Source organism: Arachis hypogaea, chromosome 18, assembly GCF_003086295.3.
Source record: "Arachis hypogaea cultivar Tifrunner chromosome 18, arahy.Tifrunner.gnm2.J5K5, whole genome shotgun sequence".
Taxonomy (NCBI): Eukaryota; Viridiplantae; Streptophyta; class Magnoliopsida; order Fabales; family Fabaceae; genus Arachis; species Arachis hypogaea.
Genome location: NC_092053.1, coordinates 89864313 through 89925260, shown reverse-complemented (window position 1 = coordinate 89925260; position 60948 = coordinate 89864313). Strand labels below are relative to the sequence as shown.

Here is a 60948-nt window from a genome sequence, read left to right as displayed (position 1 = left end):
AATTCTTGATTTAATTTCAGGGTTAATTGAGGTGCATTCCAAAAATAAGCTCAAACCAAAAGTGCACCTTATTCAGATCTAGAATGCATTGAAATTAAATATAAAATATACTGAAAATATTTAATGATAACCCTTTTAAAAATTTGTGCCACAATTAAAAAATTTCAGTGTCAAAATTGAGAAGTTTCTGTGTAACGGTTAAAAAATTTTGGTGTTATTTCTTGACAAAAATTCTCTTCCTCTTCTTTTTTTATCGTTATCATCTTCTTCTTTTCTTATTCATCTTTTTTTTTATTTTACTCTCTTAACAAAAATAAAATAAAAAAATAAAAAAAATCAAACAAAGAAAAAAATACATAATGTTGCAAAATCAATAGGAAGAGGAGGAGGAAAAAAAGATGCAGCAATAACAGCAATAAAAGAACGACTATGAGGATGAAACGAGCGAAGAAGAAGAATGAACACGAAAAAAAGAAAGAATACGAAGAAAAAGGAAAAAAAAAGTAGGAGGGAGAGGAGGAACGCGAAGAAGAAGATCAGAGAAAACATGAAGAAGAACGGCGTGATTTCACGCGCACATTATGTAAGTGGATTTTGTTGGGTTATGGTTAGAGTAAACTACCATTTCTACCCATAAAAGTTGAAAACGCTGACATATCTACCCATAGAACATAAAAATTACCATTTGTACCCATAAAAGATTGACTTTCGCATGCAAAATTACCCAAACCCTAAATAATTACATAAAATTTCCAAACTACCCCCTTCTCTTCTCTCACGCACCCACCCTCACTCACTATCTACAACACCTAAACCATCACTACTGTAGTATCATCTCCCTTCCTACTCTCTCTTTATCACTCACTTACTCATTCACTTTTTCTCTCTCACCTCTTGAACATCAACATATCCCAGCCACTATCCTCTTCAAAATCACAAAAAAGAACAAACTCAGATCAAATTGAAGAATAGAACATGCACAGATTTAAAATAAAACCCTAATTTCTTAGAACCTTCACCAAAAATTGACAATTTTTCAGATTTCATATCACCATTTTCGTTGCAAATAACACAGAACACTAATTTGATTTTGGCGACATTGGGAGGAGATGACGAAGACGCATCACTAGGAGAAGAGAACAATGATGCCGAGAGAAGGAGAAGACGAAGATACGACATGTGGAAAAGGAAGGAACTCAGCGCTGAAGAAGTTGGGGTTGCAGAAAATAGAGGACTCAAAATTGCTACTTTCTGAAGCTAGAAACCTCCCGAAGAAGAAGAGGAGAGGAGGAGAAGATGGAGCTCGCGATGGCAAAAAGAGGAACCACCATTAATGCACAGAAGAGAGAGAAACAAAGAAGAGAGAAACATTAATAGAAAAAGAAGTGGAAGGATAAAAGTGCGAAGAGGGGGGGGGAAGAAAGAGAGAAAGGACGATTGAAGAAGATGGAGGAGAAGGAAGAGAGAGAGAGAGTGAAAAGGGGACGGTGCTGCAGTAGTGCTGGTTCATACTTAGATGAAAAATTGAAGAGGATGAGGATCACTAAGGGTAGTTTGTGGATTTTATGTAATTATTTAGGATTTGGGTAATTTTGCATGTGAAAGTCAATCTTTTATGGGTACAAATGGTAATTTTTATGTTCTATGAGTAGATATGTCAGCGTTTTCAACTTTTATGGGTAGAAATGGTAATTTATTCTAATTACTTGGTTGGATTTGTTTGGTAAAAAGATTTGGATGTGTAACGAGACTAAATAATAATAATAATAATAATAATAATAATAATAATAATAATAATAAATTATACTATGTGTATGCCAAAATCAGCTGCCAAAGTCAATCACAAATATAAAATATATATTAGAATATAAATATATATTAAAAATAAATTAAATCACACATGTATTTATATAATTACATTAGTAGTTAATTTTAGTGATTGATTTTGTTATACGAATAGTATTTTTGTTATAATAATAATAATAATAATAATAATAATAATAATAATAATCCGCCTATTCTATTCTCTAATACAGTCGCTGAAAACCCACGCACGGCAAACAACATTAAACATCTCTCCCAATACTTTTCATAAAAACAGAAATTAAAAATTCCTCCTTCTCATCATGTCAATGTTAAATTTTAAATTGCATTCTACAGCTACAATTACCGTCACTTGCGCAATAGCAGAAGATTGCAATTGTGGTGTTGTGATGCCATCGGTTCTTATAATTTATCCCCACAAAGAAAACAGAATTTACACGGCAATACGCATCACATAAGCCACAATGTCTCAATCGCATAAACTACAAGTCTCTGATGACTTCCACAGCCGAAATTTAAAACCTTGACAAATTCACACCACAGTTCCATGAGAGGTACATGCAATGTAAAAAGTAAGTGATTATTAATAGTTATTTACCACTTCAGACCTGCCTGCATAATCGATAAAACTTATTACATACCCATATATATTTATAACATGCTATTTAAACATGTTTAGCATTTCATGATCAGGGTGTTACAATCAACTTGTGGGATCAAACAATCCCAAGAAAACAAGCTGGCCGGAGTTGGTAGGCACCACTTCCGAAGAAGCAAAGAAGAAGATAAAGGAGGAGATGAGTGAGGCTGATATCCAGGTGATTCCACCGGGTTACTTTGTCACTGCAGATTTTCGATCTCAACGCGTTCGAATTTATGTTGATCAATCTGACAAGGTCATTAGGACTCCCATCATTGGCTAGCTTTTCCAGTCCATCTCGCTAATCCCTCTAAGCATACATTTAAATAATATATATTATACTTTGGTGATGGATGTTACTGTACATTGTTGTAATAAGGTCTGCTTTTTTATGCAGCCAAATGTTTTAATTATATGGTTTTATTCGCAATGACGATTGGTATTATTAGAACTAAGAAATATTTCGTTTTACTGGTCACTACTATTTTTATTCCTAACTCTTTTTTATTGAGTTATCTATCATGTCGTCATAGACAAATGTAATGCATTTTTATTAATCTTCAAAATATATTTGTGCAATTAGGATGTAGAGGACTATTTTAATTTACGCGACAAATTTTAAGAACTAATTAGTAAGGTACGGACTGTTTATTTTACTATTTCTTTGTTTTCAGAATAGTTCTCTGTTACATCTACAGTGACATCCAATAATGCAATATATCTATATTATTGTCTAGAATCGTCATCATTGTTAATATCGTTTATTTTGTTTTTCTGTATAATAATATACATACAACCATAATTGACTAGTGCCTAAAACAATTTAGAGTACGTAGAGCTACACATACTTAGAAACTACCTGTCACAATTTGGATAATCAAATCTCAAATTTCTTTTTCCCAGTTCCTATAGATGCTTCCTTCGATTACAAGAACTCAATTTGTTTTTATTTATTTTAATTTTGACAGTTTTTCAAGTATCTTACTTTAGAAGTTTTCATTTAAGTATCTAGCCCAACAATACATTAGAGTTGTCAAACATAATTAAGAACTAGCTACCTGCTTTGATCTGTATTGCATATTTCCATTTATATCATTCTTTGTCATCACAGATTAAAAATAAAATAAAGTTCACATTATACATATAAGTTAGTACTGCAAGCGTTATTCAAACAACTAGAACACCAGAGTGGAACTAAGACATAGTTTTCCCACTAAAAGAGTATTATATTAATGCATAGAAGTTCAAACACAAACACGAGACTACAAACCACATATATTACATATCACTAACAAATTTTATAACACCAAAGCCACATAATATAAATGGAAATTCAGCTTTTGGCGATTCATTTTCCACTTTATGGTCCATTCTTCAGTTTTCAATTCTGCTAGAGATTGGCTATGCTTCCTCTGCAAGTTAACATCGCAATATATCGTTAGTCTTAAGCGACATAGGACTAATTACTCGCACCTTAAAATTCCCAACATTTGTTAAAGAACTTTGGAACTTAGAAACTTTAAAGGATTGAAGAAAAATGTAGTTGGAATTTGTTTACCATAGCAGCATCATCTGCAAGCTTGAATATGTCCTGAATGCGGATCGAAGGCTGAAGAACTGCTTCTCATGTGAGACTCTTCACATTTTGGAATTGGCATCACCATTTCAAAGGCTTCAACAAGCAGTGCTACTTTCTTTTTCCTAGCCGGAGCGAGTTTCGTTACGACTTGTCTCAGCGCAGAGTCCAGCATCCATTCCTCTGCATTCTTTCTCTCATCCATCATCTGGTGCCTAAGATCAACCTTCTCAGGTTCTTGTACTGGAACCAATGGCAGGAAATTCGGCTCTCTTGAGTCGAAATTCCTAGCCTCAACTTCATCTTCCGCTCCCTTTCTTCGCTTAATCATGATTTTCCAGTTCTTGCTTGTGTCCTGCTCTTCACCACCGTTCATTATGTTCCGGACAAACTTATTCGCTTTGCGTTGATCTTTCTCAAGAAAGTCCTTTTCTTGAATAACCATGGCTCCGCCTTCAGCCATATCAAACATTTTAATTTGACAATGGCTATTTTCATTTTCATTATCATTCCCTTTATCTTCTCCCATTTTGGAATACTCTGTTAACAAAGATTCATCACAATCCAACTCACATGATGAGTAACCATTTTCTTGAATTTCAACAGCTCCATTCGCAAGTTTCGGAACAGAACTCTTTCCTTGTTGCTCTTTCTTCAATTCGCTTTCTTTTGCATTCGCTTCCGGTATCTGCATTGTTTTTTCAGAAAAAATGTCATCACAATAGCTGCTAAGTATGTCATCTAACCATGTAACCGAAACTTCCTGAGAACTCTGAGACAAAGACTCAACTTTTGAGTCATTTTCGCCATCCGAAAACACCGAAGAATCAGCATCGTCTTCTTGGCCAAATCCACAAAGCAGTTTCTCCTCCCATTCCATTCCATTAGCTCCAGAATCAGAATTAGACTCTTCCATTTCAACATCCTTTTTGAGTTCTCCATCATAGCTATCATCGCTGAAATAGCTTCCCATGCTTATTTCTTCATGAGACCACATAGTTTGATCGTTCCCTTCATCCGAATCATCTTCTGGATTTCGCTCATTTGGAACAATTCCCTTGGGAACACAATCCTTTGGATCCTCATTCTCCACAATCAAATCGAATTTTTGCAATTCAATTGACTCTGCTTCCTTTTCCTTAGCATAGATCTCAATAAAGCCATCCGTGCCAATCTTAGAGCCACTCCTTGTATCACAAGGCACCTTCATATTTGATTTCCGAGGACTCAAAGCATCAAGCATATTGCTCTTCTGCTTCTTCAGGAGTCGCCGCTTTGCTGTCACGAAATTCTTGAGCGGAGGCAAGTCTGCATGCCGGTGACCATTAAGAGAACAATAAGTGTACGGACAAACCTTGGCCATAGAAGTTCCCTCCGACTCGCTTCCCCCGGGATTAAGCATAAGGTATGCCGGAAACTTTGAGTCCTTCAATGTCGAAGAACAAGTGGGTCTGGCTGTCGATTTTTTCGGACAAGTTCTAGAAGAAGCTTTGAAACTAGTAGTCTTTGTTAGGGATCTCACCAGACTCAAACTTGATGATCTTGTGAAATTCTTTGCAGATTTTTTGCTGGAAACAGAGCTAGCTACTTTCTTTGAATCACTTGAGAATTTCTTTTGAAGACTCTTGGAATTATTAGTACTAGTTTGAGTAGCAGTGTTTTTTAGGCTCACTGGGAAAAGTTCCTTTTTCGCATGTGAACTGCTTGTGGGCTTCATGTAATTTGGAGAATTTCCATCGAATGTTCTCAGCTGCATTTCGGAAACACAAACACAAGAATTAAATATGATTCTGTATGCTTCTTAAATATATTGATAAAAATTAAAAATGTTAAATTATTATTTTAGTTTTTATAATTTCACTAAATTTATTATTAACTTTTTATAATATGAAAGTTTTTAATTAGAATTCTGCACAATTTTAATTTTTGTAATTAGGTATTTCTTTCTAAAAAACGTTAAAGTTAACGACATATTTCTCTCTAAAATAAAAATACTCTCTCACACTTAACAGTTTTGACATTCTAAAAATTTAATTACAAAATTTAAAACAGTATATGAATCTTGTTAAGAGCTTTTAAATTATACAAATTTAATTATAAATTTAGTAAAATTATAAGTACTAACATAATAATTTTACCAATAAAAATATTAATCTAATACCGTATACGTATATAATACAATTCATAAGTAACATTGAAGTGTTTGTCTACGATAGTTTTCTCACCGGAGTATTCTGCTTTTGTGGGGAAGCTGCTGGTGTAGTAGTTCTTGGAACATGAAGAGATGGTGGCGGTGTCTTTCCCGGCTGGGATGTGAATCTTCTAGAAGGTGATTGAAGAGCCTCAATATCAGAAAGATTGATTGACCTTATTGGTTTCTTAATTTTCTTCTTCATGTCGGTACCTTTGCTTTTTCCATCTTGGTTCTGAGAAGACAAAGAAGCAGAAGAAGAAAGCTTCATGTTTGTGAAGCGCTTCTCTGGTTTATTAATATGATCACCTTTGATACCAACCTTCTTTAGTACCTTCTTTTGAACCATATTTATTAATTCCTTTCTCTTCCTTGGCTTTGTGGAGTTCAATAAGGGAAGGAAAGGAACCTTGTAGTTTAAGCTTTGTTTGTCTTATGGTGAAATGAAAAGAAAGGAAAGGAAAGGCTTAGAGAAAACCAAACTAAGAACAGAGAGAGATTCTTGATTCTTCTCTGCCCTTTTGGGTTTTCATTTTGCCATTTGGGTTGGTGCTACTTCTTAATAGGTTTTCTTTTTGTCTTAGTATTTATTCATTTATTAATTATTTATTTTGTTTGTTTCAACGACTTTTAAGTGTGTGGTTCGGCAGATGATGGAATTTGAATATGAGAAAATGGCTCCTGTAACAGGCGCCTGATGCTGACTTCCACTAACATTATGTTATGATTTTGGGTCCCTTAATGCTTGATACTTTTTTTTAGCACTAGTCATGCTTTTTGGGAAACATATCCCATGCAAAAATCCACTTCTTTGCTTTTAGTTTTTCATGTGCTACCTTACAATCAAAAGTTATCAACAAAAAATATCTCAAGAGTATTAATTCAGTGTGTTAAAGTGAAAAGACTTGGAAAGTTTAGTTTTTTTTTTTAATGTTAATTTTCTATTTGTGAATTGTGATTACTGTTGTTAATTAGTAAAACACTAAAACTCAATCATTCTTTTTTCTACTCTTAATTTGTGAAGTGTAATTTTAAAAGAAAATAAATCATCTCTTATTAATGGAATAAATTGTATTTATTTTATATATTTTTCCAACAATATAAAATATTGAGTAAAGTATCATTTTTGTCCCCAATATTTGGGGTAAATCCTATTTGTGTCCCTAACGTTTAAATCGTCCTATTTGAATCCCTAACGTTTGTAAAAGTGATTCAATGTTATCCTGCCATCAATTACACATCATGAACGCTTTAGTTTGAGTTTTAAAAATCTCTTCTTGAAGTTAGAATACAAATATCTGGGATAGAATCGATGATCCACTCCGAAAAATAGCTCATCAAAAGTTGAAACTAATTCCTACAACATTTACATAATTCACTTTTCTAAGAACATAATTGAATCTAAACACAAATAGTGGATATAATATTAAAATCGAACACATCCAAGTGAAGCCTAATTGAAAATGAATACATCCAAGTGAGAATAATTGAAAAATATTATCTGATTTGTTAGTATAATTGATAGTAGGATAACATTGAATCACTTTTATAAATGTTATGAATACAAATAGGACGATTTAAACGTTAGGGACACAAATATGACTTACCCCAAACATTGGGACAAAAACAATACTTTACTCTAAAATATTTTAGTTTCCTACAAAATTATTTTAAGTTAATATTTTTATAAATTTTATCATTAATGATAAAATACTAAAAATAAAATAGTTTACTGAATAATAATTTTTTTTTACCAAAGATAGGAGACTCGAATCCACAACCTCTTAAATGAGTATGGGAAAACTATGCCATTTGAGCTATAACTCATTGGCTACTGAATAATAATTTGATTCAGTCAAAAAATTATTTTTTACTGAATAAAAATCATGCTATATATATATATATATATAATAAAAATTAGTCATCACGTTTAAAATACATATTTGACCTCTCAAAAAAATAATTATACTATTATAAATAAATTTCATTATTCACTATAATTACAAGTTACATTATTTTACTTACAAATTTAATTATTCTAATAATTAATTCTTTAGTTGAAAAGTATATAAATTAATAAATACATACACATATAATGGGCTGATTTTAATGTATATGAAAGTAGTTTGTTATCCATCAAGAAATATATATATATATATATATATATATATATATATATATATATATATATATATATATATATATTGTGCGGTATTTTTTTAAAATAAGTTAAAAGAATGCATGACTTATTTTAATTATGAAGAAAAGAATGTTTAGATATCTATCAAGATTCAAGAAATTAAAAAGTAGTGTCGTTTTACCAAGAAATAACGAACCATCATTTGTTTAAGAATTAAAAAAAAAACATAATTATTACACATCTAAGTATTTTTTTATTCAAGTTTATTTAAATAGGTATAACATCAACAAAAATCACTCTCATTAAAAGAGCGTCATGCTTTTTCTTCTCCTCCTTCACCCTTTTCAAATTCACGCATACCTCCTCCTCCTCCTTTTTCTTCTTTTTTTCGCGCATGCAGATTCTTCTTCTGCTTTTCCTCCTCATCCTCCTCCTCTTTTTCTCCTCTTTCATTATCGTCATCACCAACAACACTAACATTTTGCTAATGGATTATTTTTTCAATCGAATTAAATGGAATGCAATTGCTAAATCGAATTGAATTGAATTTAATGGATGCAGGTATTCTAAATTGAATTGAATTGATAATCTCTAAATTGTAGACACAGGTGTTTTGAAATTTGATTTTATATAATGGATAATGTTTCATTCATTTAGTACTTTACAAATGTTTCACCTTAATAACGTGTTTGGTTCATTATGCAGAAAGCTGTTTTGAATTTGATTTTATATAATGGATAATGTTCCGTTCATTTAGTACTATACAAATACAATTATTTCACCTTAATAACGTGTTCGGTTCATTATGTAGAAAGCTGTTTCGAATTTGATTTTATATAATGGATAATGTTCTATTCATTTAGTACTATACAATTGTTTCACCTTAATAACATGTTCGCTTCATTATGAATTAATTGAATTGCATGGATGCAGGTGTTCTGAATTGAATTGATAATCTCTAAATTGTAGATACAGGTATTTTGAATTTGATTTTATATAATGGATAATATTCCGTTCATTTAGTACTATACAATTGTTTCACCTTAATAACGTGTTCGATTCATTATGCAGAAAGTTGTTTTGAATTTGATTTTTATATAATAGACTAATAGATAATGTTCCGTTCATTTAGTATTATACAATTGTTTCATCTTAATAACATGTTCGGTTCATTATGCAAAAAGCTATTTTGAATTTGATTTTATATAATAGATAATGTTCTGTTTATTTAGTACTATACAATTGTTTCACCTTAATAACATGTTCGGTTCATTATAAATTGAATAGATGCAGGTGTTTTGAATTGAATTGAATCGATAATCTCTAAGAGAAGGAGAAGAAGAAGGAAAGAAGAAAAACATGCATGTACAAATTTGGAAAAAGAAGAAGAAACAGAAAGAGAAGAAGAAGGACGAGAAGAAGAACCTGTGCGAATTTGAAAAAAGAAGAAGAAGAAATACGAGGAGGAGGAGAAGGAGAAGGAGAGGAAGAAAGAAACGGAGAAGGAGAAGGAGCGCATGATTTGAAAAGTTGTTACAACAACTTGGATAGACTTGGATAAGGATTTTGCGTAGAGCTTTATTCTAAAACAAATTATTTCTCATCCGATCAACACTAACACATAAAAAAAAATCCAAAAATCTAAAAATAGAGACACGTTCAAATTTATATAAAAGCAACTATCATATAATAAAATAAAACATACAAAATACCTAAAATATTAATATCTAAAACCTCATTAAAAAAACATACAAAACAAAATAAATGAACCTACTAAAAGAAAAAAAAATACAAAAGAACAATCAAAACGTTTAAACAAGACCATCCGACATTACATAAAAGAAACATCCACAATCTAATACCCAATAAATTAAATATTCTACTTTCGACTAAAAAAAATACAAACGCATGCAAATTTTAAACATAAAATCTAAAAAATATATTACACCCACAACTAACAAAAGCACATATCCAAAATAAAATAACAAAGAAAAAAAACAACACCTTCGCATAATGACATTGAAAAAAAAATCCAAAATACAATGAAAAACATCGAAAATACAACAAAAAAAAATCCAAAATATAATGAAAAAAATATCCAACATGAATGCTTTATAAACATACAAAACATCACTAAAAAAAACACCCAAAATCCAAACAACACATATCTAAACCTATACGAAAAAGCATCCAAGATTTTAAAAATTGGAAAACATACATGATCATCGTATTGACGACACACAATATTCGCACCCTCAACACTTTCTTCAATCCAAGAAAAATTCACTGAGAAATCGATTATATTCGATTCCGCTTCATCAGCTGATGAAGCTATTGACGATGCAAAAACCTCTCAAAGTTAATTGGAAAGCCATGCGGCGATATAAGCAAGGTTGCGAGAACCGAACCAGTAATTAAACTAGTCAAGTAACTGGTTCAATAGTTTAATAGTACAACTGTAACACCCTAACTATCAAAATGTCACGCTTCCGGCTGTGCCACTCTGATAGCTCGGGTATTACGACTCTTAAAATATTTAATTCTAAAATCTGAGCCTGTAAATTTTAAACCGAATTTTCAAAACATACATCCATACTTCTCAATACAATTTACAATACTTACAAATAATATATATATACATCATACCAATATATAGAATTCACATATCAAAACTCCTATCCCTCTTGCAAAAATTATAATATTAATGGCGAGGGAAGAATAATAATAACTAAACTAAAACATCTTCTATCGCATCAGCTAAACTTAACTACTCTTCATAAGCTTCTTTGCCCGTTTCCTGAAAAGAGAAGTCTGTAGGGGGTGAGAACTTAACAACATGGTCTCACCACAGATTTTCAGAATTGTTATAAGAAGATATTTAATAGGTAAACTGTTTTCCAAACTCAGTGATTAAATATCCAGAATTCCCAAACTCAGTTTTTCCTATAAAAGAAAATTTAGAAGTCTCCTAACAGTATGAATGACCAATCTGTTCCAAACATAGGTTCATTAAGTCTATGCTGAACCAGCTTGATTTTTCATACTTTACTAATACTTCAATCAGAAACCAATCATAGCCTTAAATTCAGTGACTCAAACAACTCCACAACCAAATCATCATCTCATCATCAATATCCAAACTCAAAGGAACCACAACAGAAACAAATACAGGCAAAACATACAAGGAAAACACAGGTATAGATTGAAGTTACAGCAAATAGATCAGGTAGCAGTTAATAACAGTTAAGCAATTAGACAGACCCAAACAAATTCAAACTCAAGCAAAGCATACAAATGCATATGATGAATGCCTATCCTATGGTTGTTGATATCAACTGTCGGTTACGTAGCCATCCCGACATGTTCTCAAGCTCACAACATACCATGGAAAAAATCCCCAAGCTGACATGGGGAAAAGAACGCCCCAAGCTCAATAATATCCATGGGACGAATCCCAAGCTGACATGGGGAGAAGAGACAACACCCCAAGCTGACATAAGGGGGATAACACCCACCCAAGCTCAATATATTCAATCATTTCTCATAATTATTAGTTTCACTTCCGATACTAATTCATATCTCTTTTTCACATTCATCCTCATTGTCATTCAATTATTCAAAATATAATTCATTCTTGGCCCACTTTCAAATCACAAATGTATTCAGTTCACATCTTGCCAAGAACCATTTTTCTTAAGTAAATTTTCTTTTCAAAACTTTCAAACAACTTCATAACCAAGCCAAAATCCAAATCTCTTCTGAAAGACTCAAAATCACTCATTTTCAAATCATTCGCTCCATCACTTTGAAATCAAGTTATTAATCAACAACCTTCACAAAGACTCAAGACTCTAGGGAAGAATAACCTGCCTCATTTCTTAAATTCCTTAGAAATCCTCGGAATTATAGTTACTTAAGTTGAAATCAATTAAAATGAAGATTTAAAATCAAAACCAAAGCATGTAAGGCAAAAGTTCCGAACCAGTTTCAAAACCAAAATTATTTAAGCCCAAAGACCAATTTCTTTTTGTTCTTAAATCGGAAACTTTCCCAAAGGCTCGAATTTGTTTAGCTAAAATTTAAAGAATACTTCAAAAGCAATACGAAATTAAGTAATCAAAGTTCAATTTCCTTCAAAATCCGTTAAAACTCCTACAAAGGTACTTCTTTGACCAAACTTCAAAACATAGGTCCCCTCATGTTTAAATCAAACTTAAAACATAAACTTTCCTTAAAAGATTGAACTTGAATCACCTGTTTCTTAATAAATCAAGAACCAAACAATAGAATCTCTCGAATCCAATCCTTTTCTAAATCATATTTTAAAACAAAATCTTGGATTTCATAAAATTTTGGCAACATCTCCCCTAAAACTTGGACTTTGCTACCCGTTTCGGGTCCCAACCAAACCATTACGCAACCCCTTCCACGGGTTCAAAACCAAACTAGTTTAAAATCATATTAATTTCGAAAATTCATATCCTTTTCATAATTCAAGAAATCAGATCCAAACTCAATTCATTTTCAATGAACCAAACTCGTTTCCAAAATTGTAAGGAAATATTTCAGCAACCAACCATATAACCAAATCAAACCACAATCCAATCAAACCACAAACACGTTCATCCCAAAATAGCCCAGCAATACATAAGGCTTATACAACCACTAAAAGTACATTTATCACATTAATATCCATTTATAACAACTCCAAATCATAAAATTAAGTTCTTTGAAAAAGTCCCTACCTCGTTCATGATTTAACTACGCGACAAACTCCGTTCTCTCTCAGCCTATAGCCTTGGCAATTATAACCACGTCCCATTCCACTCTCGCTGGCAACCCCAAACGCGACATGGAGACTCCTGGTTCGCGTTCCTTTCTGCGGGCTCCAAAGAGAGGCGATGAGGGCGACGGTGGCACGGTGGCTCGATGGCTGGGCACGGTGGCAGCAGCAGCTCCTTCATCTTCCGTTTCTCTCCTCTCGAACGGGTCTGCTCAACAGCGGCGGCGAAGAGCACGGCGGTACCTCATCCTCCTCTCTGCATCGGCGTCGACGACGTGTTTCAGGACGGCGGCAGTGACGGCGGATAGTCCCCCGCCCCTCCCTTCTCTTCTCCGTTCCCTTACTCTCCCTCTCCAATTTCCCGTTTCTGAAATTGTTGCACTGAAGGGGTGAAAGGGGGTGGGGTGCGGCTGTGGTGAGGGGGCTAGGGTTAGGGTTTCTCAATTAATTTGGGAATTAGAGTTTCTGATTCAGTTTGGAAATTAGGGTTAGAAATTAGGGATTTTATAAAGGAATATGGATAGATATGAATAGATATTTTGATAAAATTGGAGGGTAGAGTAATTTTAAAACCAAATATACTCTCTTAAAAATATTTAAGAACATTATTTATCAACATATTGCTAAGTTGAATTAATTATTTCTATTTTAAATTATAAAATAAGCATATTAATCACATTTTCATAAAATATAGTTTAGACTCAATATTAATTATTCAAATTAAATGATATAACTTTTTATTATTTTTTTATCACCAAAACTTTATCTTCAAATTATAAAATTACCAATTATAATAAAAACTGTATATAAATATTAATTAACTTAAACTTAAAGTATTTATAAAAATCAAACTAACCATTTCTAATAAATTAATCTCTAAGAGTACAAATTAATAAAATAGAATATAATTTATTCATAATAAAAATTACTTAAATTGAACGGTACAATTCTTTCTTATTTTTTAATTACTAAAATTATAATTTCAATTATATCAAATATCCAATAAAGATTATATAAAAATTTTAATTAATTTAAACTCCAATTATCATGAAAATGTTTAATTACCTTTAGTAAAATAATTTTCTTAAAATAAAATTATCAATAAATATAATAAATCACAAATAACTAATTATTTGATTTTCAAAAACTAGGGTTGTTACAACAACCAGAGTCGAACTGTAGTTGAACCGGTTTAATTAAATATATAATAAAAATATAAAAAAATTAATATATAGTTTTAAATATTTAAACTCAATAATTTCTAAGCTAATAAAATTTAAAATTTTACAATTTTACACAATAAATTGTCCATAATTTATTATTAAAAGTTCATAAACAACTTCAAACATCAAAATTTATAACCTAAAAAAAAATCAAAATGCATATAAATGACAAACACAAAATGTTCTACCAGAAAAAAAAACAACATTGAACAAACAAGTCTTCAACTAAACAAAGACACTACTATAAATGAAGTATTGCCAAACTGGATCATATTTTCCTCAAGAGAAACCCGTTTAGAATTCTTGGAGAGCTTTATCTTGTGGCTGGTTATCACTTTGTGGTCATTCCATCGACAAGATACCGCCAACAACAATACAAATTACGTACAACAAAATAAAACCTCAGCCATCAAAATTTAAAATCCAAAATTAAACTTATCACTGTTTTTGACAATTATATATATCAACCAAAATCTAGAATTAAAAAAATAAACAACAGCAATTTAGAATTATTATAATTATTAATTAACAAAATAAAAAATAAACTGAATTACTGAAGATTGAAGAACTCATGACGACGGAGAAAGACGGCGAAGAGGCCACGATGGCAGAGAGTCCACAGTCGCACTTCGTACTCTTGCAGTGAGCTCGGGAGAGAGAGAGAGAGAGAGAGAGAGAGAGAGAGAGGGGCTCGAAAACAGATCCTCGACGGTGAGGATAGAGACAACAAGGAGGATATAGGCGGCCGACGATGACAAGGACAACTCTGAACCGACCTTTTGGCAACACGAAGAGAAGAGTAGACCATCGAGTGCTAAGGTGTCCGCGAGGAGAAGAGAAGACCTTGCTGGTGTCACTGGTGTGGGAAATCGTGATTCACACTTTTCACATCTCCGCACAACTAACCAGCAAGTGCACTGGGTCGTCCAAGTAATAAACCTTACGTGAGTAAGGGTCGATCCCACAGAGATTGTCGGCTTGAAGCAAGCTATGGTCATCCTTGTAAATCTCAGTCAGGCGGATTCAAATGGTGATGAGGTTTTAATAATTAAAAGATAAATAAAACATAAAATAAGATAAAGTTACTTATATAATTCATTGGTGGGAATTTCAGATAAGCGTATGGAGATGCTTTGTTGCTTCTGAACCTCTGCTTTCCTATTGCCTTCTTCCAACTGTGCGTTACTTCCTTCCATGGCAAGCTGTAGGATCCTCTCAGTGAAAATGGTCCTCTATGATTTCTGCACGGCTAATCAACTGTCGGATTTCTCGTCTCGGATGAAAAATACCAGGTACAGCTACTGCATGACTAATCATCTGTCGGTTCCCACTAGCGTCGGAATAGGATCCATTGATCCTTTTGCACACTGTCACTTGTGCCCAACATTCGCAGTTTGAAACTCGTCACAGTCATCCCTTCCCAGATCCTACTCGGAATACCACAGACAAGGTTTAGACTTTCCGGATCCCAGGATGCTGCCAATTGTTCTAGCCTATACCACGAAGATACTAATCTCATAGACTCGGTCCATGTATTAGATACCCAAGAGAATATACTCCGGCTGTCGTCCAATGGCTATGTTGAACATCATGTAGATCGCTTGTGGTTGTCAGGCACGCGGATCTTGGCTAAGCGAGTAACGAAGATAGTGGGTGATTGTCACGGGTCACCCCTTCATTCTGAATTAACTGATTTAAGTATGAGAGTATATCTTGGAGAAGAAGTAGGCGTGAATTGAATAAAAAAACAATAGTACTTGCATTAATTCATGAAGAACAACAGAGCTCCACACCTTAATCTATGGGGTGTAGAAACTCCACCGTAGAAAATACATAAGTGAAAAGAGGTCTAGGCATGGCCGTGAGGCCAGCCTCCAAACGTTAAAAGATGATAAAAAGATAGTGTGCGAATACAATGGTAAAAAATGCTATTTATACTAAACTAGTTACTAGGGTTTACAGAAAATGAGTAACTAAGTTTAGATAGTGCAAAAATCCACTTCCGGAGCCCACTTGGTGTGTGCTTGGACTAAGCATTGAAGCTTTTTCGTGCATAGGCTGTTCTTGGAGTTAAACGCCAGCTTTGGTGCCAGTTTGGGCGTTTAACTCCAATTCTAGTGCCAATTTGGGCGTTTTACGCCAGAAAGTTTTAGGCTGACTTTGAATGCCAGTTTGGGCCATCAAATCTCGAGCAAAGTATAGACTATTATATATTTCTGGAAAGCCCAGGATGTCTACTTTCCAACGCAATTGAGAGCGTGCCAATTGGGCTTTTGTAACTCTAGAAAATCTATTTCGAGTGCAGGAAGGTCAGAATCCAACAACATCTGCAGTCTTTTTTCAGCCTCTGAATAAGATTTTTGCTCAGGTCCCTCAATTTCAGCAAAAAAATACCTGAAATCACAGAAAAATACACAAACTCATAGTAAAGTCCAGAAATGTGATTTTTGAATAAAAACTAATAAAAATATAATAAAAATAATTAAAACATACTAAAAACTATGTAAAAACAATGCCAAAAAGGTATAAATTATCCGCTCATCAGTCACCGTCAGCGCCGATGGTGATAGGGGCTGATGGTGGAGAACTGGAGGCGCGGTTTTGCTGATGGAAGGGGTTAACGGGTTACACAAATTAGGGTTGGAATTTGGGGAGAGTGAAGGGAGAGGGAGGTTCTGCTTGCCTTCTGCCCGTTTTGTTTTGTTTTTTCTTTTTTCAGGGTTAGAACGTCACGGTTCTAATGATGGATAGTGAATCGGAACTTTAAAAAATTGGCCTAATTCAGCTGATTCACCGGTTAACCATCGATTTGACTGATTTTTTACCTTTTTTGCAGTGCAATTTTGGGTCAATCAGACTGGCCAGATGACTGCTTTTTAGTTAACCCGTTTGCACCGACCAGTCCAATCTGATTTTCAGAACCTTGGATATGACTCCACAGCAATAGCATGGCGTCATGAGAGAAGTAGTTCCAAGGGGCAACGTGGCGTCAGGAAGACACAAGATGGATAGGGGAAGGGGATGGTTTCGCAATACGAAGGGTTGAATGTTTTTTAAATGGTTGGGGGAGAGCATGCAATGTCGGGGTGAGACACATTCAGAAGGAGAGGCGCGGGAGTATAGCAATGCAACGATAGACAACGGACCACAAGAGGATGGCGACAAGTAAAGGGAAACGTGACATCGTGGTAAGGAGAGAGGAAAGTCACGACGTTGCAGTATTATAGTTGAGAAGTAAAGTGCATGTTTTTTAAACGCAAAGTTAATATTTTTAAAATCTAAATTATGTTTTCTAAAAGTTAGCGGGAGTTGACTGCATTTTAAATTAGTTATTTATTTTTTTTGTTTTTGAGACTAGTAACTTTCTTTCCCATATTAGCTAATGCCTTATTTTTTAAGTTTTAATTGTTTGTTTGAATTGGTTTTTATAGTGAAAAAATATTTTTTTAAATAAAATATTTTTATTCAATTTAAAATTTATTTAAATATTCTTTTTAAAAAATATTTTTATTAAATAAGTAAAAACAAAAAATATTTTTAATACTTAAAATATTTTTTTAAAAAATTTATTTAAATATAAAATAATTTTTATCCATTAATTTTTTTTATAAAAAATAAAGAAATAAGTACCTTTTTTAGAAATCAATTCAAACTAATCTTAAAGAGGATAACGTACGTTATATGTATCAAAAAGAGAAGGATAACATTTTTGCACCGTCCAAAAATAAAAGGCACAACGGTTTTGACAATTTGAGACTTCCCAACTCATCTAATCATCTTCAATTCTTCATCTATCTTCATATTGACTAAAATACCCTGGATGTAGGTTTTGGATAAGGGATGCTTTGTGGGCGGCCGTGGGTTGGTGAGAGATAAGGACAAGAAGCATAACTTGTTTTCAGCCTATTATGATCAATGAAAGTTTGCCTGTAAAGGAAAATATTTGGCCCTGGTGTCCAAGAAAAAAAAAAAACCCTCAATTCATTAGTCAAATAAAGTCAGTGAAAGAAAAAAAAGGTTTACTAGGACAGAGATAAAACTATTATTATTAATAAAGTTTTAATTTTAAATAAAATATAACTGAGTATGTTGGATTGATGTTCATCTTGTCGGCTTAGTTTAATGATTGTATCCTTTGTAATTGGTATTTAATTTGTTATGAAATACCGATGGATTGGTAAAATGGATGTCATATGATTAGGACTAGAAGTTGTTGGGTTGATCTGAATTGTAAATAGTATGATAATTTGTTAATTAGTAAGCTGAGAAGAAAAATTGCTTGCGGCAATTAGCCAACCATCTCAACGCAAATTTGTATTACTAGATATTGAATGTAGCGTTTGTTTTGGATACTAAAACTAAAATTGGAGTATTGAAATTTAGTATTATATTTAATAATTGAGATTGAAATTAAAATTTTTGTTTTAAAACATAAAATTTTAGTTAATGTTTAAGATTGTCTAAAATGATGGGATCTATGACCTGACAATGTTGTCGAACTTCAAGGCTCCTGGAAATTCGAGTGAATGGAAAGGGGTGAACTTGCAAAAAACAATCCAACGCTCAAGTCAAAAGCGTTCTTAGAAGTTAAAGTTTAGAGTTTTTCGTGTCTCATACCTAGAGGAAAGTCCGAGACTCTACGTATATAAATAATTTCATGATTCAAAGATCTTCCCAATATGGGAAGATACGATTTTGTATATGAGTTTGATTGATGGAGTGATTTATGGCAAACGGGAGATTCTAGATGTTTGAGCCGAGAGAGACGAATTGGGCCTAAAGGCTGGATCTTCGTGGGCTACCTTTACCTACTTCTAACGAGGAAGTTGCCTTCATCTCTTTTGGATTCACTGCCACTTGGTGCTTGTCTGAGCTCCATCACTTATTCTCTCGTGCTAGTTGACCACTGCTGTTGAAGTAAGTTTTTTTTCCTTCGTTATTTTTCCTGCATTTTTTGCGTTTACTGTTTCAGATAATGTAATTAGTGGCATAGCCCCGCCGTGATGGTGGCTTGGGGGGGGAGGGGGTTTGGAGGGGATGCCACAACCTCTCTGTTAGGACTTTAACTAGTTTTTTCCTTTTCCTTTTAATTTTCCAAGCTTCAGTTTGTGTAGTTCTTAGGCTCATAGTGGTGGTGGTGCCCCCAATTCTGTAGATGTGGTGCGGAGGAGAGTTAAACCTCAACGGGAGCTTGTTTTTCTGGTCGGGGGAGTTTCTCGGAGATATTTTTGGTGCAATACGAATGTGGTAAAAACCCCTTCACGTCTTAGCAAAGATGACTTACAGGAGCTTCGCGACGCTGGCGCAATCTGCAACCGCTACAAGAAAATGGATTATTTGTAACAAAAAATTATATCAAATTTAAAATTGTTACTAATTATGGTTTTTTTTGTAACAATAATTAGTTATTGTTACAAAATAAGAATATTTTGTAACAACGTGATTTCTTTTGTTACAAATTATATTGACTTTCGTATCGAATTGTTGTTTTGTTGCAAAATATTATAATGTTTTGTAACAAAAGATTATATTGTTGCAAAAATTCAAAATATTTTGTAACAAAATATCTATTTGTTTCAAAAGCTCTAAATATTTTGTTACAAAAATTAATTTGTTACAAAATACAATATTTTTGTAACAGGTTATTTATTTGTCACAAAATTCAAAGATTTTTTGTAATTAATAAAATATTTTATTTCAACATATTAAATGTAAGACTTCGATTGAATAATATTTTTACATAATTATTATTAAAGATCTTATTATGAGTTAATTTCAATTTATTTATTTATTAAAATTTTATTTTCATAAACTATTTTATTAAAAATAACTAAACCTAGTTTTGATAGTTAAGCTAGAAATTTTATTTAATTTTATAGTTATTGAACAATTTTTTATATTTAAATTATAAATCTTAGTAATTTTAAAAGAATAAAAATTTTATATAATGTAGTTTAAATAATTAATATTTTAGAATTTAATACTTTAGTTTTATAAATAAAAAAATAAATTATATTATTTCTATTTTAAATTAAAATACTTAATTAAAAACTAATTAACTAATTAATAATTAAATAATATTTTAAAATAATTTTAAAAATTAAATTAAATTTTAAATCAATACAATATATCCTAATTTTATCTAACCCTAATCAATCTAACACTAAAAGCAGCCGCCATCTCTTTTCTTCCCAAACCCTAGCTTCAACACAAACACACAGACACAACGTGAAATTAGAGAAGAGAATGAGAGCTGTGATCAAAAGAGAGGAAGAGCCACGCTGCTGCCATTGTCCAACAGCCTTGCCACCGCCGTCACGTCACCGCCAAGCCATCGCAGGAGAGAGATGCGTCTGAGAGAGAGAAAGAGTTAGAGGGAGCAACTGCGAACTCGCCAACAGGGGAGCCCGTGTTGCCGTCGCCTTGGTTGCTCCCACCGCCGTTGGACCCGGCACGCGCGTCGTCGACCAAGGAGTGCCTATGACCCGTTGCTGCTGCCACTAGGGTTTACCGCCACCGCTATGCCTTGTCATTGCCATCAGAGCCACCACGAATAAGAGAAGGAAGGGGCGCTGCTTCACGTTGTCACCGTCGCCGTGGGTGGAGCCGTCGTCGCCAAGGTTCGCCCTGAAGAGGAACGCGAATGGAAAAGAAAACAGGGAAGTTGCTATTGGGGATTTGGGAAAAATGGCTATGTTCTGCCTCTGCCGCTTCTACTCTAGTACGTGATGAACCAACAATATTAATTATAGTCCTTTTTTCCTTTTAATTTGTGTAATTCCCATTTCTTCCAGATACAACGATTTGAGGTTTAGAATATTTTCCAAACACCCAGATTTATTCCCTGAAGAGGTGAGTATCATTCACTGTAAGAAATCATACTTTTAAAGAAAGTATTGATGTTTTAGAGGAAGTGGTATTTAAATCAAAATGAAGGTCTTTATATCAAAATGAAGATGCTATTGTGGGATTTCTCAAGCAGAGCCTGGTTAGTTGCTGTTTTTGGTCCCATTATTGTTATTTTATGATTGCTATATTATAATTTTCAAAGAATAAGATCAACAACCAGTTCTTGAATAGATAATTTATATAATTCTTATTTTTCTCTTTAGAATTCTGGTATATGTGACAGATTTTTTTGCTTTATTGGCAATTTTAGTAATATTTTTGTTTTACAGTTCTTCAATTTTGTGTGAGTATCTTGCACGGGAGTATTTACGGGAGTATTTACTGTTTATCAATTAATAATTATACAAAAGAAAATTTTGTATTTTTTCATATAAATCATCTAACTGATTTGAACATGAAATGAGAGGCTCTCTAGTTGAATGTATAGAAGAAATATCTGGTCCTGCCCAAGATCTATGAAATTTAGGAAGTTTTGTATGATATTTCTCAATGCTTCAATACTGATTTTACCACTACTTAGTAGTTACAGATTAAGTCATCACATAATATATATAGCCAAGTATTTGTCATACAGGTTAGCAAGTGCCGCCTAAATTTGAAACATAAGGTATGTGTTCTAATTTTTACCATCCTTAAGGAAACTAGGGCCTCCTGCTAAGCTAAATAACTGGAGGAAATATATCATACATGCTCTAAATATAATTACAAATTTCTTAGGTTGTTCTTGATTGTTGTCATTCATGTTATTAACATACATGAACAAAGAAACAATAAGCTGCTTTACATCCGTAATAGGTTAAGGTCAAGGAGTAATTTAATGATAGAACTAGTCTATTTAATCATTTGTAACTTAGTATAAAAGAAGCTGAAATAACAAGAGTTGGATGCCTACAAAAACTTAGATGAAGATCGTCAAATTAGAGGATACATTAACTTGTTTGGTAGATACAATGAACTGAATTTATTTACTGAATTTTTAGTTGAATTTTGCTTGTGCAATGATGTGCTCAAAAAAATACTTAAAGAGCCACGAACACGATAAGAGGAAGAATTAGCTCGAGTGAAAGCTCAATTGGAAGCTCAACAACTCTTTTATAGCGCGCTTTGACAATGAAAGAAACTAGACAATTAAAGGTACCCCTAAAATTGCTTATGGTTTTAATACATATTCATAGATGATTCATATATTATTCGTATAGTTTAATTGTATATGGATCTATTTATTACATTTTACTTGTGTCATAGTTGATAAATGACAAATGTCCTATTATTTGGTTTGATAAATTTGGTTGTGTATTGGATGAGAAATAAGTAATGAATTGGTTATTATTGATGGAACCGTAGATGGGAAAATATCCAAATTTTAGGTGAGGTTCTGCTAATTTTTTTTTTTAATTTTGAATAGAAGTTAATAGAAAAAGTTGTAATTGGTATTATATCTTGCTTCTAATTTTTTGTTTCGGTTTTTCTCATTTACAAGTGTGCTAAAATGGTGACAACATGCTACCTAAAGGACTCAAGAATATTTTGATCCATAGAGATTCTAATCTATGTTAGACTTTTAACTTTTGGTTGAACTTGTGTAAGAAATATAACTTGTAGAACTAATCAATGTAGACATTAATGTTATTTTGTTTTAAAATAATTTAGTTAAATGAAGCATGTTTGAATTATCTATGTTTTTACATATTAGGTAAATGTTGATTTGCTCAATAAAGTAGTTAACATATTAATTAATTAAAAAATTAATTTGGTAAATTATGTATGTAATTTGTATTAAAAAAATTTGTTACAAAATAAATATTGTGTTTTTGTAACTAAAGAAAACAAAATGTTACAAAATCAAGTTATATTTTGTGACAAAATTTTATTAGGAAAAAATATATTGTCACAAAAAATATTTTAGAGATAAAAATTTGTTATCACTTTTGTAACTAATTTTGATTTTTGTATCAAAAAAATTTGTTAAAAAATATTATTTTGAATTGTAATAGTTTCATTTTTTGTTAAAAAAACTTTTTGTAACGGGACATACTGCAATATCCTTTTTTTTTTGTTACAAATTTCTTTTGTTTCAAAATTCCAATTTTTTTAACAATTTTTTTGTTACAAATATTACTTTTTTTGTAGTGAATGGTGGTGCAGTTGAGGAACATTACGAGCTATCTCTTCCTGACCCACATGAGCGGGTGTGTTATGTGAACATGGAGGCTCCCCAGGTCTTGGATTGGATGTGGGTTTATAAACCCATTCGATGTTGTAGGGGTTCATTTCCCCTTCTCTGTGTTCGTGATTGGGCTTCTCAACTGCTATAGTAAATATGGCTCCTTCACAACTCCATCTTAATAGCTTGGCGGCTGTTGATGCATTTGCATTTTAAATAGTTTATATTATGTTTTTCTCTTATTTCCGTAGGTTTAATTATATAATCTTCTCTTAATCTCATTACTTTTTAGTACTATTTGCTACATAGTGTTTACAAAGTATTTTAAGGAAATACAAGATTAAAGAGGTGAAAATCAAGTAGCAAAGAGAGGATGATCAAAGAGCAAACAAGGTACGTGAGGTCCCAAGGCATACAAGTGAGCTGAGGCATGGACGTGCCACGTAGGAAGCAGGGCGTGCCATGCCCTAGGAGAAGAAGCAGAGACGTGCAATGCCTGGAGTTAGGCGTGCCACGCCCTATCAAGAAATCGAAGTCCAGGGAATAAGTGAATTACATTCACAGCCAGACACTTAGTTCCTTCGGCTCAGTTTCATTATTGATTTTTGCACCCATTATGAGCAACTAATTCCTCTGTCAAAGGGTTAGGAGCTTTGTTTATGTTTCTATGAATTATTAATATAAGTTTTCTTCTATTTTAAAGTATTGCATTGATCTGTTTTATGATTGAGTGTTTTGTTCTTCATTCCTAAAGGATTAGTAGTGTCGACAAGCATACTAATCCGGTTTTGAATTTATTGCTTTGACATAACTAATATCCAAATTATGCTTGAAAACTCTTTCACATGACTTTCTGAATCGACTAGACATAGTGGTTTTTAAAGTATGCGACACCATACATGATTTGTCAATTACCCTAGTTTTGAATACGTGGCATATAATTTGGGTTATAACAATTTTTGAAAATTGTGTTTTCTCATAAGATTCAATCGAATAGGACTAGCTTGGATACATGACATAATCCCACATAAGGACTTGTTTTGAATCATATGAGGAACTTAATCTGTTTTTGCACTTAACCTCTTCGATTAATCGATTAACTAAGACATTGGTGGTTGTTTAATTAAAGAGAAACCGAGGAGCTAAGATATTGGAAATCGGATTAATAAGATTCGTCATGAAAAGATCTTTGCTTGCTTTAGAATAGGGAAACAAAGTTTGGTTTTTCTAAGGACTTAAACATCTTTGAAACCCTTGACTTCTCCATTATATATTCTCTTTCAATCAATTACACCTTCACTATCTTCAAGCTATTCAATATTCAAGTCTTTCAAGTTTCTAGCAAGTTTCAACATTCATCAAATTCCAGGTTTTATTGATCTGATTAGTTATTTAACTCGATATTTGTGTGCTCAATCCTTTAATCCTTGTAAAAATAATTCCACTTATAGTGGTATTACTTGAATGACCCAGTGCAATTACTAGTATCTGTGAGCTTCACTTTTTGCTCATCAAGTTTTGGCACCGTTGTTGGAGATTAACTAAAATTGACATCCTACTTTGGGTTAAATTACTAAATTAAATCCTATCTTTATTTTGTTTCGTTTTAGTTTTATGTTCTTTTCATTATTAGGTTTTATTTGAGTCTGTTCTTTTATTTTACAGATGCTGAATTAAGTCTTAGGGTTAAAATTTTAATCCTATTTTGCTTTTGTTTCACTCGTACATTTGCTATTGTTAGTTTTCTTTTCCACTGGTGCCTTTGATCTATTTGATTTTTTGTGTATGCAAGGGAGTGACAATTGTGAATATCTTTGATATGACCCTGAAATTGAATTAACTCTATTCCGGTGATAAGAAGAAAGATGGCCAAGGGATAGAACAATGCAAGGAGAACGCCTGAAGATTTCCACCACACCCACCACTGATAGTTATGGCAGCAACATAGTAAGGCCGGCTATTGAAGCCAACAATTTTGAGTTGAGACCTTCATTCATCCAATTGGTCCCGCAAGACTAATTCAGTGGCAATCCTCAAGAAGATCCGAATGTGCACATATCTAATTTTTTGCAGATATACGATACAGTTAAGGGCAATGGAGTCTCCTCCGAAGTAATAAGATTGCGGTTGTTCCCATTTTCCCTAAAGGATAGAGTTAAACAGTGACGACAAGCTCAACCCTTGGACAATATAGCAACATGGGATGATATGGTGAATAAATTCCTAACCAAGTACTTTCCTCCACAAAAGCTATCAAGGTTAAGGAATGTTATTCACACGTTCACTCAAAAGGAGGGAGAATCACTTTATGAAGCATGGGAGAGGTACAAAGGGATGTTGAGAAAATGTATCCATCATGCATTCTTAGAGTGGCTACAACTCCAAATATTCTATGATGGGGTGTATCATGCCTCTAGAACCTTAATCGACTCCTCAGCTGGAGGATCCTTGCATCGGAAGACACTCGAATAGGCTTTGGAGTTGATAGAGATAGTGGCTAATAACCACTACATGTATGCCAATGGAGGAAAAGTAAAGAAAGGAGTTATAGAGCTAGACACATTAGATGCACTGCTGGCACAAAATAAGGTCATGTCTCAACAAATCAACACACTCAATAAATAAGTGGGGCATATGCAAGTCTCAGTCATAAGATCACGAGTCACAATATGAAATTTGTGTAGAGGAACTCATAAAGATGAAGAATGTGAGCTATTCAAAGATGACTAGTACCCCACCGAACAAGTTAATTATATGGTAACTTTTCAAGAAATCCACAAAATGAACCATTCTCAAAGACATATAATCCAGGCTGGAGGAACCATCTAAATTTTGGATGGAAAAATCAAGGACAGAGGAACTTCAACACTCCATATCCACAAGGATCATCTTCAACACAATCACAAAATTCTCAAAAGCCTCATGCAAAGAACACCTTGGATAGTTTTTTCAAAGAATTCATGCAACAAACCAAGGAATTCATAATGGAGACAAGAGCTAATTTCAAGAATAAAGAGGCCTCTATATGAAACTTGGAAGTACAAGTGGAACAAATTGCCAAGCAATTGGCAGAGAAACCCCCAAACTCCTTTCCAAGTGACATAATTCCAAATCCAAGAGAGGAGTGCAAGGCTATTAATCTAAGAAGAGGAAAAACAATTGGCAAGAAAACCACAACAAGCAAAGAGGATGAAGAACCATTAGAGGAGAAGAACAAACAAAAATAAGAAGTCCATACATCACCACCTCAAGCTCCAAGAGACGTTACAAGAGAAAGAGTATATGCACCCAAAATTCTATTCCCACAAAGATTGCAAAAAGGAAACCAACAGCAACAATAATTTAAGTTTCTAGAAGTCTTCAAGAAGTTACAAATTAATATCCCTTTTGCAGAAGCCTTGGAGCAAATGCCTCTTTATAAAAAATTCATGAAGGAGTTGCTAACCAAGAAGAGGACCCCAGCAAGTTCATATCTAATTTTCTGCAGATCTGTGATACTGTTAAGATAAATGGAGTGAACCCTGAGGTTTACAAACTCATGCTCTCTTTCTTTGCTGTAAGGGATAGAGCAAGGTTATGGCTGGATTCTCAGCCTAAGGAGAGCCTAGACACATGGGACAAGGTGGTCACTGGATTTCTGGCCAAGTTCTTTCCACCCTAAAAGTTGAGTAAGGTTAGAGTGGAAGTCCAGACTTTCAGATAGAAAGAGGGAGAGTCCCTCTATGAGGCCTGGGAGAGGTTCAAGCAGCTGATTAGGAGAAGTCCTCCGGACATGATTTCAGAATGGACCATGTTGGAGATCTCTTACGTTGGCCTCTCTGAGATAGTCAAGATGTCACTGGATCACTCTGCAGGTGATTCACTTCACATGAAGAAGACACCTGAGGAGGCGTTAGGAGCTTATTGAGATGGTTGCCAACAACTAATACATGTACACTTCTAAAAGAAACCCTGTGAACACTGGGACTACTCAGAAGAGAAGAGTCAAGGAAGTGGACGCACTGGATGCCATTTTGGCGCAGAATAAGCTGATGTCCCAGAAAATTAACATGATCTCCCAACACCTAAGTGGGATGCAGGTTTCAGCTGCTAACACTCAAGATGCATGAAGAGCGGATATTTTATACGCTTTTTGACATTATTTTTATATAGTTTTTAGTAGTTTTTATTCAGTTTTTATTAAGTTTTTATAGGTTTTAGTGTTAAAATCACATTTTTCGATTATACTATGAGTTTTTGTATTTTTGTACAATTTTAGATATTTTCTGGCTGAAATTGAGGAGCTGGAGCAGAAGTCCGATTTAGAGACAGAAAAAGCACTGCAGATGCTATCCAGATCTGATCTACCTGCACTCGGAAGGGATTTTTTAGAGCTACAGAAGTCCAAATGGATCTCACTTAATAGCTATGGAAAGCTGTCTTCTAGAGCTTTCCATCAATATATAATAGTCCATACTTTGCTTCGGATTAGAAGGCCTAAAATTGGCGTTCAACGCCAGCTTCCTGCCCCATTTCTGGCGTCCAGTGCCCAAGGAGCAGAGCCCAATGTTCAAATGCCCAGAGAGGACTCCCTAGCTGGCGTTCCACATCCAAGAGACCTCATAGCAGGTGGATCTCATCAAGCTCAGCCTAAACACTCACCAAGTGGGCCCTAGAAGTGAATTTTAGCACTAAAAAGACTGTTTTACCCTTACTAATCATTAGTTTAGTATTTAAGGGATTTAATTCATGTTATACGCATATTATTCAGCATTATTTTCATTTTATCATTGTATTCTACCTCATTATGAGTTTCTAAACCTCCTAGGTTGAGGGGAGGAGCCCTGCTGTGTTCTATGAATTAATAAAAGTACTACTGTTTTTCTTCGATCCTTGTTTGATTAATTCTAAGATGTATATTCGTACTTCATCATGGTGAATAGGATGATCTAATTAATTAGCTCTGTTCATCACATTAGAATGAACATGCCTAAGAAACACCTGCGTCTACCTGGGTCAGAATGCGTCTTTCACCGGACAAGGACGACCAATAGCTTGAATATACATCTCTCAGACGGTTAATCCACGCCTTCGTTGGGGACTTCTCAAGACATCAGTTCAGCCGATTTCCGGGGAGATCAGGGTCTCTGTGGTAGAGGCTAGAATCCATAGAAGTAGCATTCTCTGATCCGGAAGATCTGACCTTGTCTGTGGCGTTTTGAGTAGGATCATGAAAAAGAATGGACTGTACGAGCTTCACCCTCAATCAGAATGGATCCACACTAAACCTGTGATTCAGATCTGGAGGAGTATTGGTAGCTGCTCAAACTAGTGCCAATCACATACAGCCTGCCATTGAAGAAATCACTCAAAAGTAAAGAGAGCAGTAATGCCGGAGTTAATTCAGAAAGGCAAAAGCAACTCCAATCCTCTACTCTATCTTTAAATTATTAGCACTCTATTATAATAATCCCATAATCCTAACACAATTCCGTATCCAACAACACCTTCTACCCTTTTCTCATATTTCTATTGATGATTTTAAGGCATACATTACTCTTACAACTTCAAACAACCTTCTGATTTGCCCGACTAAGACTTGCAGGATAACTATACCTTGCTTCAAACCACAAACCTCGTGGGATCGACCCTGACTCGCTCAGGTATTACTTAGATGACCCAGTGCACTTGCTGGTACGAAGGTGTGAGGAATCGTGCTACCAAATTTTTGGCGCCATTACTGGGGATTGTTGAGTTTGGACAAACTGACGGATTGTCTTGCTCTCTAGATCAGGTAATTTTTATTTTAATTAAGTGTTTTATTTTTATTTTTCTTCTTCCTAATTTTTGAAAAATTTGAAAACCTTTTTCAAAACCATTTTTCTTTTCTTTTTTTTTATTTTTGTTGTTGATAATTTTTGTTCCTCTGAGTCTTACATGTTCCTGTTTTTCAATTCCCAAAACTTCCTAGACCTTTTACAAAAAATATTTGTCCTTTCTTTGTTTAATTTGTGTTATTAGTTAAAGTCTTTGTTTGTATTCTTATTGAGTTTTTTATTTTTATTTTCTCCTTCTCTCTTTTTTTTTTTGAAAATTTTAAAAAAAGATTTTTCAAAAATATTTTAAATTTTTTTGTGTGTTCAATTGGTTAGAGCGTTGTGCTTATATTCTTGGTAACTTTTTGCTTCTTTGAGTTTCAATATTTATTAATTACAACAATTTTCAATTTTTTTTGGTATCTTCCTTTCAAAACTTTTCAAAAATAATTTTTCTTTGATTAAATCTTGTGTCAAATTTTTAAGTTTGGTGTTCTCTTGTTATTTTTCTTTAATTTTTGAAAATTTATTTTTAGTTTTCTAAAAATTTTAAGTTTGGTGTTCTTTTAATGTTTTTGAGTTCTTTGAGTCTTTGAGTCTTGTTTTTATTGTTCTTGTGAGTCTTCAAAGTGTTCTTGAGTATATTTTGTGTTTTGATCTTAAAATTTTTATGTTTGGTGTTTCTTGGTGTTTTCCCTCCAAATTTTCGAAAATAAGGAGCGTTAGATCTAAAAATTTTAAGTCTTGTATCCTTTACTTGTTTTTCTCTTTCCTCATTAAATTCAAAAATAAAAAAATTCAGATTTTAATTTTAAATTTTTTTATCTTATCTTATCTTAATTTTAAAATTCAAAAATCAAATATTTTCAAAATCAAAAATCATATCTTTTTCAAAATCTTATCTTATCATATTTCAAAATTAAAATTTCAACTTTCAAAATTTAAAAATTTAAATTTCAAATTTCTATTCTCAAAATTTAAAATTCAAAATTCAATTTTTAAATTCCAAATTTCAATTTTCAAAATTTGACTTTTTCAAAAATAAAAAACTTTTTCAAATCTCTATCTTATCTTATTGACTTTTTCAAAATTCAAAATTTTAAAACTTCAAAATTCAAATTTCAAATTTTAGTTTCAAGTCTTATCTTATCTCTTATCTTATTTTACTTTCAAATCTTTTCATAACTAATTACATAGCTTCTCTCTCTTCTTTTTCAAAACTTCCTAACTAACTTCTTCTCTATTCTAAATTTTCGAAAATTTTCTTCTTCTTCTCTCTCTCTTCTATTTTTGAAATTTAGTAATTAAAATTTTAAATTATTTTTAATTAATTAATTTTAATTTCGAATAAAATAAATAAATAAAATAAAGACAAAAATATTTTAATTATTGTTTATCTTTTTCTACTCCTTCTATCTTCTTCCTTCTTCATCTTCTACCTTTCTCCATCATGAATCCAAGTGGGAATGAAGAGTTCAGAAGAACTCTGGGATCTTATACAAATCCCAATGCTGACTTCTATTGAAGAAGTATCAGCATACCTCAAATCAGAGCTAGTAGCTTTGAATTAAACTCTCAACTTATTACTCTGGTGTAGCAAAACTGCCAGTATTCTGGCCTTTCTTAGGAAGAACCTACAGAAATTCTTGCAGATTTCTTAAGGATCGCTGATAAAGTACATAGTGAGGGAGTAGACCAAGAGGTCTACAGGCTATTGCTCTTTCCTTTTGCTTTAAAGGATCAAACAAAAAGGTGGTTGGATAACCAGCCTAAAACTAGTTAAAAAACTTGGAAACAGTTAGTGGACAAGTTTTTAAACCAATACTTTCCCCCAAGAAAGATGAACCAGCTGAGACTGGACATCCAAAGCTTCACACAAGGAGTTGGTGAATCTCTTTATGATGCCTGGGAGAGGTATAGGAGGATGCTAAGAAAATGTCCCACTGAAATATTTTCAAAATGGATACAGTTAGACATCTTCTACTATGGGGCTTTCAGACATGGCTAGAATATCCTTGGACCACTCTGCTGGTGGATCCTTGCACATGAGAAAGACCATTGGAGAGGCTCGAGAGCTTATTGAGATAGTTGTCACTAATCAACATCTATACTCATCTCCTGAGACCTCTATAAAAGGAGAGGTTAAGGTAGTAGTTGCTGAACCTAACCCGCCATAGCAAGATGGCCCATTGACTCAGCAACTACAAGCCCTTGCCCAGCAAATGCTGGAATTACAAGAGGCTTTGCGAGAAATTCAGACTTCTAATAGAAATGTAGAAGCCCAGTTGAGTCAAACAAGTCAGCAGTTATCTAAGTAGATAACAGAAGAATGCCAGGCTATCCAACTAAGGAGTGGGAAAACCTTAAACACCCAACCTCAGTATAATAAAAACGAAAAGCCCATAGAAGATAACCAGGTCTCTACACAAAATGACTCTGGGTGTTTAAACTCCCGGAGAGGTATCCCTCTTAGCGTTGAACGCCAGGAAAGGGCAGAGACTGGGCATTCAAACGCCAGAAAGGTATTACTCCTGGCGTTGAATGCCAGAAAAGGACAGAGAATGGGTGTTCAAATGCCCAGGAATGTGACCTTATTGGCGTTGAATGCCAAGAAAGGAGAGAGATTATGCGTCCAAACGCCCAAGGGGACAGCAGCATGGGCGTTGAACGCCCATACAAGGGAGGTCAGTCATTCATTGATAACAGCCCTCCTAAGCAAGCCAGCAACCCCCCTTCCAACTCCCATGGCATTCGGCCTTCTTCAACCAAGGTTGATGGGTACAAGGCTAAGATGCCATTTCCTCAGAAACTCTGTCAAGAAGAAAGGGATAAACAGTTTGTCCACTTTGCGAAGTATCTCAGAACACTAGAGATAAAGATCCCTTTTGTAGAAGCTCTTGAACAGATACCTTCTTATGCAAAGTTCATGAAGGACATTCTAAGTCATAAGAAGAATTGGAGAGAGACACAAATAGTCCTCCTCACTGAGGAATGTAGTGCAATCATTCAGAACAGCTTACCAGAGAAGTTTAAAGACCCTGGAAGCTTTATGATACCATGCACTCTAGGTGATACTTGTACAAGGACAACTCTATGTGACCTTGGAGCAAGCATCAACCTAATACCAGCTTCACTAATAAAGAAGCTCTGCTTGACTGATGAAGTCAAACCAACCTGCATGTGCCTTCAACTTGCTGATGGGTCTATTAAGATACCATCAAGAGTAATAGAGACATGATTGTCAAGGTTGGACCATTTGCCTTTCCTACTGACTTTGTGGTATTGGACATGGAGGGGCACAAAAGTACATCCCTTATCATAGGAAGACCCTTCCTAGTTACATGACGTACCCTCATTGATGTTGAAAAAGGGGAAGTAACCCTGAGAGTTAACGAGGAAAAGTTCGTACTAAATGCTGTGAAGGCTATGCAGCATCCATACATTCTTGAGGAATGTATGAGCATTGACCCCATTGATTTCCTAGTGGAAGAGGTCAACATGGTCGAAAGACTCAAGGTAGGGCTAGATGACATCCTTGATGATACTCAGCCTGATTCAGAGGAACCTCTGGAAACCTCTGAAGAAAAGGAGAAGCTACCTAAGCTTGAGCTTAAGCCATTACCCTCCTCCTTGAAATATGCATTTCTGGGAGAAGGAGATACCTATCCTATGATCATAAGCTCTACACACAGGAAGAAGAAGCACTAATCTAAGTGCTTAAAACACATAGGACTGTCCTTGGGTGGACTATAAGTGACCTTAAGGGAATTAGCCCTGCTCGATGCATGCATAAAATCCTTCTGGAGGATAATGCCAAACCAGTGGTACAACCACAGAGGCGATTGAACCCAGCCATGAAGGAAGTAGTGCAGAAGGAGGTCTGGGATTATCTATCCCATTTCTAACAGCCCATGGGTGAGCCCTGTCCAGGTTGTTCCTAAGAAGGGAGGAATGACAGTGGTTCACAATGAAAAAAATGAGTTGATCCCAAAAAGGATAGTTATAGGATGGTGTATGTGTATTGACTACAGAAGATTCAATGATGCCACCAGGAAAGATCACTTTCTTTTACCCTTCATTGACCAAATGCTAGAAAGACTAGCAGGTCATGCTTTATTGCTTTTTATTGTTTCCTGGATGGATATTCCGGGTACAATCAAATAGCAGTAGATCCACAGGATCAAGAGAAGACAACATTCACATGTTCATCTGGCATATTCGCCTATAGATGAATGCCATTTAGCCTGTTCAATGCGCCTGCCACTTTTCAGAGATGCATGCTATCCCATCTTCTCTGATATGATAGAGAAATTCCTTGAAGTATTCATGGATGACTTCTCTGTTTATGGAGACTCATTTGACTCCTGTCTTAATCATCTGACCCTGGTCTTGAAAAGATGCCAAGAAATAAACCTAGTTCTAAACTGGGAGAAATGCCACTTCATGATAACTGAAGGCATTATTCTTGGGCATCGGATCTCAAATAAGGGGATAGAGGTGGATCAAGCTAGGGTGGAAGTGATCGAACGCTTGCCTCCACCTACTAGTGTTAAGGCAATCAGAAGCTTCCTAGGACATGCAGGATTCTACAGGTGATTCATAAAAGATTTTTCAAAAATTGCCAAACCCCTGTGTAATGTCTTGGCCACTGATGTTCCATTTGTCTTTGACCAAGAATGCCTGCATGCCTTTGAAACTCTGAAGGCCAAGCTTATCACTGCTCCTATCATCTCTGCACCCAACTGGGACTTGCCATTTGTGCTAATCTGTGATGCAAGTGATCATACATTTGGCGCAGTCCTAGGTCAGAGACATGACAAGCTTATGCATGTCATTTACTATGCTAGTTGCGTATTAAATGATGCGCAGAAAAACTACACTACTACAGAAAAGGAGCTACTTGAAGTGGTTTATGCCATTGACAAGTTCAGATCCTACCTAGTAGGATCTAAGGTTATTATTTATACTGACCATGCTGCTCTATCCAAAATCTCCTCTTTTCTTCTTTTGAGGTTGTTTTGTGCTTTTTGCTTTTTTTTTTTCTCTACCATTTTCTACAAAATTCATCAATCAAAGAGATCAAAGCAATATAAGACTTAAGCACAAAAATACATGATAATTAATCATTATGAATTCATTTTTTTATGTGAAAAGTATAGAAAAATACAACATGATGCGCATGCATCAATAAGCTAATATATTGTATATATATTAAATTAAAAAGTTGTTTCAAATCCAACTAAATAAATTTTAAATACATATACTTGCAGTTGCCAATTCAAATTAAAATACAAATAACTAAAAAAAAAAAACATGTTTTCTCATGAACTTCAACAAAAAAAAGAAACAAATAAATGCCTAATTTCATCAGCTTCCGTTCTCTTCATCAGTTCTTCTATAATGCCGATGTATGTCAAGGTTGATCTATATAGTCTTCTTACTAGATATGTAACCAGTCATGCTGTTATCTCTCAAGGCATGAGCCTTCATAACCCTCTCCATGTTTGCAGTCCAACCATACTCACCAGTGACCAAACAACAAGTAACTTATTAGTGCAGATTTTGAGAATATCTACAACTGAACCGACAAGTGTACCTGGTTGTCCAAGTAATATCTCAGGTGAGTGAGGGTCGATCCCACGAGGACTGATGGACTGAGTAACAATGGTCGACTGATTGGTTTAGTTAGGCAAGCAGAAAAGTGGGTTTAATGATTTGAAACAGAATTAAACAGTAATTCAAGAGTAAAGAAAGCAAATAAGAGAATCGGTGAGAAATCAATGAGAGAAAGCAGTTAAGGTATCAGAGATGTTTACTTTTCTGGATTAAGGTTTCTTACCAACTATTTTAATCATGCAAGATTCATTTCATGGCAAACTGTAATTGACTAAACCCTAATTCCTTAGTGATTTAGTCTCCTCTAACCTTCATCAACTGCCAATCCCTTGGTCACTTGATTCCCATTAGAGGGTTAGATTCAAATCTAGTTTATGTCACAAAAACCCTAATTACGCAAAGCTAAACGAATTATCTGTCACATATCCATATTAGTTCAAGTGATTAGAAATTTAGGAGAAATTTAATTTCAAGATGTGTTCAGGTGAGGGACCTCTTCCAAGGGTCACAAGAATGAATCTAGAATAAGGATCATACTCTCGTTCCACCTAGATTCATAAAATGAAGAACAAAAGTAATCTTTGAAACTGAATCAATACATCAATTAAAATAGAAAAGCAATAGTCTTAATCCATAGAAATAAACAAAGCTCATAAACTTAACCAAGAAGGTTTAGTGGCTCATGACATGCAGAGAAAACAAGGGTTCTGAAAAGTGTAAAAGTGCGGAAATGCGAAGATCCCCTGAAGGGTGAATCTTTTCCCTTTTATATCTAATCTAATTTGATTTGAAACTAAAATAAGATAATAAATTCTAATCCTAAAAGATTTTGTTTGTAAATAAAAATTACAAAAATAAAAGATAAAATAATAATTAAAAGCTAAAACAGGGCAGTGCCTAAAACAGAGCACTAAAACAGGGCAGTGCTTAAAACAGAGCACTACTTCAAACAAAGCACAAAACTAATCACTTAAAACTTAAATTGTTTTAATTCATTATCAGCTTTCTCCCCCTTTTGATATCAAGGAGGGACACCTGCAAACACAGAATATCAAATAACCAAAATATTTAGTCACGCAAACTGAAAATTTAATCGTTATTACAATCATCCAACTGAAAATAAAGTTCAAGATAAAAAGGAAATAGTATCAAGGTTCCAAATCCAGAGTTTATCAAAATAGAAATCAGTCAGAGACAGCAAGGAGCAAACTAGGCATCAAATTCCTCTTCTTCAAATTACTAGGATTCATCCTCCTTTTCGGATGGTGTCATATCCTCGTCAAATGAGTCTAGGTTCTTTAGAAGCACATCCACCCTGTCACAAGACTTCATCCAAGATTTTTCATTTGCATAGCAAGCTTTCGAGCTTCTTTGCTAGATTTGACCATTTGCTTGGTCATGGTAGCAAATTCCAGTAGGACATCCTTAACCATCCCAGAGAATAAATACTTGTAGGAATCAGAAGTGCCAGCAACTAAAGGATAGGAAAGGCTTTCATCTTCACTTTCAAACATGGCCGAAGCCGAAGCCCTAGTGCCTTTGACATTTTTACCTTTTGCTTGTTGTGGTACACCACCACCTTTAATTGTAGACATCCTGTTCTCAATAGGCTCATTGCTCAAATCAATATTAAAGTATTCAAACAAACAAGTCAAAAATATGCCATAGGGTAAAGAACTCTTTTTATCACTTTTCACACAGTCCCACATGTGACGAATCATAAGGTTTGCAAAAGAAATGGAAATGGAGTTCAAAATAGCATAGAACACAAGGGTGTCACAAACAGTTATCCTTTGGTATAAATCACTTTGAGGCATGATAATATGAGTGATGAGACGATGTAATAGAGCCCTAACAGGTCCTAGGGCCTTATGAGTGATAGTTGTACCATCCAAAGAAGAAAATTTTTACAAACCCGAGCCAAGACTTCTTGGTCAGAGTCCCCAACATGATTATCCCATTTACCAGACATGAACACCCTTACCCTTATATCTTCATAGCCCAAGGCAGCACTAATGGTTTCAGTATTTAAAAAAAAACTGAGTATTTTTTACGAAAGAGTGAAGTTTTCCTTCGTGGAAGAGTAAGTTTGCATAAAATTCATGCACCAAATTTGGGTAAATGGGTTTTCTTATTTTGAAAATAGGAGACCATTTCAAATCATCAAAGTTTATTTTAAAATCAATCCCTTTTTCAGATAATGCATCGAGATCAACAACTAAGGAAGAACATAGATTACGGATTGTAAGAACTTGTTTATGAAACTCGTAATCAGCGCAGGTAGCAAATCGGTGTGGATCATAGTGAGAGTGAGTTTTGCCATACTTTTGATTGAACTCAAGAGAGTCGAGATTGGGAGGCTCCCTGTTGTTATGAAGAATAGTTCTTTTTGGACCTTTGGAGGGACGGTTGCTTGGAGCAGAGTGACCAACAGGGTGAGGAGTGGAATGGTGAGGAGGTGATGGTGGTTAGTTTACTTCTTTGTGCATGGGTCTCTTTGCTTTTCCTCCTTTTCCATGAGAGGATTCAGCCTCCTTTAAGTAGAATACCCCTTTTGGTGAATAACCTTCCTTGCCATGGATTCGAATGATGGTGATGAATGAGAAGAAGAGGAGTGTGAATGAATGTGTATATGTGTGTGCGACTGTGGTTGTTTGGAATTAGGAGAATTTTTGGAAGGAACAAAGGCTCCTGTGCTTCTTCTTGTAGCAATCTTCTTTCTCATGTTTGAGAGAAAAGAATGAGGAAGGGAAGATAGAGGGTGCGTCGAACGTGGGAAGTGGGAGAGAGAGAGAGTGGTTAGGAGAAAGAGGGCGGTCATTAATGCTATGAACAAACCTACTCTTTTAAAGCAAAACCATTAATGAAAAACGGTTTTCAAAAAATAATTTGAATATTTAAGAACATGAAAACTAAAAAGACAAGTCATGAGGGATGATGAAAGATTAAAACAGACATGACTTGGAATGGAATGAAGTGTAAAAAATTAAAAATAAAATTTATGACTTTAAAACAATGAGCCCATATCATGTTAACAAAGCTTGTCTTACATAGGCCTAGTGGTGGGTACTGCTTGCTGGGCTCTAAGGCACAAATTTTTATGTTTCATTCCAAAAATTTTCTGGGCTTTGCGCAGGCCTTCTTTTTGAAGAATTCATCATTTGCCCAGTTTTGTCTCCTTGCTACCTATGAGACAAAACAACACAGAGACCACAAAATCATCATTTTAAACAAAGAATTAATATCAAACATTCCCAATTCAGTTCTCAGCTTGCAAAATCTTTCTTCACACAGTGGTTTAGTGAAAATGTCAGTCAATTGCTCTTCAGATTTTACAAATTGAATATCAATAGTTTTCTTTTGCACATGTTCTCTAATAAAATGATATCTTACTTCAATGTGCTTGACTCTTGAGTGCAACATAGGATTTTTAGAAATGTTTATTGCACTCATATTGTCACAAAGTAAGGGAACACTATTAGTTTTTAGTTTGTAATCCTCAAGTTGGGTTTTGAGCCAAATTAATTGTGAACAACAAGTAGATGCGGAGATGTATTCAGCTTAGGCTGTAGATAAAGCAACAGTAGCTTGCTTTTTGCTTGACCAAACATTAAGGGATTATTCAAGGAAGCAACACATGCCCGAAATGCTTCTTCTATCCACACAATCACCCATATAATCTGCATCACAATAACCTACTGCACCAAATTCATTAGTTTTAGGATACCATAAGCCAAGGTCAGATGTGCCTTTTACATATCTAATAATTCTCTTAACGGCTAAAAGATAAGATTCCTTTAGGTGATATTTAGATCTAGAACATACACCCACACTTTGAACTATATCCAACCTAGAGGATGTAAGATGCATGAGTGATCCTATCATTCCTCTATACCTAGTTTCATCCACATCTTTGCCATTCTCATCCTTGTCAAGTTTAGTATTTGGATGCATGGGAGTACCCATGGATTTGGAGTTTTCTAAACCAAATTTGTTTATTAATTCCTTGGCATATTTTTCTTGGTGAATAAAGATGCCACTAGGAGTTTGTTTGATTTGAAGTCTAAGAAAGAATGTTAATTCTCCCATCAAACTCATTTCAAATTCGCTAGTCATTAGGTTTCCAAACTCTTCACACAAGCATTCATTAATCGATCCAAACACAATATCATCCACATAAAGTAGTATCGGTAGCACCCCTTTGAAAATCATTTTGCAACAAGAAGGCACTAAGCCTTTCATACCAAACTCTTGGAGCTTGCCTTAGACCATAAAGAGCTTTGGTTAGCTTAAAAACATGATTTAGAAAATCTTTGTTTTCGAAACCAGGGGGTTGGACTACAAATACTTCTCTATCAATGAACCCATTCAAAAAGGCACATTTGACATCTATTTGAAATATTTTAAAACCTTTATGGGTAGCATAAGCAAGTAACAACCGTGTAGCTTCCATTCTTGCTACCGGTGCAAAAGATTCATCAAAATCAATGCTTTCTTCTTGATCGTAACCTTGGGTCACTAAACTAGCCTTGTTATGAACAACTTTACATCCTCACCTAATTTATTTCTGAATATCCACTTGGTACCCGTTACCTTCTTACCATTTGAAAAAGGAACAAGAGTCCAAACCTCATCCTTTTCGAATTGGCTTAACTCTTCTTCCATGGCCTTTACCTAAGAGAGATATTCGAGGGCTTGTTTCACATTTTGAGGCTCTACTTGGGATAGGAATGCAACATTATTTGAGTGGGAATTTTTCTTGCTTGTGGATCTAGTGGTGACTCCATGAGATGGATCTCCAATGATAAACTCCTATGGATAATTTTTTAAGAACTTTCACTCTTTAGGCTTTTGGGCTGAGGATTTAGCTAGGTTTGACTTGGTTCAGCATTATTCATTGTCATGACTTCTTTGGCATTATTAGGAGACAAAACAAAAATGTCTCATTCATTCTGAGGAGCAGGTACAGAACTTACAGTTTCCATAGAAGGACCTGAATTGTTATTTTCTTTATTTACTTGAGGACTTTCCTCAGCCTCATTTCCTGCATCATCATCTAAAACAATACTAGGAATGACATTAAAATCGCAAAAAGTCACATGTATGGATTCCTCAATAGTTCTATGTTTTTTGAGGTAAATTCTGATGACAGGATTTCTTATACCCTTTTTCACAGCATTTTTAGTATGTTTTTAGTTATATTTTATTAAGTTTTTTTAGTTTTAGTATGTTTTAGTGAAAAAATCAAATTTTGGATGCTACTTTGAGATTTTGTGTTTTTCTTATGATTTTAGGTGATTTTTGGGTGAAATTGGCAAGTTTTGGCAAAGTCTGATTCAAAGGCAAAGAAAGGATAGCAGATGATGTCAAATCTTGAACTTTGTGCATTCCAATGAGCATATCTTGAGCTATAGAGGTCCAAATGACGTGCTCTTAATGGTGTTAGAAAGCTATCTTTTAGAGCTTTCTAGCAATATATGATAGTTTATACTTTTTTTTGGAAAGGACTACCCAAAACGGGCGTTGAACGCCCAACTTACTGCCTTTCTAGCGTTCAACGCCTAAGAAGGACCAGGACCAGGACCAGTGTTGAACACCCAAAACTAGCATTCAATGCCAGCCAAGGAGCAGAAACCAAAGTTGAATTCCCAGAAGTTGAGTTAGACACCAGGCATTAGCCCAAACACTCACCAAGTGGGTCCCAAAGTGGATTTTAGCACTTCTTAGCTTATTTTATTTTCTTTTTGTAATTTTTGAAAATAATATCTTTTAGGTTTAGTCTTAGAACTTCCTTCCACCTGAGGATCATGCATCACAGGTGGGGAATCAGACACTTCTCTGTAACTATGAGCAATTAAACCTTCCTAAGTTAAGGATAGGAGCTTTGCTAATTCCTATGGATTAATATTATTACTTTCCTACTTTAATACATGTTTGATTCCATTCTATGATGTATTGTCGTTCTTCATCTTTATGAATCTGGGGTGGAACGAGATTATGACCCTTTATTCTACATGAGCTCTTGCGAAACCTTAGCCGGATAGTATTGAGCTACAGCTTGAGAATACATCACAGGTTCCAACAAGTTATCTGGGCTAATTGGAATACATGACATAAAATCTCGTTAGTCATGGGTAATTGAGCTCTCTGTGGCGTTAAGGCTAGAATATTGAGCATCATTCTCCAATATGGAATATTTGACCTTGTCTGTGGCGTTTTGAGTAGGATCATCAGAGAATGAATTGCGTGAGCTTCACCCTCGTCCAGATTGAATAACCACTACTGGTGTTTGGTTTGGATCAGAGGTGAATAATGACCACTAGCCCTGGATTAATCACTTATAACCTTGCCATTGAATGAATCACTCATTGTTAAAGTAGTCAGTAAGAAGTATTAATCCGGAAGAACAAGCATCTCTGAGGCCTTAACTGATTTCTCATTATTGTTTCTACACCAATTCGATATTGCTTTCTTTATTGTTTTGTTTATGCCCCTACAACAACAACAATTTTTTCTCTATTTGCCTAACTAAGATTTGCAAGATAACCACAACTTGCTCAATCCAACAATCCTCGTGGGATCGACCCTCACTCACCTGAGGTATTACTTGGACGGCCTGGTGCACTTTCCGGTTCAGCTGTGCGAGTTTCATTTTCGCGCACCAACTTGCACTTGCTCTATTTAATTTTTTGAAATTTAGTGTCTTTGATTTCAAAACTTTTAATTTTGGTGTCAGTCTAGTGATTGTCTTTTCTTTTTAATTATTCAAAAAATATATATAAAAATAATCATTTTAAACATATTTTCAAAAATTTATAGATTTGAATTCAAATTTTAAGTTCGGTGTTCCTTGGGTAATCTTTTCATTTAATTTTCTTATTTGTATTTTCTATCTTTAAATCTTATCTTATCTTTTTTCTTTAATTTTCAAAATTTGTTATCTTATTTTTCTTTTTAAATTCAAATTTTAAAAGTTTAGTATTTGGTTAGTTTTTCTTTCTTTAAAATTTGAATTTTAAAATCTTTCTTTGACTTTCTCTTTTTAAATTTAAAAATTTTTCCAAATCAAATCTCCTGTCTTAATTTTTAAAATCTTATCTTTTCTTGTTTAACTTTTTCTTTCCAAATTTAAATTTTAAAACCTTTGATTGACTCTTTCTTTTTAAATTTCAAAAAAATTTTAAAATCAACTCTTCTATCTTTATCTTTAAACCTTTTTAATTAATTATTTGCTTTATCTTGTTTTAATTTTAAAGATTAGAGTTTCTTTAGTTTTTCTTTCTTTCTTTCTTTTTGAATTTTGAACATTTTTAAACCCCTTTCTTTCTATTCTTTACTTTTTGAAATTTCTAATTATTTCTTTTCTAGTTTTTTTAATTATTTTTGAATTTTTTCTTTAAAAAAATAAAATTTATTCTTGTTTCTTTTGGATATCTCACTGGAAGCTCTCTAGGCTTTGACATAGAGACTCCCACTTTTCTTTGTCTCTTATTTGTATATGCAAGAACACCAAAGTCACTATGGATCCGAAAGGAAATACACAAATCCGGAGAACTCTGGGCTCTTACACACTTTCCACTCCTGACTTCTATGAATTTAAGGTCAGCATAGACCTGATCATACTAATGTAGCAAAATTGCCAATTTCATGGACACCCACAAGAAGACCACAATAAATTCATCTCTGACTTCCTGCAGTTCTGTGATACTGTAGAGACCAATGGAATAGACCCTGAAGTCTTCAGGCTAATACTCTTCCCATTTGCTGTCAGGGATCAAGCACTGAATTAGTGGCATACTGAACCCAGAGGAAGTTTGAACACTTGGGACAAGCTTTTTAACAAATTCCTGAACAGGTTCTCTCCCTCGGGGAGATTGATTAAGTTAATGACAGACGTTCAGACTTTTAGGCAGGAAGAGAGCGAGTCCTTGTTTGATGCTTGGGAGAGGTACAAGAAGATGATCAGGAGATGCTGATGAGTCCATATTTTTCGATGTATTTTGGCTTTATTTGAATGGATTCTAGCATATGAACTCACACTTAAGCACCCAAATAGCACACTTTTGTGTTAGATCCCTAATTTGATTCTAAATGTGAAAACATGCATTTTAATGCTTAGATTAGTGAATTTTAATTCCACTTTCATGTCATTCGATGCCATGATATGGTTTGTGAGTGATTTCAGGCCTTGAAGGCAAGAATGGATGGCCAAAAGTGGAAGAAAGTATGTACAAGGGAGAAAACATGAAGAAAACAAGGAAAGCACACACAACGACGTATGCGTGCGCACGAGTACCTGTGCGTACGCACAGGAGAATTTTTAGCCGCGTGTGCGGACACACACGTCTATGCGTCCGCACAGGTCCCTACATGTGATTTCATTAATGAATCACGTGCTGCGCGAATTTGGAGGCCCTTGGCTCATTTTTGGAAGGCTGAAATGTTATTTTGAAGTGCTATATAAAGGAGAGTTTATCACTTATCAAAGGGGGGCACATTGGAGTTTAATTTTACATAGTTTTTCATAGTATTAGGAGTAGGAGTAGTGTAGAGTAGAAAGTTTTCTTAGGGTTTTAATTTCCATCTCCATTGTAGCATTTTATAGCAAGCTTTTCTTTTGGATTTTGCTTCTTTAATTGTAAGTACTCTCAATTTTCTCTTCAATTACATTGTCTTTACTTACATTTTCTCTTGGTTCAAGTTACTTTGTTCATATTACAAATTTTATGTTTCTTGAAATTTTGATCAATGACTTTTATGTTTCATGCTTCCTTTATGCTTGATTGCTTGCTTATATTTGGTTTTGTTAATAGTTGGTTATAGTTCTCTAATTTTCCTTGCAATTTCCCATTATTTACTTTTATGCACACAAGGTGTTTGTGAAAATTTCAACTTTAGATTTTGAGTAGATTTTCACACCTTGGCTTGTGGTTTGAGTCCCTAGGATACTAGAGTCATAGTGCCCGACATTTAGTGATAATTCTTGGGTAGTTAGTTGACTCTTGTTTCCATTGACGCTAGCCTTTTATCAACTAGTTTGGTAAGTTAGTTAGAACTTATGGATTAAGGTCAGTTATGCTTTCTTGACTTACTCCTCGATGGTTGGGGTTAACTAGGCGAGATAGACTCATCATAATTATCATAGTTGTGGTTATGGCGATGATAGGATTCCTTGGATACTCATCCCCAAGTCAAGGTTCTTTTATTGCGTTTATAGCATTTTCACTAGTTTTGATCTCATTTCCTTGTTGCTTGCATTAATTACAATTTTGAGCATCTCTTGGTTCTTTTATTGCTTAGTTCTTTTAATCTTTCGCTCTTTCATTACAACCCCCCTCTTTTGCCTTCTTTACAACCAAAAGTTAATAGCGCCCCTGATAAACCCATATTTCATGAGTTCTTTTGTGCTTAATTTGAGTGATTTATACAATCCTTCACCTGCTTATTCACATTAATTGCATGGTTTTACTTTCCCCTCCTTATTATGACATATTGTGAAAAACATGTTTCCTAAGCTTTAAAAATTAATTATTTTAATTACCTTTATTCCCATTCGATGCTGTGATCAGTGTGTTGAGTAGTTTCAGATTTTCTAAGGCAGAATGACTTAAAGGATGGAAAAGGAAACATACTAAAATGGAAGGAGAAAGCAAAATGGAGCTTTAAGGAAACTGATATCCATGCGATCGCATGGATGATGCGATCGCGTGCCAGAAGCAAAGAAGCAGCGATGCGGCCGCATGACTGACGCGACCGCGCACCTTAAGCAGAACGCACATGACGCGGTCGCATGACTGACGTGACTGCGTGGCAAGGAGAAGCTCCAAATGACGCGACCGCGTGACCCATGCGGACGCGTGACAGAGGCCACGTATCAGAATTTACAGAATACGCCCCCAGCAAATTCTGAAGCCCTTTTTGGCCCAGATCCAAGTACAGACAGTATAGACCAGAGGTTATAAAGTGTGGGAATGCACCCATTCAAAGAGAGCTCGCATAATTTTAGTTTTCAATGATTTAAATTTAGTTGAGAGGGAGATCTTCTCCTCTCTCTCTCAGGATTTAGGATTTCTTCTTGTTTTAAGAGTGACTCTCAATCCAGGTTTTATATTTCTTTGTTTTAAACTTCCCTTTCACTTTATTTATTTATTTCAGTATCTGAGTTGGCTATTTACCTTTATAATTGGATCTATGAATTTCTTCCATGTTGCAGACTGTTATTTGAATTAATGATAATTGAGGTATTTTCAGTTTATGATTGTTCTCTTTGATTTAAGTTACCATTGTTTCCCATCTAAGGATATTTTTATTATTCTATCAATTTTACTTTTTCCCTTTTTGGTTCTGGTTAAGAATTCAGTAACTCAACAGTTATTAATCTCAATATAATTGATAATCGTTATCTTGCTAATTGAGTTGAACTTAAGTGATCCCAACCTTTTCTTAGGAAATAAATAGGATTCAAAGGTCAATTTAATTAGTCCCTTGACTTTCCTTTACCCTAGTAAAGGTTGACCAAGTGGAGTTTAGATTCAACTTTCATTCTAGTAGAGAGATAACTACGTTGGACCTCCAACTTCTCTTACCTTGCCAAAAGTCTGCTTTATAGTATTTATTTATTTTAATTGCCATTTGCTTTACTTGTCATTTAAATTACTTGCTTCTCATCTTCTAAACCCCGATTACAACCTTTATAGCCAATAATAAGAACATACTTCCTCGCAGTTCCTTGAGAAGACGACCCGAGGTTTGAATACTCGGTTAACAATTTTTAAAGGGGTTTGTTACTTGTGACACCCAAAACGTTTGTACGAAGGGATTTTTGTCGGTTTAGAGACTATATCTACAACGCAACTGTTTCTATGAATCTCTTTACTGGTAAAAATCATAACGTCAGCCCCATTTGCATTCTTAGGGAGAACGACTCGAGGTTTAATTACTCTCGGTATATTTTGTGTTGACTTTATTATTTGATCTTGAGAATTCATTATTGGTTTGGACTATGCTTCCAACGAATTGATTCTTATTTTGATCGATTCCAAACCATAACAATAAATTCTCTCGTTATCAGATGCCCTCCCGAGATGTTCTCAGATTGGGCCAGGATAGATATCTTTTATGAAGGTCTCAATGAGATGGCCAAGAGGTCACTGGATCACTCTGCTAGTGGTTCTCTGCACATAGAGAAGACTCCTGAGGAGGCACAGGAGCTCATTGAGAGAGTTGGAATTTACCAGTACAGACACTTATCTGAGGAAACTCTAGCCTCGATAGAAGCTCAAGAAGTGGAGACTATAGCTACAATGATTGCTGAGAATGAACTTATGTTGGACCAAATATATATTCGCACCCAACAATCAAGTAGCATGCAGAGTCAAGTTACCGAGGTTCATAGTGCTCCTCTAGATACTCCTTGTAATATGAGTAGTAACTTCCTTCAAGAGAAAACTCACAACTATGGCCGGTGGACACCTGAGCAGGATAATTACATAGAAAACTCCTCTAGAAACTTCTACGGTGCCCCTTATTCTCAGAATTTTAATCAAGGGTAGAGGAATCACTCAAGCAGAGTGAAAGTTGAACACCCAGGAAGGGGTAGAGAAGAAGTTGAACACCCAAGAGGGGGCAGAGATGAAGTTCAACACCTAGGAGGAGGCAGAATGGAAATTAGATGCCTAGAGAGGGGGCAATGGACATCAATTAAAAAAATATTTTCCCCTAGGCATCCTGACAACCCCTTTCCAGTTACTCTGGACACTCATCCTGCATTACCCAAGGCCCCAGAGCACAAAGAAGATTCGCCATACCCTCAGCAGTTTCAAAGACCCCTCACTCTTTCCAATGACATAGTGCCTACCCTAAGAGTGGAATGCAAGGCCATGATTGCTGAAGAATCAGAGCAGACAGAAACACCAGAAGAGGTTGAGAGCACTGAAGTACCACACCCTCAGAAGCCCTAAAAGGAGACTAAGGATAAGAACCACTCACAATCCTTGGAAGGCTCTAAAAAGTTGTACATCAATATTTCTTTTGCTGAGGTTTTGGAGCAAAGACCTCTCTCTGCTGTATTCGTGAAGAGCCTGCCCACTGAAAAAGAAGCAGAGAAAGCATAGTGGAGGAATTCCTTGAACCACCAATTCAAGAAGTTCGTGATGATGGGTACGCTCCACCCATCACACAACAACGAAGTCCTGAATTCATGGTGGTGAAGATAATCAAGGAAAGCACTAAAAAGGGGGATTGTGACCGAGGAACAAAAGACAATATCCATGAAAAAGAGACGGTCATCCAGAAGCAATCCAAACTCTACCCTAACAAGAAAGGAGGATCACTCTGATAACAATACCAGAAAGCTTGGTAGGAGGAATTTACATTCGAGGGCACTAATCTTCTCCTCTTCTCCCTTGGAGTCATTTCTTTTAACCAACTAGAAGAAGAGGAAGAAAGTTCAACAATCAAGTGTCAAGCTAATGACATTAAAGAACCGCTTGTTGGGAGGCAATCCACCCATAAGTATCTTTTAGTTTATTTTAGTTTTATCTCAGTTTTATTTTTTATTTTATTCTTTCTTAATTTTCAAAGTTTTCCTAGGTTTTCTAACGTTTTTGATCATGTGTAGCCATTAGAACAGATATAGGAACACGTAAGAGAGAACAGAATACCCTGAAGGGTGCCCCTTACTGGCGTTCAACGCCAGAAGGGAGAAGAAAGCATGGGCGTTCAACGCCCATAAGGGAACAGAGAGGACCCTCTGGCGTTCAAATGCCAGTCCTAGTGTTCAACGCCACTAAGGATCCAAGTTTTCTTTGCTTGGAGACAAGCAAGTTTTTAAGTTTGGTATTGCAGAGCGAGCTCTAAGTGTATATTATCATCAATGGCACCAAAGGGAGGTGAATCATCTTCACAAAAGAGCACAGCCTGAGCAACCATCAGCACTGAGGTGGTTGAGTTTCATCCCCCCTTTCTTTTTGTTTTTCAGTATTTCATTCTATTTTCTATTTTCTATTCTAGCTTTTGCATGATCTTTTTCAAAATTTTCAAAATCTTCAAAACATTTTATGGTTAAAGATGTCTCATGAATTGCCACTAAGCTTAAAAAGAATTTTTTTTGAAAAGAAGTAGTAAAATACACAAGGTATTGAGAATATCATAAGTTATTCCAATTATTTAAGATGTAGTGGCCTTATCTTTATTTTCTGAATGTATGAATTAACTGTGCATAATTGATATTGAAGTTGAGTATGTTGACTCTTGAAGAACAGTGAATTTAGAGAATTATTATTGCTTATTGGTAATCTAAAAAATAAAAAATATTGATTCTTGAAGCAAGAAAAAGAAGCAAAAAAAAAAAGAAAGCTCAAAAGAAAAAAAGAATAAGGATCTAAGGCTTTGAGCATCAATGGTTAGAAGGATCAAAATTGGCCTAAAATGCTCAAATAAGTTGCTATCGCTAACTAAATGCTTGTGGTGTAAAGGTATAAAGTAAAAATCTTGAGACTGAGCAGTTAAAGTCGTGATCCCAAGGCTAAAGAGTATGCTTAAGAACTCTGGGCACCACTGTCTGGGAATTTAAGCAAAGATAAATTCAAATCCAAAGGGTTTCCCCAGATAAGTGCCTGTGGCGTTTATATATCCGGTGGTAATACTTGAAAACAAAATGCTTAGAGTCACGGCTAGGCTCAAAGGTGAAAAGCACCAAAAAGAAGCTGTGTTCAAGAATTAAGAAAAACTAGAAGAAGAGAATCAATAATATCATTTGGATTCTAATTCCAAGGGATGTCAATATTTCTGAGCTTCAAAAGAAAGTGAGATGCCAAAACTATTCAAAAGTAAAGAGCTAATAGCCCCATTCAATATTTGGAACTGAGCTTCATTGACAACTCTGAAACCTATTGTATTTTTCTCTTCCATTTGTCCTATATTGTTTTTGGTTGCTTGAGGACAAGCAACAGTTTAAGTTTGGTATTCTAATGACGGGATTTCTTATACCCTTTTGAGAATGTATCAGAAACTCTGGTAGATCTGAAAAGGAGAGCTAAGAGCGAGAGAGAAAGGGAGTAGAGAACAGAGAGATGAAAAGAGAATGAGAAAATGAATTCATTGATTTTTTTTTGAAAACTGCTTTACAGAGGAAGTTTATTCCTGTATTTATAGTCACAGCTAAAGTAGATTTTTCTAACAACTAATTACTCTTCTAACAAACTTGACAGCTCAGCATAACTAACTCCTAATCTCATGCCTCACACTTCAGCCACACCTCACACTTCAGCTAGTTTCATTTCTTATCTCTACTTATCCTCAACACCTTTTCACAGCATTTTTAGTGTGTTTTTAGTTATATTTTTATTAAGTTTTAGTATGTTTTAGTGCAAAAATCACATTTTGGATACTACTTTGAGTTTTTGTGTTTTTCTTATGATTTTAGGTGATTTTTGGGTGAAATTGGCAAGTTTTGGCAAAGTCTGATTCAAAGGCAAAGAAAGGATAGCAAATGTTGTTAAATCCTGACCTCCGTGCATACCAATGAGCATATCTTGAGCTTCAGAGATCCAACTGATGCGTTCTTAATGGCGTTGGAAAGCTAACTTTCAAAACTTTTCAGCAATATATAATAGTCTATACTTTTCTTTGGAAAGGATTGCCCAAAACGGGCATTGAATGCCCAACTTACTCCCTTTCTAGCGTTCAATGCCCAAGAAGGACCAGGACCAGCGTTGAACACCCAAAACTGGCGTTCAACACCAGCCAAGGAGCAGAAACCAAAGTTGACGCCCATAACTTGAGTTAGACGCCAGACATCGGCCCAAACACTCATCGAGTGGGCTTCAAAGTGGATTTTAGCACTTCTTAGCTTATTTTATTTTATTTTTGTAATTTTTTTAAAAATAATATCTTTTAGGTTTAGTCTTGGAGTTCTTATTATAAATAAGGGACTTCCTTCCTCCCGAGGATCACGCCTCCCAGGTGGGGAGTCAGACACTTCCCTATAACTATGAGCAACTAAATAACCTTCCTAAGTTAAGGATAGGAGCTCTGCTCATTCCTATGGATTAATATTATTACTTTCCTACTTTAATACATGTTTCATTCCATTCTATGATGTATTGTCATTCTTCATATTTATGAATCTGGGGTGGAATGAGAGTATGATCCCTTATTCTACATGAGCTCTTGCGAAGCCATAGCCGGATAGTATTGAGCTACAGCTTGAGAATACATCACAGGTTCCAACAAGTTATCTGGGATAATTGGGAGACGTGACATAAAATCTCGTTAGTCATGGGTAATTGAGGTCTCTGTGGCATTAAGGCTAGAATACTGAGCATCATTCTCTGATCCAAAAGATCTGACCTTGTCTGTGGCATTTTGAGTAGGATCACCAGAGGTTGAATTGCGTAAGCTTTACCCTCGTCCAGATTGAATAACCACTACTGGTGTTTTGTTTGGATCAGAGGAGATTAATGACCACTAGCCCTGGCTTAATCACTTACAGCCTTTCCATTGAATGAATCACTCATTGTTAAAGTAGTTAGTAAGAAGTATTAATCCGGAAGAACAAGCATCTCCGAGGTCTTAACTGATTTCTCATTATTGTTTCTACACCAGTTCAGTATTGCTTTCTTTATTGTTTTGTTTATGCGCTTACAGCAACAACAATTATCTCTCTATTTGCCTGACTAAGAGTTGCAAGATAACCACAGCTTGTTCAATCCAGCAATCCTCATGAGATCGACCTTCAAAACACCTGAAGTATTACTTGGACGACCGGGTGCGCTTGCTGGTTCAGCTGTGCGAGTTTCATTTTCACGCACCAAATTCTATAAGATTTACTTGTAGTTGATTATCCTACAAACATACCTTCATAAGACTTTAGATCAAAATTTCCAAGATTATCTTTGTTATTTAAAACAAAACATTTACATCCAAATATGTGAAAGTATTTGATATTAGGAGGGATTCCTTTCCATAGCTCATAAGGAGTTTTCTTTAAATGCTTTCTAATGATGATTCTATTTAAAATATAGCAAGCTGTATTTACAGCCTTTGCCCACAAAAATTTAGGAACCTCGTTCTCATAAAGCATTGCCCTAGTCATTTCTTAGAGACTTTGATTTATCCTTTCAACAACCCCATTTTGTTGAGGTGTTCTACGACATGAAAAATTATGAGAGATTCCAAATTTATCACAAAAAATTTTCAAAATCTTGGTTTTCAAATTCCTTTCCATGATCACTTCTTATATGGGCAATTTTTAAATCCTTTTCATTTTGAATCTTTCTACAAAGAGAAGAAAAATGCATAGAACGCATCATTTTTGTGAGCTTGGAATAGAACCCATCCAAATCTAGAGTAATCATCAACCACTACCAAGCCATAGTGTTTAGCTCCTAAACTTTGAGTTCTAGTGGGACCAAAAAGATCAATGTGCAACATTTTTAATGTTCTTTTGGTAGAGATTCCATCTTTAGGCTTAAAAGAAGATTTTATTTGTTTGCCCAATTGACAAGCATCACAAATAAAGTCCTTGTCAAATTTTATTTTGGGAATTCCTCTAACCAAATTTTTCTTAACAAGTTTTGAAATTTGGCACATGCTAGCATGACCTAATTTCTTGTGCCAAAGCCATTTTTCAAATTCCATAGAGATAAAACAAGTCACATTTTGATCTTTTAAATCCTCTAGAGTTATTCCATACACATTGTTGCATCTTTTTACTTCAAACAAAATCACACCATATTTTTCACAAATGACTAAGCAATCTAATCTTCTAAAAATAACCAAATATCCAAGATCACATAATTGGCTAATGCTTAGCAAGTTGTGTTTCAAATCATCAATAAGAAAAACATCATTTATGAAGGATGAAAATTTTTTACCCACTTTGCCTATGGCCACTATCTTTACCTTTCCATTGTCACCGAAAGTTACAAACCCTCCATCATACTCGTCTAGCTTGATAAAGAATGTAGACTTTCCGGTCATGTGCCTAGATCATCCGCTGTCCAAATACCACATGTTGTCCTTCCTTTTGGATGCTAGGTATACCTACACAAAAATCTCAAGTGACCTTAGGTATCCAAATATTTTTGGATCCTTGTATGTTAAACCACTTTCTTTGGCTGAGACCATTGTAGTTGCCTACTATTTTGTATACTTTGTCTCCAATCATTTTCTGACTAATGAAACATTGAATAGGAAAATGTCCATCCCAATTGCATAATCTACAAAATCTTTTTCGTTGCTTTTTCTTTAAATTGGTTAGGTTTTGAAATCTTATGTCCTCCGAAGTGGAAGCCATATTAGTAAAAGGAGATTTTTCAAAAATAGTTTCAGATTTCTTGTTGAAACCCAAACCAGCCTTATCATAGAGATGTTCTTAACTGGCCAAAAGTTTATTCAGATTTTCAGAACTTTGTGCAAAGTTTGCCAAATTCTCTTTTAGGCTTTTAATTCCTTTGTGCAACCTCTCATTTTCTTCAAAACAGTTTAAGTATGCAATCACAGAATGTTGTTTCTCACAGCCCTTAAGTTCAGCCTTTAACCACTTATTTTCTTCAATCAAATTAACAGTGGTTTCGACCTCCCTTAATTTGTCTTTCAGAAAACCATTTTCTACTTTTAGGATGTCATTTTGAGATTCGAGTTCATAATTTTCATTCAAGAAGCATCTTAGTTTCTCAATGAGATGATCGATCATAAGATGAAGATCCTCAATGGTGGGTTCAATAAAACGTACCTCATCAGTTTGATTGGCCATGAGACAGGTTTAGGATTTGGTCTCTAATTCATCTTCTTCATCAGAATTGTTTTCCAGGTCTTCTCAAGAAGCCATCATTCCTTTTTTATTTTTCTTTTTGGTCTTTTCATCCTTCTTCAATTTTGGACAGTCAAACTTGTAATGTCCGACCTCTTTGCAATTGTGATAGATGATCTTGTTTAAGTCCCTTTTTCGGTTTTCTTGAGTTGCTTCCTTTTCTTCGTTCCTTTTGTTTCATTATTTTTCTGAATTTTTTAGCAAACAAAACAAACTTATTGTTAGATAAATCATCACTGGATTCATCATCCAAAGACTCAGTGACTGATTTGAGAGCAATTCCTTTCTTTTTTGAGTCATTTTTCAAATAAGAGATTTCAAAAGCAAGCAAATTTCCTCTTAGATCATCATAGGTCATTTGATCAATACCGTTACTCTCAGCTATGACAATAGCTTTATTTTTCCACTCTTTAGTGAGACTTCTAAGAACTTTTCTGACTAGCACAGGTTCGGGGTGAGTGACCCCCATAGCATCCAAGCCATTGATGATGACGTTGAATCTTTCAAATATTTCATCAATTGTTTTACCATCCTTCATGGAGAACATTTCGTATTTTTTGCTCTGCATATCTATTCTGGTCCTCCTGACTAGTGTAATGCCTTCATAAGTAATTTGAAGCTTGTCCTAGATTTCCTTTGCTGTTTTACATCTAGATACCCTTCGAAATTCTTTGAAGCTGATAGCACAATTAAACAAGTTGACAGCTTTAGCATTGAGCTCCATTTTCTTTTTGTCTTCATCATTCCATTCGGCCACAGTTTTTGGAGTGACCACACCATCTGCTTTGGTTTTGGTTGGGACTTGGGGACCATTCAGAATTATTTGCCAGATATTGAAATCTACAAATTGAACAAAAATCTTCATTCTTTCCTTCCAGTAGCTATAGTTCTTTCCATTGAAGAATGGAGGTCTGTTGCTTGATTGTCCTTCTGTCAGAGTATAGGCCACCAAATTAGAACCATTGTTGTTTGCCATCAAGATCTTTCCTCCAAGTTACAAAGCTTGATCTCTTTGAGACCAAGATCTGATACAAATTGATGGTTATCAGTGGCTAAGAGAAGGAGGGGTTTGAATCTTAGCTACTTTTTCTGCTAAATATTTCTTTTGCTTTCACAAAGGAACTTAGGAAATATTTTTGCTTTTATCTCATCTGTAACGACCCAGATTTTTGAAAATATAAATATAAATAAGTTATAATTTATTTTATAAATTGGAGTTTCTTATTTTTAGAAATTATTTTATTATAAGTAATTAAATTAATTTTATAACTATTTTAAATTAATCAAATTCATATTCTTATATACATATATTTTATGATGAAGCATTTTATATAATTAAAACTATAATTCTAATAATTTGTAAGTAATGAAAATTATATGTATATTTTAATTTGAGTAATTGATATTTTTCATTTAAAAATAAAGTTTAGTTAATAATATTATTATCAAGCTAGATATCCACCGATATGAGTAAATATCAGTACTTTTCGGTGAACTAAACTTTGCTAATGCTTCACCGTATATCTTTTACTGTTATGTTGCTAATGTCATTTATATTAGTAACTTATATTATTATTATTACTTGTATTTTAATATATCCAGTTTTCATAATTATCCGTTTAGGATATTTATAACTTAAATCGCTGACTCAGCAGCTTAATTTCGTGACACCCAATCCCTTACGTATCACCAAATTCTTTAAAAACCATCCTTATCATTTAATCACCATCATCAGCATCTCATTTCTTCCTTTCATATTAAGAAAGAAAAGATAGAGAGAGAGGGGGGGGGGGAACGTAAGCTCCATGGAACCCGAGAGCTTCTGACTTTGATATCTTGAGATTTGTAACTCCAATAAAAAATCTAATCCGATAAAAGTGTTCATATCTTTCTCCTCTACACGTTGGCATAACTTTTGTTTGGTGGAAGCTGACGGTGACGTAGCTCCCCTTCCCCTTGAGTTCGGCCAATTAGAGTTCTAAGAGGTATAAGCGATTTCTGAAGTTTTCTTCTTCAGCGATTCGGTTAGAAAGCTTCTCCGAAGCTTCCGTTGTGTTAATTTCATACGGAGGTAGGGTTTTGGTAAATTCTCAATGAATAAATGTGTATTGAATAAGTGATTGGATATTATTATTGATTGTTGATTGAATTTGACTGAATTTAAGTTGAATTTTTGTGATATATTGATATTTATGATTAGTTTGGGGATCGGTCAATTTAAGTACCGCCAAGAACCGATATTTTGATAAATTTAGGGCTGGAATGTTATTGGTGATCAAGTGAAATTGGTGAGATTTAATGATGACATTGAGATTTAATAAAAAATGAATTGATGAGTTGATGATATGATTTGAGATATAAAAATGGGTTGATTTTGGAAGCTGTTAGATTTTTAATTGGTTTGCTTTTATAAATGTTTTGATATTAGAAATAGTTTTGATTTATTGGAAACAATTTGAAAGAGTTTGAGAACTGGTTTGGATGGGACCTGAGAAGGGTGGCAAAGTCCGAGTTTTAGGGGAGATACTGTCGAAATTTTGTTATAAAATTTAAGACTTTGTTTGAAATATTATTTAGAAAGAGATTGGATTTGAGAAACTGTATTATTTCATTTTTGATTTATTAAGAAAATAGTTATGTTTCGAGTTTAATTCATTTAAGAAAAGTATATGTTTTGAGTTCGATTTATTTAAAAAAGAATTATTTTACGATTTTAAATTATTTAAGAAAGGTATTATATTTTAAGGTTGATTTAAATATGAAAAGGACTTTTGTTTTGAATTTGACTTAAGAATTTTATTTAGAAGAGTTTTAGTGAACTTTAAAAGTAATTAAACTTTGACTGAATGATTTTGTTTTGCGACATCTTGGAAAAAGTTAAAGAATTAGTTTTAAGGATAAAACTGGGATTGGTTTTGGTTTTAAAAGAAAAAGAGAAGATAAATCGGCACGTGTGATTATGGAAAGGTCACGAGAGGGTGACAATAGTATGGTTAAGGTGTCGAAGGATAAATGTTAATAAGCCGTGGGCTTTGTTTGTGATTGTGAGGGGATGCCCGTAAATATGGAATGGCTTCTAGGAGAAGGGGTCACATGCTTCAGCTGGAGAATTAGTACCTGCAAGTACTTGCAGAAGTCATATTCGACATACTTCAGCTGGAGAATCAACGCCTGCAAGAAGTAGAAACTTGTAGAGGTTATGTCGCTGGAATGCCTTATCCAACTTGCGAGTTAGAATGCGTCGGGTGCAAGTCAAAACCGACAAATGAGCTCATTACCTGCGATAGGAATAGGCATGCATCATCCTTGTTTGCATATTTTGCATTTGGTTCGGTGTTGTGAATTGTTTGTGATTGTTTGAGTGTGTTTGTGATTTTAATTGCTTGTTAATCTGAACTTCTATGACTAGTTATTGTTCTGGGTCGTTGTGCTAGGCTGTGAATTAAATTGAGCTGTGATAATCCTGACTTAACTAACTACCCTGACCCTACTAAGAACTTCCCAGTTCTTACCCCCTATTTCAACCCCTTTCAGCTACAGATGTGAAGATTTAGTGCCGAGCTATAGGAGCATAGAAGATTATGTTTACAAGTTGAGTTGTTAGATTTTATTTTTTCCCTTGTCACTTATTGTTTTTAGTTTTTAGAAGGGTAGGATTTGTTTTTTTTTTAGAATCTTGAAATAAGTCTATGTAATGTTATGTAAATATATATACCTTTGTGGTTAAGTGGTTTAAAATAAAGGATCTTCATTTTCTTAAATAAAGGTTTCAGTTCATATTCACGAAGGCTCAATATTAAATAAACATAGTATATAATTAAAGGAATAGAAGTTAGTAGCGCTCGAACTTTTAGTACGATCATGAGGTGCTAAAAGTTAGGGTGTTACATCATGGTCAACTGAGAGACATTTTCATTTTTGTCTCCTGATTAACAGAAACAGAAAAGTAATAGAGGAGAAGAAATAACATCCAGATGTATCCTGGTTCAGCTACTAGGTGCAATGTAGCCTACATCCAGTCTCCATCACAACAGTGACGGAATTTCACTATCTTTAACAGATTACAAACACTAATTCTTTCTCTATGATCTACCCAATCCTATCTGGGACAAATCTAGATTCTAAACCCAATCTGAATTTGATTAGGACTCAAACCTATGTTTCAACAGCAAAGTGCTAACCCAACTTGCAAGGCAATCCCCACAGGATTATGACACAAAATAGAAAGATATAAAAAGAACCTCTGAGACATCTTATGACTTTTCCTTGCTGTTTAACTCACTGTCTTTTACAATGAGACTCAGACAGATCAAAACAGAGAAAAAGAAAATACTGAATGAACTACATGAAGGAGAAGAACTCTAACAGCTTGGGTAGCTATGAGAGTGAACTCTGTGCTTTTTACTTACTCTCCTTATCTTCAACCCTTAGCCGTTCATCCTTAATATAGAAGAGTGGAGCTTCCAAGGTTGAATCTCATTCAACTCTAATACTGTCTTCTTCTCCAATATCGGAGCAGCAGCGCCTTCAACAGAGAGGAGAGAGAAGGCCGAGAGTGTTGCATGCATGCTTACTTCTTCTCTCTCATCTTTTTTCTTCAAGTTTCTTCAATCTTGACCATTGAGCTTGACTTCGGCCGCAAGTTTTGATTCTGACCATTGATATGCTTCTGACCCAAGATGGCTTCACGTTCTCCATTGTTGCTTCTTCCATGCTTGAAGCCTTGAAGCTTTCTTCTTGAATCTTCGGTGAAGCACTAAAGAGGAAACAAACTTTTGATGTGCTTTGACCAAGAGATCCTAACTACTTAGTTGTAGCCCCTTTTCTTTGCTTTGTTTTGGTAACAACCTTTTTGTCTTTCAAAGCTCCATACCCTCTGTACTTTTCCTTTTCTTTATTTCTTTTTTGGAAGATGAAGTGACGTGACTAAAGCAAGTGAGAAAGGAGAGAGAAGAAAGAATCTTTCGGTGGAAGCTTTCAAGAAAATTAAAGTGAATTGAATTTCAAGTTTCAGTTACCAATGAGTGTAAGAGAGAGGACCGTATGAAGCTTGGTCTTCTTGGATTCCTTTTTTTTTTTCAGTAAGTGGATTCCTTATTTTAATTCATCAAGTTTGGTTCTTGGGCTATTTTACCGCTTGGGCTTGGTTTCTTTTATTTGGCCCTTTTTATTTTTCTTTCTTCAGCCACTTATTTTCTATCAATTTATTAATATGGGACTGAACTTGTTTATTGACAGACTTGATAAATTGGATTAATATGAAACTTAATTTTCTTTTTTACACACTAAACCAAATTCATCAAACAAACAATTGGTAATATTCTAATAAATATTTAACTAATATTTTAATAATATTTAATCATCATTTTTAATATTTGTTTCCAAACTCAACAATATCTAACTCTATTACTAAAGAATTTAGATTATACTACATAAACTTTCTCATTATATCATCAAGTATTTTTAAATTATCTAGATAAATAAATTTAATAATATAAAAAATAAAAATAAAAATAAATAAATTGTAATCATAATACTACCTAAAAAAATAGTTCTAAATCTAATATGGACAAAAGAAAAAGAAAAATTTTATTTTATATATAGTAGGATAAAAGTAAATATTTTATAAATGGTATGAAGAATATGAAGAATAAAAAAAATATAAAAAAATAAAAAACACAAAATATAAAAATAAGAAACTTTATTATTATCTTTTAATAAAAAGAAATGAAGCACCTACAAAATTTTCAAAATAAAAGTATTAAATATAGTTTAGTAGAATGAATAAAATATTAAAATTAGTATAAAAAATTGAATAAAAGACTTCAAACAATTTTATAGAGATAAAAATTATTTTTTTATTTTAAAAGATTCTAATTTTTTTTTTTGTAGGGACAAAATATCAAAAATTAATTAAAAAATAAAACAAAATCATATAAGACCATAAAGAACAATGCTAGAAGATAAAGAAATCATAAAATATAAAAAAAATAAAAAATAAAATACAATATTATTTGAATATTTTAATGAGTGAAAGAAAATAAAATAATCATTTAAAAAAATAAAAGATATGTAGAGTGTTAAATAGTAAATGAGAACTTAAATTATATGTAAGTTAATTAAAATTATATATTTAATGTAATTTGCAAGGAAAAAATTTATGTTATTCATTTAAATATTAATCATATTGTGTAATTGAAAAATCAAATCACAATGGAAAATTAAATTTTATATAGTAATAGCAAAAGTTTAAAGCTAACGTAAAACATTATTATTTTTATAAAAAAAATTATTAAAGACTTAGATTAACTTTAGCATATTAATATAATTAGGTTCACTATGTTAGGCTAAATGAATTGAAAAAAAAAATGTTATCAATTTCATCTAAAATCAAATAATTGATATAATGTAATAAGTTATTTACAATTCATTATAATTGATTTAGTTTAATCAATAAGCAATATAAATTTGAAAATATTTTCAAGAGAAAGCTATGTCAGTTTCATAATTAAATAATTGAAATTCAATTTGGTATTTATAAATTAATTAGCGTGACACTGAAATATCTAATCAAATCAATTAATTAATATAATTAGTTCATTATAATAAATTGAATTTAATGAATTAAAATAAATAAATAAATAAATAAATACTTTAAAAAATATGTCACGTCAGCATATAACTAAAACATATTAAAATTTCAAGAATAAAACTAAAACTAGATGTTAAAAATAAAATTGAAAAAAAAATTGTATTTACTATCTTATAATTTTTTTAAATAAAAAATACATTTATACACCTTTAAACCATATCGCTTTAGCACAATAATATTTTTTACTAAAATAAAAAATATAATAAATATCACATATTTATTAATAAATTATATAAAAATATTTTTGAAGCATATTATTTTTTTATATGAAAATAACTTGAATACCTTTAAACGTGATTATGATAATTAACTAAATATTATATATTCTTTAATAATTTACATTTAATAATTTATCTCTAATAATATATTTAAGAATGTGACAATTTTTCATATTTAAAAATCTTTTAATTATAGGAAAATATAAGATATATAGTGTAAAAAAAAAAGAAGCTAAAATGGCATAAATTTTTTATTAAAAATTATATACTTTTTGTTTCATTGAATTAGAAATATAAATTGAAAAATTTTAACCACAAAAATTAAATGCCCATATTTAAGCTGCATAATTTAATAATTTTTTAATTTACATACTAATCATGTTAATTCTCCTGACTTTTTAGTCTATATTCCCCCTCCACCAAAACAAACTTTATCACCAATTCAACATCCAAAAATTTTATATTTAAACAAAAGCTTTTTTTTAGTTGTAATTTTTTCCGTTACTTTTAATTAAATTTATTTAATCTTATCAATTTTTTTATACGTTTTGTTGGCTTTAACTAACAACATTGTTTATATTAACTAATTCTATTAAGAGATTTACTTTTACTTTTTTCATGATCTATTAAAGTAAAAAATTTGATTAATAATAAAAATATTTAATATACAAATATTGATATTCAAATAATAGACGAATCACTACTTAATAGTAAGATGTAATTTAACTTTATATATTATAGAGTACGACAAATTTTTCACACGCGGCATTGAATCAAAATAATTTTTTTTTAAATAAAAATATACTTTCTTGTTGAGTTCAGTAATACATGCAAGTTCTTTTGTTGTATTTTTTTTTATAAATCAATCATAATGTATAAGCTCGATTTTGTAATCACAACCATTGTCGTTTTAAAGTATGGTTAAACAAATAAAAATTAAAACTATAAAAAAGAAAGCTTAAAAAATAAACTATTTTTATCTTTATAATTGTACTGGATGCCTCCGGTACGGGTTAAGAGATGGATTCGGAATTTACGAGTCGAGGCGGATGCCTGATTATTTGACTGGAGCAATAGGGGGTGGTACCTGTAAAGACACTCCGACACTCAAGTCAGAATGGATCTAAGAGGTAAAAGGTGTCAAGAGTGAATGGCCTACCTGAGGGGGCCTGGGGCTCCCCTTTATATAGGTGATGGTAATTATCTTATCTTATCTTATCTGGTTAAGATAAGAGAGGTATTTGAATTTGATTGTTGGTTAGAAGCTCTAGTGGGCCGGTCCCAGACCTTCTAGAAGGGTGAAGCGGTTCGGATCCGGGTAACCAGGTTTGGAGACTGTTCTGGGTGTGGAAGTCGTGGGCCGGATCCGTAACAGTTGCCTCCGGAGCGAGAGAGTAAGGGT

The 60948-nt window shown here is 33.9% G+C and overlaps 1 protein-coding gene and 1 non-coding gene across 2 annotated transcripts; both read right to left on the bottom strand.

Moving 5' to 3' along the window:
- Nucleotides 1-3669: 3669 nt before the first annotated feature.
- LOC112772778 (uncharacterized) lies at nucleotides 3670-6971 on the bottom strand. Its single transcript, XM_025817778.3, has 3 exons — nucleotides 6266-6971; nucleotides 4023-5790; nucleotides 3670-3876 (listed from the first exon to the last, which is right to left on the bottom strand). The coding sequence occupies exons 1-2, from the start codon at nucleotides 6578-6580 to the stop codon at nucleotides 4033-4035; spliced, it is 2073 nt and encodes a 690-aa protein (XP_025673563.1). The 5' UTR covers nucleotides 6581-6971; the 3' UTR covers nucleotides 3670-3876; nucleotides 4023-4032.
- An 18735-nt stretch (nucleotides 6972-25706) lies between these two features.
- Nucleotides 25707-25813, bottom strand: LOC112774298 (small nucleolar RNA R71). Its single transcript, XR_003188793.1, has one exon. It is a non-coding gene; the product is annotated as a small nucleolar RNA R71 (small nucleolar RNA).
- Nucleotides 25814-60948: the final 35135 nt, after the last annotated feature.

What these genes read in the sequence shown, in the direction of transcription:
- LOC112772778 (XM_025817778.3), bottom strand. Translation starts at nt 6,580, where the DNA reads ATGGTTCAAAAGAAGGTACTAAAGAAGGTTGGTATCAAAGGTGATCAT. An exon ending in CACAAAAGCAGAATACTCCG is followed by an intron (nt 5,791 to 6,265) that starts GTGAGAAAACTA and finishes TCCGAAATGCAG; the next exon opens with CTGAGAACATTCGATGGAAA.